Source organism: Acomys russatus, chromosome 31 (assembly GCF_903995435.1).
Source record: "Acomys russatus chromosome 31, mAcoRus1.1, whole genome shotgun sequence".
Classification (NCBI taxonomy): Eukaryota; Metazoa; Chordata; class Mammalia; order Rodentia; family Muridae; genus Acomys; species Acomys russatus.
In genome coordinates, this window is record NC_067167.1 from 25,381,007 (window position 1) to 25,453,095 (window position 72,089).

At 36.9% G+C, this 72,089-nt stretch overlaps 1 protein-coding gene across 1 annotated transcript; it reads left to right on the forward strand.

Annotated features, from left to right (window-relative positions):
* Positions 1-23,953: 23,953 nt before the first annotated feature.
* On the forward strand, positions 23,954-54,497 carry Slc6a15 (solute carrier family 6 member 15). The gene is made up of 11 exons (XM_051139728.1): positions 23,954-24,368; positions 28,346-28,503; positions 28,996-29,122; positions 30,160-30,341; positions 37,819-37,929; positions 41,332-41,573; positions 41,676-41,868; positions 44,325-44,517; positions 45,767-45,926; positions 51,769-51,931; positions 53,047-54,497. Exons 1-11 carry the CDS (start codon positions 24,080-24,082, stop codon positions 53,416-53,418), a joined length of 2,190 nt encoding a protein of 729 aa, XP_050995685.1. The 5' UTR covers positions 23,954-24,079; the 3' UTR covers positions 53,419-54,497.
* Positions 54,498-72,089: the final 17,592 nt, after the last annotated feature.

The following is a 72,089-nucleotide window of genomic DNA, read 5'->3' on the forward strand; positions in this document are numbered from 1 at the left end:
CGCTCCACAGAAGATAGTGCCGCAGTTCAGAGGAAACTGATGCACAACCTGCCATCAATTCTTTATAGTTCAATGGATACTTGTTCTAATAATTTCCTTCCTTCCCTAATGGCTGTCATAAATACTAATGTTCTTTGAAAGAGATCTTCATGCCAAGTGAAACTCCAATGCTTCAGAATGGCCATTTTTACCACATAAACATTTACTGAAATGTATAAAATTTAGGACAGGTCATGCACTTAAATGTCTTTCTTAAACTAGCTGTGTTATGTTTTTATTTGTGAGTTAGAATATATTGCATTTTGCTAAAAATAATTGAAAAAATTGTAAAGACCACGAATACATGGGAAGTTGTCCTTCTTATGAGAGTCACCCAAGTTCCAGTGGCTTCTTCAGTTTCTTTGAGACTCTACCTGCTACACTGCTCAAATCTGAAAATGCCAGTGCATGTCTGATTCTCTCCATGCTGCTCATTGCCAGGGGCTATGATGTAATTTAAGAGAAGAGTTCATTGTTGCTCATAGCTCTAGAGCACATCATAACCCAGAAGTCAATGATACAGACATTTGCAGTATCTGGGTCCACGTCACACCAACAAGCAGGAAGAAGAGAATAAGGAATACCGACTACTGTTCAGGTCCCTTTCTCCACTTACAGAGTCCAGGACTGCAGTCAGAGAATAACGGCAGATTTGTTTAACAAAATGATCTTAAGTAAGACAACCCTCAACTATTATGGCTACATTCCCAAGTAATTTTAGAGTCTGTTGTATTGGCATCATTAACCATCATCATTATGGTTTTAAACCTTTACTGTTTACCATTGTTCCATTCGCATATATAAAGTAATATTTTCTATACTAGGTATCTTTCCTCAAACGTTTACCTAGCTCCATTTTTCTGATCAAATGAAGGATAGCTAAAAACACTCAAGCAAGAATAGTCTTAAGTATACAATTCTTTAGGAAGGATATCGATTCCAGAATCTGTTTGTGATTTGAACATTTGTGTTGTTTGTTTTGAGACAGGGTTTCTGTGTGTAGTCCCTGGAACTCTCTCTGTATACCAGGCTGGCCTTGAACTCAGAGAATCATCAGTCTCTGCCTGCTGAGTGAGTTCTAAGATCAAAGGCATGCACCAAACCACCGGGCTGTGATTTGAACTTTTAATGATTTTCCCTACGGTGATAAATGAGATGATAATCTCCCCATGGTCAGGAAAAACAACAGCAGCAACAACAAAACATTAGGAAAGAGTGGTGAAACTGAGTCTAAAAGCTAAAGAACTATTAGTTGCAAGGAAGGACTCAATCAAATAGGGACTGCAGGTTTGTAACATTACAACCTCAAATAGAAGCACTTTATGAGAAGTTTGGTTGATTTTGTCTCAAACTGTGACGTTCATGAATGTTGCGGTGGCTTTTTCTCTACAAGCCTCTCTTTCTATGTCTTATTGAATTATACTGAGTAGCCTTGCTTTGTGTATATGTGAGACCCTCATGCAACATGGTTTATCATAAGTAGTTTTATTTACAACTTAAAATGCTGTTATTGTGATTTTAAAACAATTCTCTGAGTACAGTTGCTATGAGGCATTTATTGTTCCTGCTACGAAATGGGGAAATATCAAGAGGTTTTTCTAAGGTGTTTAATTTTCTAGATGTCATTCTTTTGTGTGTGCTTTCCAGTGTAATTAAGAAGAGAAGACCCCATGGTGGTACACAGGGGTCTGTACAAATAAGTATTGGTATAATAGTAAGTACCCTGCTTATTTAATATACTTTGAATAGCTCTGTCTCACTATTTGCATCAGTTAAACTTAAAATAACACAAAGAATAAGCATATATTAATTTTCGGTTTGGGAGAATCTTAAGCAAAAGATTCTGTTTTAGCAGATTGGTTAAAAACAAACAAACAAACAAACAAAAACAGGGACTAGAAATAGCTGTAATATGAAAGCACTGTGTATTTTTTTTTCTTTAGATTTTCAAGACATGGTTTCTCTGTATAGCCTTGGCTGTCTTAAACTTACTTGGTAGACCAGGCAGGCTTGGAACTCACAGAGATCTGCCTACCTCTGCCTCTCAGAGTGCTGGGATTACAGGCATTCGTCACCACACCGCGGCCAGGCCAGTGCTGTGAATTTTTACTGATCATTTTGACAGGCTGACACTCAATAATCAGCTGATGCCAGCTCTCATGGCTGAAGTGCCAAAATCTGACGTTTTTTGTTTTCATCAGCTCAGGTACATTGGCTTATCCTAGACTGGAGAAACAGTTGGGGGTGGGGGGAGGGCTATGAGCACTTGCTGCAGGAAGCCTGAGGGCCTGATTGTGGATTCCAGCGCCCTGATTTAAAAAAAAAAAAAAAAAAAAAAAAAAAAAAAGAGCCAGCATTCTTGCAAGCAGAAGAAGCAGAGACAGGAGCATTGGACCCTGACGGCTGTAAGTGTAACTCCAGGCCCAGTGAGAAATCCTGTCTCACGCTGAGAGTGACAGAACCGGGCATCTGATACCTGGCTTCTGTGAGAACAGGCATATAAACTATACAAACACATACAAATACATGTATGCACAGACGCACACACATAAAAATAAGAATATCTTTGCTTTATTTATTCAGTTCAGTTTACCAGTTGTGCACTTAAACCTTTGAATATACAGCCTCCACGTGACTGCGCAGTCCTTCCCCAGTCAGATTTTTTAAGGCAAATGTGAGTTCCCTTTTCACTGGGGATGGTTTGGATTTGACCTCTACACTTTCCAGGTAAAAGACTGACTGTGTTTAACCTTGTGTGTTCTTATACCCAAACTAATATGTTTCTAAAAAGGAAGTTCAGTGCCCCATAACAATCAGAGAACCAAGGCAACTCCTCCAACAACGTCATTATTAAAAGAAAAGATATTAGGAGAAAATAACATTCTAGATAGTGAAAAATATGCAGTAATAGGGCTGATAGAAATGAAGAGAGAGAGAAAGTAAAATTATATATTTGATGCTTGCTTTATTTTATATAGAATGTGGTCAGAGAGACCAATATTCCTTACTTGGGTTGACAGATTTTTGATTCTGTTCTCCTGTGTCAACCTCCTCCTCCACATTAACACCATGTGGTCATTTAATATAGCGTGAGAGAGAATGCACTCAGTAATTTCTAGCATAACCGCTATTAGCAGGTTGAGACTTAAATCTTGCAAGCACTGTTGTTAAAATGAAAACGTGAATACTTTTCATCTGTTGCTGGAGTTCCCTGCAGTAAGGTGGACAATCTTCCCCTTCCCTGTCCACTTCTTGTTTTGTATGTGACTAAGGTTTGCTAATTTCCCCCCTTACCTCTCATAAAAGAAATCTCCATGTTAACTAAAATTTTACAAAATATTTCAGACCATGTACTGAGTACAGACAGGCTTTTCTGATTTAAGAAAACCACTATGCTAACTAAAGAGATTAAGGGAAACATGATAAAGCCCCCAGGTACTTAGCCAGAAGCTTGGTATTTCACTTGCTTTCTCAAGTCTTCTTTATGGACGTCAAGAACCAGTCATCATTAGAGACACCACTATATAGTTGGTGGCATGTGGCTTATCACGTGCAGTTAGAGTAGAGTTTAATTATCAGCTGAATAGAATAAGGGATATGAACTTTAAGCATGCATTGGTTCCAAGGAAAACATTCGTGAGAGCAAACATATCACTTTCCTCCACGGATAAACTTCTGTCTTGTTTTCAGAGGGCAATCCTACTCACTGTCTAAAATTCTTTACCTGGAGTGTTAAGATTTCAGTTTCAACATATAAAGCAATGGATATGTCTACACAAACAGTTGCCTGCCACCAGTCTTTGAAGGAAGCACTCGTCATTACCCAAGATCTTCACTAAAGGCTTCTTGCAGGTGTGTTCATTTTCCCCTGTGGTTTTTCTACGGAAGAGCATCCGCAGCGGCAGAAATGGAGCACCAAGGGGATCAACCTTGACAGTTAGGTTTTTTTTTTAAAGGTGAATTTGAAGAGAGGCTGATGGGAAAAATCTCTTGGTTCCTTTAAAAAAGATTAGGAGCAATCTTCTGACCTCAAGTTTAGGTCTTATGATTTCTCTCCAAGACATTTCTCAGTTTGAGAAAACCTTTCTAGTAGCTGCTGTACTTTGAAGTCAATCTTAATTGCATACAAACCCTGACAACCGAAGGGATTCTTGGAAGGCCTACACACGCTCATTTTTACTGATATAATCATCTAGAAAGGAGATGAAACTCATTCTTCTGAAATAGGTTCTAGGTTCGTTTCCTTCACACATTTAAAGTTTCGACAGCCATAACTTTAATGCTTAAGATCATAGTCCTGCTTAGGGAACAGTTCAACGATTTTACAGAGGCAAAGCTTTGTGTTCATTGGTGTATACGTTAAGAATTCTCCACGTGGCTTAGTTGAATACCTGCTTCGAATATTGGGAGATATTAAGTCAGACTTCAGCTGGTAGACGCTCTTTGTAAAATAATCTTATATATACGTACAGATCTAGAGTGAGCACCAAATCGCTGAAACCACTTTACTCAACCTGGCTAGAATCCCTGAGACTGTAGGGACTCTGCGGAGAAGCAAAGTCCCAAAGGCTTTTCTTTCACAAAATATGTAAATGGATGGTAATGAAGAGAGAACCCAGAATCCCTCTCCTCTACCTAGACTCCTTACTGATTCTAGGGGAGTAGCCTAGCAAGACTTTTGCAATTGTTATCTTTGCCTTTTGCCTTTTAGCTGAGTGGGTTAGAAGACAGATGTTAGAATGGCGGGCGTGGGCGTCGAGGCATCCAATTTGTTTTATTGGCTCTACGTGGGGCTTCCCCGGATCCATCCAACATCCCCCCCCCCACCCCCAACCCCCAAACCCCGCCCCAGGCTGGCCTATCATTCAGTGCTGGGAGGACGCATCCAGCAGCCGCAGTGGCCTCTGCGTCACGGGGTGGTGGGGCGGGGAGGCGGCTCCTAGCCTGCAGACCTGGCTGGTTCCCTGACGCCGGATCCCCGCCTGCAGCCGCCTCCCCCCCCCCCCCCCCCCCGCCCCATCCCCGCAGCCTGTCAAGGGCCGCGACACCAAGGAGCTGGGCACGTGGGAGCCTCCGTCACACTCTCACTCACACACACATATGCACATACACACACTCACATACACGCACGCATGCACACACACACACACACACACACACACACACACACAGGCTCCCCAGTAACCGCGCGCCAGCGCCAGCATCCTGTGCCATATCCCTGGCAGACACAGGCGCTCACGAGTCTCTCGGTGCCAGCCGGCTGGACAGGGACTCCTGAAACCAAGCTTGCCCTTGGCAGGCTGTTTTTGCTTCCCAGACAGTTCCTCTGCGGCCTGTGGCATCACCACCTGGATCCGACCCTTTCGTGACCTAAGAACGTGGAAGCTCTAAGAGGTGCTGGCTCAAGAAACACTAAAGGTAAGGTCACGCTCCGGTACTAGTGCTCGGCCAGAGGGTAGGGTGGGGCACTCTAATAGCCACACAGGAGTCGGAAGGAGGACAGCAGGATGCTTGGTTGCACGGAGCTTAAGACTCAAGCTGGATCCTGGGATGCGTGGAGGAAGGGCGACTGGAAGCGTAGAAGGATGAAGCTGATTTCTGAGGATACCCTCTGGCTCTGCGTCCTGAATCTGTACAAACTGGGGTTCCGGTGGTGGGGGTCCCGAGGTAGCACTTGTAGGGAGAAGCACGTGGGTCGAAACGTGCCGCCATCCTTCCTAATCTAGGTAGAAAGTGCCTAGTGCATCCGCGGCGACCGCCTCCTTTCCCAGTCAAGTTGGGGGTTGAAGGGTGCGGTTCAACAGGGCAAGTCCGAGAAGAAAGTTGGTGTCGGGACAGAGATGCGCTCCCGGGGTAAATTGAAATCCAATCTTCGTACCGATGGGGGTTGACGCTAGAGAGCACCAGCACCGATTCTCCTTTCTGAGGTCTTGTGGAACATTTGCAAAGGCAACACAGACTCTCAAAGCAGTGCTTTCACGTGACCCGGATTTGGTTCTCTCCAGCTTGAGACATCCTGTGATGGGGCTGTTCAAAAACTGGCCTTTAGGCTTACGCTAGGCACGTGGCTGTTGAAGACAACACAGCTTTGGGCTTCTCTGTGCATCCAGGAATCGGAAAGTGTGACAGAAGGGCTGGTGGTATTGGGATCCTGAGGAACGGCTAGAGAGAGACTAAGCATCCTCATACCTTATACATGGTTGATTCACTTGCTTGTTCTGTATGTGATAGCGCAGAAATAGACTTTAGTACACTGGAGCCACAGCCATACATACACTTACAACTTGCGCACCAGTCTTTAGCAGTGGAGGACTTGGGGCGCCAGAGAAACCCGCCCGCTTTCAGGGATTCTATGGGTGGGGGTTTTCTCCCAGTGAGCTGAAAGGTGGCATTGAATGTGTTCGTTAACACAGCTAATCTAAGAAGCATTACCACTCTGGCTTCTTTCTTTCGCTTTTCACCCTCCATCCTAGTAAAGACAGGTTAGAGTAAGACTAGGCGGGGCCTAGAGGCCAGCGTAGTGACGTAGTAAGTATTTGGGTGCTTATGCAAATAAGACTGCAGCCATGGCCTCTAGTCCATCCTCCCCGTCTCTTTAGATCTTAAAGGTATACCCATTCCTAAATCTGAGTTCTTGCAGAGCTGAGAAAGATGGGAGGAATGAAGGCTTTACTTTAGGCGCTCCATTTGGGCTCCTTTTAGTCTTCTCTGTAAAAGGTATTTTATGACTGACAATGCTTGGTCGTTTTCTGGAAAGCCATCAAGCTTCAAAACCTTAGCATCTCATTTCTTAAATGCAGACCTAATTATATATTTCCTAAATAGCATTATCCCGGGGTTTTTAAAAGGCAGTTTATAAGTTATTGATGGAACGAAGTTTCTTGTTCGTTCATTGACAGTATGTGTAATTTCTCTCACATTAACTCAGACGATTTTTGTATTACGCAACCAAATTCAAACTTACATTAGCTAACTACTTTTCTCCAAGTGAAACTCAAAGTGTGTTCTTTTTGTGTTGCTATAAGATTTCTTTGAAAGGAAATTATTAATATGTCTGTGTTTATTACTAAATGATATATATTATTGCACATTACCTTGTTGATTTAAGAATCATCATATATGTTAGCCCAAATTGTGACTTTTGATGGAGTTTACAAGGCATTTCACAAAGACAAATGTTTTGCTATTTAATTAGCAATAGGTAGGGAGTCTTAAAATTAGATGATCTGGTGTTTTGTTTTGTTTTTGTTTTGAGATATCAAAAGGATGTCTTTCTATAAACTTTTGTAGAATCTAAAAAGGAGTCAAAATAGGTACCACAGCTTGAGCTTTATTCATTCACTTACCCATTGTTAGGACATTCATGCTAAAAATGTTTCTCTGTCTTTAAAACTGTATACTTAGGAGATACTTAGATGTTTTTAAACACTGGAATTATTATTTAGCAAGCTTGAAAACATCACTCCCTTACAATGCCAAAACATAAAGAGACCACAGTGGTTAGTAAAGCCTCCAGGTTTTTTCCTTTACTTCATTTATCACTCAACTTTTTGTTGGTGATAATGTTAATTCTTTACAACTACATATGCGGTACCAGATATAATAATATATTAATATGCAGACTCGACTTAGAAGTGATTTCTGAGCAGATGGAACTATTAACAAAAATCCATGCGTATAGTCTGTTTCAAGAAAGATATGGCCATCTTCCATGTCCAGAATATTATGATTTAGTGTGATTTATTAATAACATTACTCTTTTGTAGTACTTAGTAATTTCTGATAAATTTATTTTTAAATGTAAAATGTAAGCTGTGATCAGTAATTATCATTTCCTCTGAGGCTTACCAACATTTATGATAGGAAGGCAGGATAATTTTAAATAAGCAGTATTATTTGATATAGGAAGGAGAGAACTACTTTAGCCTTGATGGCTAGGTTACTCTATTTACTTTTTATTTCAGCGATTACTGGCTAAATATTACTCTGACTAGAATGCTCATTATGGAAGCATTTTCATGCATCAGACTGGAAAAGATCACAAAGATGGCTCAGTGAGTGGAAGAAAGCGCAGTCACTCTCAGTGTGGTCTTGGAAGTTGAGGGAGTTTTATAAAGAACAGCTTAGTAATACTTATTAGAATTATAAAGTTATTTTTGATCAATCAGTTTCACCTCCAGCAATTTATTCTATAGACTCATAAATGCAACATATGCAAAATAACTTATTGGAAACTTCTAACGTAAATCATCAAATGCAACATAGGTCTATAGAATATAAACGTAAGGAACATTATATGGTGACTAAAATAAGCCTAGTGTGTTGAGATCAAAAGTGCTCATTTTTAACATCAAAAACAAAATAAATGCAGATTCAGAATTAAATAGTTATATGAAAAGAAACGGGTTAGAAAAGAAAACCTTGTAAAGTGAAGATCTAATGAGAGCCCTAGGTAGAGTTGTATTCAGACACCAACTCAGGAAATCAAGTTAATGAAGTACACAAGTCAAGGGGTAGTTAGCCTTTATACCGTTGTTTCCAATTTTGTAAGAAATTTACTCTTTCAACATTTTTTATTATTTGTTTTATTATTAGAGATTACAATTATATAATTTGCCCCTTCCCATTTCTTCCTTCAAACTCTCGCACACAGATCTTTTTGTTCTCTTTCAAATTCACGGCTTTATTTTTTTTCCATTGATTTTTGTTATATCCATAGATGCTTAGCAGTCAGTACAGTGTTGCTTGCATGTATGTTTTCATGGTTCTCCATTTGGTATCAGGTAATTAACTGATGATATCTCACTTGAGTAAGGCTCTCCATTCTGCTCTCAGCATTCCTTAGCTGCTTGTAGTTTTTGTTGTTTTGTTGTTTTGTTTTTTGTTATAGGGTTGAGACCTCTTGGGTTTTTTATTTTTCTTATGCAACAGAGACCATTAAGAAAAACACACACACACACACACACACACACACACACACACACACACACACTGAATAAAAATTGCAACCCGTGGAGCCCAGTCCCTGTGCATACATCTGCCAAACATTCCCATAGGTAAGGCTCAAGGAACTTTGAGGAAGAAAGAGTAGAAAAATTGTAGGAGGCAGAGGACCAAGGAGTTTTCTGTGAATCGATAACTCCTAGTGGTGTCAGAAACTACACCCACAGTCTTACTAACATGTCTGCTAAACAAAGACACAACAATAGACAAGTTAAAGTGGTTGGGGGAAGGCCACAAGGCCTAAATATTTTTTATAATAAAACTGTATGAGAAGAAACTTAAGATACAACTTATTAGCCGTCTTCCTCAGTTTCATCTAGAGTGGATTTAGTTAAATCACTGAACTTTTAATTTATCTGGAGCATGTGCTTAAGAATATAATTGCTAAATTATACAGCGATGGCCTGCTCACTATTAAGTTTCCTTAGGAAAAGCTGCCTAGCTGTTTTCTGAAGTTAGGGGCAGAGTTTACATTGCCATAATGGAAAAATGAATGATTCACTTTTGATTTATCCTCAGGAGAATTTAGCCTTTCAGGTAGTATGTAGTGGCATCCCACTGTGACTTTGTTTTCCTAATTGATTTTTAACATTTGCTCTTGCCTCATGTGTTTGTCCTCTGCATAGCACTCAGTGGAATGCTACACTAGGTTCTTCGCCTACGTTGTACTTTGTATTTGTAATGCTTGAGTTGTAGGTCCTTTTATATACCTAAAGTACTAGACTTTTGCTCATAGTGTGGTCTTCAAACATATTCTGTAGGGGGACCAAATTCAGGGTCTGGCTCCTTTTAGGCAACTGCTTTGCCACTTAGTTAAATTGTCAACACCTTTTCTTTTCTTAAATAATTAAAACATAAAATAATATAATTACATCACTCTACCCTTCCCTGTCCTACTCTCAATTGCTCCCACATCTCCTTCTCCAACCTCTACTATGTTCCCTCTTCACCACAAATTGATAGCCTGTTTTATTACTATTATTTTACATGTATATACATAAAATGTATAAATATAAAAATACAGCCTGCTGATTTCATTTACTGTGGCCTGTGTGTATTATCTTAGGACTCACCATTTTGCACAAGATAACCAATGAGGGGCATATCCCTGGGAGAGGCTAATTTCCTCTTTCTTAGGATGACATGCTTGGCCCAAGCCCGGAGTGTAAAATAGATCTGGCTGGGTGGAAGGGTTGAATGTCTCATGGGAAGTGCCCTTGGGATGAGGTGGACAGGTAAGGAGGGTTCTTTTTTTTTTTTTTTTTTTTTTTAATTTATTTATTCTTGTTACATCTCAATGGTTATCCCATCCCTTGTATCCTCCCATTCTTCCCTCCCTCCCATTTTCCAATTATTCCCCTCCCCTATATGACTGTTCCTGAGGGGAATTACCTACCCCTCCCTGTATATGCTCCTAGGGTATCAAGTCTCTTCTTGGTAACCTGCTGTCCTTCCTCTGAGTGCCACCAGGTCTCCCCCTCTAGGGGACATGGTCAAATGTGAGGCACCAGAGTATGTGAGAAACTCATATCCCACTCTCCACTCAACTGTGGAGACTGTTCTGACCATTGGCTAGATCTGGGTAGGGGTTTAAAGTTTACCACCTGTATTGCCCTTGGCTGGTGCCTTAGTTTGAGCGGGACCCCTGGGCCCAAATCTGCCTATCATAATGTTCTACTTGTAGGTTTCTAGGACCCTCTGGATCCTTCTACTTTGCTATTCTCCCATGCTTCTCTCATCTAGAGTCCCAATAGGATGTCCTCCCCTCTTTCCCAAACACTCCTGCATTGCTGGTGGGAATGCAAACTAGTACAGCCACTTTGGAAATCTATCTGGTGCTATCTCAGAAAAATGGGAATAGGGCTTCCTCAAGACCCAGCTATTCCACTCCTTGGAATATACCCAGAAGATGCTCCAGCACACAACAGGAAAATTTGCTCAACCATGTTCATAGCAGCCTTATTCATAATAGCCAGAACATAGAACAGCCTAAGTGTCCCTCAGTAGAAGAATGGATAAAGAAACTGTGGTACATATACACTATGGAATACTACTCAGCTATTAAAAACAAGGAATTCCCGAAATTTGTGGATAAATGGATTGAGCTAGAAATGATCATAATGAGTTACTTAACCCAGAAGCAGAAAGACTCAAAGGGTATATACTCACTTCTATCTGCATACTAGCCCAAGGGGCATGTTCCACGAAAGCCTTCACTTACCTTGTAAGAAGGGTTCTTACAGAAGCCTGGAGAAGGCTGTGGTGGAGGCAGAGGTGGGGCAGGTTGACTAGGGTGGCACACTCTATGTGGGACTTTGACTAGTAGAAAAAGGTAGGAGGTCTGTGTTGTTGGAAAAATTTGATACAGTTCAGAAGGGACTTGCTTTTGGTGCCAGGTGGGTGGTGGTGGTGGCCCTGACAGAATTCTAAGCATTGGTTGCCGTATAGGTTTGGGTGGAGAGATTTGACATGGGCTTTGGATTTGGAACCTCCGCTAATTCTAGAAGGTTGTTGCAAATGCATGTGTTGAGAAAGTCAGGAAGAAATGAGGTGTTCTAGCTCTTTGACTTTCCCCCCAAATCCTTCAGGACGAACTTGTGCTGTCCAAATACCACTGGACCCACTTAGCGGAGGATACACTTTTAGAAAATTCTGTCTGTTCTTCTCCCAGAAGCCAGGAGTGGGGATATGTGCCTAATTCCTCTCTCCCTTCTGCGTTTTGGTTAGGGTTGGCCTCGCTCTGGTTTTGTGGAAGCTGTCCTAATCACTGTGAGTTCTTATGTGCAGCTTCTCAGCTGTTTCCAGCAGACAGTGCTTCCTTGTAGTCAACCACTGCCTCTGGCTCTTCTACTCCTTCTGTGCCCTGATCTATAATGATCCATGAGTCTTGGGAGGCAGAGAACAGTATCTATGGTCTCTTTAGGGCTGAGTGTTCTGCAGTCTCTTATTCTCAGCACCTGGGCTGTTCTCCGTGTGCGTTACTCACCACCTGCTGCAAATAGAAGCTTCTCAGGTGACGGCTGTGAGATAAATTGACCTAAAGGTATAATGGTAAGTCATTAGGAGTCACTTTAATATTATGTCCATTTAGCAGAGTAACATTAGTACATTTCCCTCTGTGGCCAATGTAATGACTATCCATAATTTCTTTTTGGCCTGATAATGGTGTTAGATATGGGTTTCTTCTTCAGAACTGAAACTTAAATTTAATAAAAAAAATAATTCTTTGCTGCCATGATTTTTTTGTGCCACTATTGTAGCCGTGGATAATTCTTGACAGACTTGTCATTATTGTAGCTCACAGGGTTCACAGCTGGCTATGACTGATGATTATGTTCTCCTTTGATAGTGTGAATACTGCTGATAGTACTGTGGAAGCTAACTAGTGGGGGTAAAGCTTAAAAGTGGATACCAGCTTGGTTTCACCCTGTTCTATGATTCTAGTATTTGGTGCCTTCTATAATAGGCTTTAGTTGAGAAGTTCTGAAGGCTATTTAAGAACAACAGTAATAGCTTGTAATTTTTTTTGGGGGGGGGGGTGGAGTAAGGGGGAAGTCTATGGAAACTCACTGGGTAACAATTCCAAAGAAGCATTCCATTACTGGCACTGGATGTTTCATTTGGTAGCTTCCGGTGTCTAGTAGTTCACTGGTGCCCTGTTGGAGGGTGATTCAATTTTAATTATTTTTCTTTATGTGTGTGTGATGCTTTTATGGTAGTCGGATTCCATATGTCTTTTTTGAAGGGTCTTTAATGCGATTTATCTATTTTCAGGCCCCCTCCTATACCATGTTTTCCATTTCCCCTTCAGTTTAACAGGTCCTGTTTCATGATTCTCTCTTAACCTTTTATACAAGTGTGTTCCACCACACTCTATTGTAAGCCCGTCCCAATGGCCTCTAAGTGAAATTGCTGATCACTACTAATTTTTAATATATTTTATTAATTTATTCATATTACATCTCCATTGTTATCCCATCCCTTGTATCCTTCCATTCCTCCCTTTCTCCCATTTTCCCCTTACTCCCCTTCCCTATGACTGTGACTGAGGGGAACTTCCTCCCCCTGTATATGCTCATAGGGTATCAAGTCTCTTCTTGGTAGCCTGCTATCCTTCCTCTGAATGCCACCAGGCCTCCCCCTCCAGGGGACGTGGTCAAATATGGGGCACCAGCGTTCATGTGAAAGTCAGGCTTATTACTCAACATCGTTTCCCTGATGTCCATCCGACTCGTTTCAGGTAGGGATAGCACTTAGCCCTATAATGCTGACTATTGTTTCATATTGTGAACATAGTAGTTTGTTTAGCTATTCCCTCACTTAGGCACGTATGTGTAACTTCTGATTTGAGTTCTACTGTGTGTAAATAATCACTATGACTGTTTTATCTATGTTTTGTAAGTTTTTATTTCTCGGATGTGTGCAACTGAATGCAGTCAGTGATGACTCAAAGAAGTTTATTGTTAGGTTCAGCAATTATTGCATAGTTCTATTCATATCAGATATTTCATTTTATGTTGTTGTCTGTAATATGTTCAAATTGCATCATAATACCACTAGTATTTTGTACTAATACTTTTTAATATTGACTTATTCTGACAGATTGTGGTTTAGCATATGTTTAACAAAGTATAGATTATGATTTTTGGAGTGTCACTGGTAAAATGTATTCTCACATCTTTTAGTGTATCATTTGGTTATCTTTTGGTTTAGTGCAACAGATATAGATATCAAGATTATAGTTTACAAAAGAGACTGTTAGATTGAATGCTATTTAGCTAAAATATTTCATTATTTGCCAACGTCAAATCCAGGATGGATTTCAAATTCAATACTAAGATTAATATTTTTAAAAAATTAGCCGTTAAAATTTTAATTTGTTAAAATTTAAATTTCCCACTTTAGATTTGTGGGTGTTCTAGAGCATTGTGAGAATAAAGCTTTTGGCAAATGCCAAAGCTGAGGCAGTGGAGCTGGCTGTCCGGACCATCCCTGCTGCATTGCAGACGAGTATATCAAATTTTTATTTTAGTTCTGTCTAGTCAGGCCTCTGGAAGCCAACCTTGATAGATCTATACGATGCACATGTCTCTTCATCTGCAATATCTTTGCCTATTTACATGACAAGTGTTAAGTTTTCAGAGATTGTAATAGTTTGGAGTTTGAAATATGGGACAAAAAATCACCGAAGTATTGAGGTAATTCTGCAATGAAAACATTAGTGTGACCTGGGCAGAATATGAAGAAGGAGGAGAAGAAGGAGGAAAAGGGAAGAAAAACATAGAAAAGAGCTAATATCAAAATTATGAAAAAATCAAACAAAAGGACAATTGTTTTTTAAAAATTCTATGGAATATCAGCGGTCACTTTATACCAGTAACATTGGTTTAATGGACAAAATCCTTGCAAAAGATGGCTTCCTATACCATAGGAACAAAGAATCAATTTAAGGAGATGTATATCACTGAGATGAATTAAATTTCTAAATTAAGTGTATATTCTGAAAAGAAACTCACAGTCACAGATGGCTTTATTGGTGGGTGCTGCCAAACACTTAAAAAGAAATTAAACTGATCCTACACATTTTCTTTCAAAAAATAAAAGAAAAACCACAACAAAAACTTCTTTTATAAAAGCATTGTAACTAAAGAGGCAAAATATAAGACAAACATTACAAACTCACACTCTTAAAAATATCTGTTATAAAATATTCAGTGTGTGTGTGTGTGTGTGTGTGTGTGTGTGTGTGTGTGTGTGTGTGACCACAAAAAGCTTCTTTGATGAAGTTTGGTAGCCACATGTAGTAAAGAATTATTCTGTTTTAACAAAGTGGCCATAGTATATTCTTTTCTACAGACCATGAGCTCACTAGCTTAGAAACTTGGCAAGTACTATGCATGATTTCCCTTTTGTTGAGTGATCTTAAGTCTAAGTAGACAGCAGTTGCTTGTCCCAACTTGTGAGTACCACATACAAAACTTTTGGCTGTTGTGGTATTGCGTTCGGGTATGGCCTTTAATCACATGACCTGCAAGGCAGCTCATATAGCATTTTCTGGAACCCTGGAAACAAGATCACAAGTAAAGGTTTCAGGTCAGATACAGCTCAAATCAGCTGAGTCCTGTGTCTTAAGTGTGTGGTATCTTCAGCAATAGGGGGCCCACACTCAACCCTTAAGAGACAATTAATGATAATAGATATCTATAGTGTTTTGAGAGTTACTTCGACTCCTCTGACTAACCATTTGATAGGAGGTTTCTTGTATCTGGATGCAATGTTCTATCAACAGATTCTGGGGGAACAGATCATGGTTCCTGTATCTGTGGCTCAGAGGATATTACAGAAAAGGGAGAAGTATATTAAGAGCCAGAATATTGAGCGTTCTCCCATGAAGCAGTTTTTTTTTCTAGAAATAGCTGCATAAACTTGACTGGTACAAAGGCAATATCCCTGAGCATGTTTAAATAGAAGTGGGGAGAATTTTTTGGGTTTCACCTCTAGGCAGGGAACTCCAGGGAACTAAGGACTGCAAGGAGGAGCATGGGCGCACGTGCGCGCGCGCGCGCACACACACACACACACACACACACACACACACACACACACAGACACACACACACATTATTAATCCAAGAAAAAGAAGCTATCTTTTGAGAGGAGGCAGGCATGGGAGAAGTTGAAAAAAAGAAAGGGAGAGAAAATGTTTGTAATTCTGCTTCAATTAAAAATATATTAAAAAATAAAAAATACTAGAGCCAAGTCTTAAAAGTAATGTTTACAAGCTTTTTCTAGTAATACATTGCACACGAAATGCATACATTATTACCTAAATGAAATCAATTTGAGAAACAGTAAGCTTTTATCATGCTGAGAAGTTATAAAATTATTTTTAATAAATGCAGACATGTATGGGTTTATAATATCCATACAGAGTACATTTTCACAGTTGTAAGGACCTAAATAAGAATGTCTGTTTTTAGCATCTTTGTTCAACATTTTTCTTAGCCAGTAACATCAGTTGCATGAGGGATATTAAAACTAAGTAATTAAGAAAAACAACTTGACCAGCCTATGCCCGCTCCTTGTTGAGACCGTATTGATATATGGTCCATGTTACCACTGAGGGCCATACAGATGTTTGTGGTCCTACTGCAGCCTGGGTTGGTATTGATGTCCTTAGCCTGTGTTACCCCCAAGGCCATACAGATGTCCATATCTGAGCTGCCATCTGAAGTCATGTTGGTGTCCATGGCTGTGTTGCTGCCAGGGGACCATACTGATCTAAGAGGCCTACTCTGCTACCTGACGTCATGTTGATATGTGGAGTCCATGATGCCTCCTTGGGCCTCATCTAGGTCCATGGTCCCATGGCAGCCAGGAGCCATGTTTGCAGTCCGAGCAATAGCCAGAAACCAACTAGAAGCTCTTGATCCCACGCTTCAGAACACTGGGAAGAACAAGAGGCTGCTTTTGCTTTAATGAGTGTGGAGGCACAGTTGAGAGCAAGGGACATGGAAAGTTTCTGTGACAACCCTTATCCCAGCCCCAAATATTCCCCCCCTGCAAGAAGTATAGGGGAGGCTGAAGTGTGGCTCTCCACAATTGATGGCCTCTGGTGGGGAAGGTCACAGCTCTATTTAAGAAGCAGACCACTGAGAGCTTGGCCATCCTCCAGTGAGTACATGGTAACAAAATTGGACATATTTTATTATTGTTGTTGTTCTAGTTACTATTATTATTATTGTTGTTGTTACTATTATTTTACTTTTTTGAGGTGGGAGGTTACCAGAGTGGGGTGGTGGACATGGTAGGACTAGAAAGAGACTATGATTGGGATGCATGACGTGAAATTCACAGAGAATCAGAAAATGTTATGTTAAAAATAAGCACAAGTTGAATTGTGTCTATTCATGGATGTCATGATCATGTAAGCCTATTCCAGGTTATATTATAAAAATGAAAAAAATCTAATTTATCCCTGTTAGAGAAGGCGTTAACAATGAATTTACAATCAGTTTTGTTCTATATATAGTAAAAGCAAAGCCTGAAATTATGGAAGAGTTGTAATAATATAAAAATGTAATGTAACTAGGGGTACATTTAACAAAGTATATTATGAAGCGTTGTTTAGTAAAATTGATGAAGACTCTTGTAAATGTAATGATATGCTAAGTTCACACACTGGGAAACCCAAACTTTCAGACGCCATTGTTACCAAATGCGTTTGCATATTTGATGCAATACTGTTTAAAATACCAGTGAATTTGTATTTAGTTAATTATTTGTTTTCAACTTTTAATTTTTTTCCCTGTTTCTTTTCTTTCTATCTCAGTTTCTGTCTCTCTCTTTCTCTCTGTCTTTGTCTCTCTCTGTGTCTGTCTCCCTGTGTCTCTGTCGCTGTCTCTTTCTCTTCTTTCTTTCTTTGTGTGTCTGCCTGTGTGTCTGTCTGTGTGTGTGTCTGTCTGTCCCTCTCTCTCTCTCTCTCTCTCTCTCTCTCTCTCTCTCTCTGGGTGTATGTGGTGTGGTGTGTGTGTGTGTGTGTGTGTGTGTGTGTGTGTGTGCATGTGCACGTGTGTGTGTGTACTTACCATGGCATGCATGTGGAGGTAAGAGGAAAACTTGCAAGAGTTGCTTTTCTACTTCTCCTACATGAGTCCTTCATAATAATCTCAATTAATCAAGCCTGGTGTTGAGTACATTTACTAGCTAAGTTGACTCAGGGCTTCTTCTTTTTGTTCTTTGGTAGACTTTGCAAACTGATTTCAATTCATATGTGGGAAGACAAAGACCCAAAATAGGTAAAGATGCTTTCTTCAAGGCTACCAAATACAAATAGCCAAAACACTATGAATGTAACATTTATATAATTCCTGATTGTTTCATGGTTCTTCTTGCTATAGGTAGCTTATTGCACATACATTTATATGCATGATAATATAAATGTATATGGAAAATGTAAAATAAATAATGACAAATTAAGGAAAATGAACTGGTATTTATGACACAAACACAGAGAATAAACAAACATAGTCAACTTTTTTTTTAAAAAAAGTGCTGTTTCATTTAGAGTTCTTGTTTGCAAGTTGTGAAAACTGATGCTGGCAAAGAGAAGCAAAAAAAAAAAAAAAAAAAAACCCAGATACTGGCATAGTTTCAGGCGTCATAGACACAACAGGGTGCTTGGCAATGAGATGGAAAGGGGAAAGGAAAAAAAAGTCATTCTAGGAGACAGAATGCAGCATCCATGGCTACAGAAGTTGTGTTCTGCTCATTTTACCTTTCTTGGATCTGAACGACCCACCGATTTTTTGATAATGTTGTGTCTCCTTATGATTCAAATCACAAATGAGAACAGTCTAATAGGAAAAACATGGAACACTGTTTTCAATGATGGTGACCATCATTTTCTCTTCTGCTGTCACATATTTTTTGTTGTATAACTTTTTTTTTGCCCCTTCCTGCAAAAACAATGGGATTTATATCTTCTTTACTTCTCTTTAACGATTAGCTTGCACAGGAGTACAGCCCTAGGCCTTTAATCCTGGCACTTGGCTGACAGCTGCAGGTGGATCTGGGTGAGTGCAAGGACAGACTGATCTACATAGTGAGTTCCAGAACAGCTAGAATTATGTAGTGAGACTCTCTCAATTACCTTCAAAACAAGTAGATAGGCAAATAGAACTCTTTTTTTTTCTGTTGTCATGTGATTTAATATCATCCAATTATCATTTACTTAACTACAAAACTAGTGACTGATAACGGAATGACTAAACAGTTCAATCAAAGATCCTGTCAACATTTTCTTTATACAAAGAGATGAAACAAGTTAGAAACTACTAATGTTATCACAAAAGGACAGAGTTTCTATAAATGAAACAAGTGAAGCTAACAGCCAACCTTGACAGCAGACCAAGACAGCATTTGATTCCAAGGTGGTTTAAACTTCTGGATCCGACCATGCCTGGAATTAAAGATTGTGTGTGGTATTTCTAGACTCTTTATTATTATTATTATTATTATTATTATTATTATTATTAATTATTATTCACATTAGATCCCAACTGTAATCCCCTCATTCTTTTTTTTTCTTTTGAATTGTTACTTTATTTACATTATCTGCAAGATTTGGAATTGACATTCATAAAATTGGTGGTAAATTGTCATTTGTACACTTTTTTTACATTACATATACATTTATATTATTACACAGCTGGCAATAAACTACCTACAGCAAGAAGAACCTGTTCCCACCCTTCCTCCCTCTTCTGCCCTATTTCCCTCCTTAGACCTCTGACAAATGGAGTACTTCTCCCCCACTGTCTGACTATAGCCTATCTGGTCTCATCTGGATAGCCTGCATACCTTTCCTCTGTGTTCCCACAGGGCCTCTCTGACAAGGGGCAGTGATTCAATTGTGGGCACCAGAGTGCCTGTCAGAGGCAGTCCCACCCCTCTCCACCCCCATTGTCCATGTGGAGAATGAGCTGTCCCTCAGGTATATCTGAACAGGGGGTCCAGGCTCTCTGCTTGCAGTGTCCTTGGTTGGTTCATCAGACTTGATAGTCTCCTTGTGGAGCTCCTGACCTCCCTCCGCCCTCGTTCCATTCTCATCTCTTCCATACAAGAAGACCTCCTTAAGAAATTATATAGCAAAATAAATTGCTTAATTATGATGTTTCATACATTCTTTGTATTAGTTGGTTATTCTTGCCTGCTCCTGTCTTCCACCTCCCTCTGGGAGTTTTGCTCTCTTCTATTCTCAATACGCCCCATTCCACTTTAAACTAGCATTGTTCTAGCATCCTCCCTTACTCCCTTCCTTAAAACCTCTTGTCTCATATGGCCCCTTTCATGATTTGAAGTATACCCATTCTCATATAAATATACATATGTAATATTAGAAGATAAGATCTGCATGACACAGAATGTGTGGCGTTTGTCCTAGCATAGTATGGTTCATTTAATAAAATTTTCTTTCCAGATATGTCCATTTTTTCTGTAAATTGTATAATTCACTATCAATTCATCAGTTGATAGGCATCTCAGCTGATTCCACCTCATGGTTATTTTGAGTAGAGCATGGATAAACATGGACATACAAGTATCTCTGCGGCTGGATAGAAACACTTTGGTGTGTACCAGGACTTGAATATCTGGGTCCTATAACTTCTACTTTTAATATTATTGTGAAACCTTTACACTGATTTCCACAGTGACTACATCAACTTATACCATGAATAAATAGTATTCTTTCCTGTTGATATACTTACCACATTTTAAATATTCATTGACCACATATGTTTCTTCTTTTGGCAACTTTCTGATTAGTTCATTAGCTTGTTTATTTCAGCAGAAGTTTGTTTGTTTTGTTTTTTAGTAATTTTTTTGCAGTTTTCTACATATTCTAGATATTAGAGTCTTACCTTCAGTTTAACTGGCAAAGATTTCTCTCCTATTCTTTGTAGACTGTTCACTATGCTAACGCTTTTCTTTCGTGTGCATACTTTTAGTTTTTGCAACTATTAATTAAATGTTCTTTCCCATGCTGTTAGGGTTCCATTATGGAAGCTTTTGCTGTAGCTTCAAGTGCTCCCTCTGTTTTCTTCTAGAAGTTTCAGTGTTTCAAATTTTAAATCAATGTCTTTTATCATTAAGATTGATTTTATGCAATGTGAGAGATATATACCTAAATTTATTCTTCTGAAGATAAGACATTCAACTTTGCCAGTTTTATGTATTGAAAAAAGCTGTGATTTGGGCCCAGGGGTCCCGCTCAAACTAAGGCACCAGCCAAGGACAATACAGGAGGTAAACTTTAAACCCCTTCCCAGATCTAGCCAATGGTCAGAATATTCTCCACAGTTGAGTGGAGAGTGTGATATGACTTTCTCATGTACTCTGGTGCCTCACATTTGACCATGTCCCCTGGAGGAGGAGACCTGGTGGCACTCAGAGGAAGGACAGCAGGTAGCCAAGAAGAGACTTGATACCCTATGAGAATATACAGGGGGAGGTAACCCCCCCAGGAACAGTCATAGGGGAGGGGAATAATAGGAAAATGGGGGGGGAGGAATGGGAGGATACAAGGGATGGGATAAACATTAAGATGTAACAAGAATAAATTAATAAAAAAAAAATCACAAAAAAAAAAAAAAAAGAAAGAAAGAAAAAAAAACTGTCTTTTTTCCACCTTTATCAAAAGTAATGTGGCCATGACTGTGTAGATTCATTTTTGGGTCCTCTATTCTCTTCCATAGGTATAGGCATCTGTTTTATTTAAGTCAGGGTAGGTTTTGCTGTGAACCTGTCTCTGACCAGTGAGTCCTTTTAAAATATGGCTCAGTGGTTTGCTGATACACTTGCTTGGGCTTACCTTCTGAAGGCTACAGTTGGTAGTCTGTGTTTGTAATACAGACAGTGGGAGCCAGCATTTTGGAATGGCTGTGTCTAGGAGAAATACAGTGCCCCAAGTTTGTCTCCTACCTGGTTAAGGCAGAGACTTTCGGGCCACTGTATTGAAGCTGAAAGAGGTCATTGGTGCACGAATACAGCATGTCTTAACTGGTGCAACAACTGTCCATGAAAATTTAGCTCATGTCGCCAACCAATGAGTCATACACAGGTAAAGCTTTTGAAGTCCGTAAGTTTGGAAGTGATCTGGTATTGTGGAAAGACAACTTAGTATTAAGGAGGAAACCTGCTGAAACATGGAGAACTTATTCTGAACATGCAACAAATTAACTATAGACTAATCTATCCGAAGAATGAGCATGGTCACACTAGTAAAAGTGGACATTTATAACACCTTCTCACTGTGGTGGTATTTCCGCAAGAACCTTTGTTGGGCAAGATTACTATCATTATCAATTTATAAATGAGTTAAATAACTTGGCCATGATCATAAAACCATTAAGATTTAGAGAGGAGATTGAACTTCAGAGAGTCTGTCTTTACAAGCTAGATTTAAATGTTTGGCACTGATATGTCTCTTCATATGGACAGACCAGTTATTACAAGATTTAACTATCATAAAAGATGAAAGCTTATGTGAGACCATGAAGAGATGAGGAAGTAGAGACGACATCTTCTTTCAGATTATGAGTGCCTCTCTAAAGAGTCCTCCATTTGTATGAAATAGCAGCAACATTTTCATGATTGTATTTCCATTTAATTCTCTCATTTTACTTTCCAATTTTTAACCTGTACCTTTCCCTTCACATAAGTCATAAAAATTAAAAATTGTATTTCCTATTTATTAAAGTTGAAATTTCTCCCTGACTTTTGTTATGGGGGGATCTTTGCTCTCTCCTCTGTATGGCTAATTCTTATTTTCCCATAGCCCAGCTCCCCAGTATACTGTCTATAAGGGCTCCTCGCTTTTCTAACAGAAAGAATGCTTTCCAATGATATAACATTTATAACAAAGTAATTAGGGTTTGTTCAAGTGGGATCTTTTTGTTACTTACCTTTGGGTAACATTGTTACCCATTTCTCTCCCTTTGTCCTTAAAATCTGCATTTGTCTTTGTGCTTTTGCATCTTCTTCCAGTTCTACCCCATTCCCTCTTGTGTCTATAAAATACTAGTTCATCATAATGACTCATCTCTGAGGGGAGAAACTCTACATTGGTGTACACTTTTAATGAAGTAAAATGAAAAGTAAATGAAGATGACTGTGGAAACTTACGTCTTAGGTGAAGGCTTATGTTTTAGAAGAGAAATTGGAAAACGTTTTTGGGAAAAAGGGTTTGTGCATAATTTAGGTTTTGTAATCCATAACAGCAAGTCTTCTGCTGTACCACAAAGTTAAGTGTTATATAATACGTACAATTGGAAAGATTAAGAACCTTGGGTGGAAGGGATATGACAGTTGGGCTGAAACGGAGGAAAGGCATAGCAAACCATAAAAACCCTGTAAATAGAGGTGGGAAGTTGTGACAATCATGATAGATCCGGTAAACATCACCACTTCATACACCAATCAGTTGAAAACATTACCGTTTTGTATTTATATGCTACATTTCCTATCCCCTGCATATGAAAATGCAGATGAAACAGGTGCACCAAGCATATCTGCATATAAAAAGTGCTGACCTCTTTCAAAGGTTACTGAATATATGAGTGGTTTTCATCAAAGACAGACAGGCAAGATTTATAACTTTGTCCTTCATTGCTGGAAGGAAATGTGGATTTTGTGGCAAAATAGCTTTCAACAGATTAGAAAGAGTGTACAATATTAGGGTACAAGAAACATAATTGGTTTATTTAGTCATGGCCTTCATTTAGTAGGCAAAATCATATTGAAATACTCTGTTGTCATTCAGTTATTTAAGAAACAGTTTTCTCTTTATTAGATATACAATTGATAAAAGTGGGCACTGCATGTTTCATTATTGTAATCTATAGAATGGCCTCTCAGTTAATTTCAAGTTCATGAATAGACAATGAATATATAATAAATGAATGATAGAGATGATTTGAGACAGACCTACATAGTGGGCTTGAATATATATATATAGAATTTGTAATTAGAAAAAAATCATAGATGTGTAAGAAAAATCTACTTGAGTTAGAGAGGAAAAATATTAAGAATGCTAAGGAAAGGAAACTAACAATGAAAAGCATAAATACTGTACATTAAAGTGGAGATTAAAGTGTATTTTAAAGGAAGAATTTAGCCAAAAGAAAAAATATGTGAACCTCATACATGTTCTAATTCATATGCCTTTGAAATTACTGAACTCTGAATAACCAAGATCAATTATGTTTTATGGTCTTAGAGAGAGAGACTTTGCCAAATAAATGAGCAATAAAGGGTGTTGAAGTATTGTTGATCTTCTTCATTACTAAATATCACATTTCAACTTTTCCTTTCACAGGTATATATACAGAGCATTGGGATTAGATCCAGGCTCCATTAGAATTTCTCACCTTGAATCAAGGATTTATATGATCTCCTTCTCATGTTTACTTCATTTTAAGTAACATTTAAAAACATATATTTGCCTCAAGGGTGTCTTTAAGAAGAATCCTTTCCAATGCCTAAGAATAGCAAAGTGGTAAAGAGAGGTTTAGATGATGAGGTCATTGAGTCTGTCAAAGACCTTCTGTCTAATGAAGACTCAGCTGAAGATGCTTTCAAGAAAAGTGAACTAATCGTTGATGTTCAAGAAGAGAAAGATGCAGATGCTGAAGATGGATCCGAAGTGGATGATGAAAGGCCGGCTTGGAGCAGTAAGCTGCAATACATTCTGGCACAGGTTGGCTTTTCCGTAGGTCTGGGCAATGTGTGGCGATTCCCATACCTCTGTCAGAAGAATGGCGGTGGTAAGTTGCATGTGTTTGCTTTAGTGATGAATTGCCTCACTAGTAAATTGCAGTTCCTTATTTCAGGTGGCACCTACTCCCACTGCAGTCTCATTATTTCTGATATAGTGAATTCCATTACAAAGCTATGGAGACTCATTTGTGGGAAGAGAGCCCAGCCCTGTGTTCAGATTAAGTTTCCATAGGAACAGATTGGTGCCCCTACAAATACTCCAGGGATTGCTTAAAGTAACACATTCTCAAACTTCTTCCATGGTTACTGTAAACATTGCTGAAGTACTGACGGGAACTCTTCTAACACATGTTATGTTCTTTATGCATGACAGAATTTTGCTGTCAATGAGACTGTAAAGCCAACAACACTGAGGGAACATGGATGTTTTCTCTATGACTGATTACCTCTGAATTTTAAATTGTTTCGTTCTTTAACAAAAGCAGAGCTAACATGTAATTTAAAATGATTATGATCTCCAAATGTTGGCTAGCCCTTTTAGAACTCATAAGACGCAGCTGAACCAGGTAATTACCAGAATGCCAGTCATTCTTCAGCCTTACAGATTTTACACCATTGATTCCAGTTCCATAACACTGTGTCTAACTTCAAAAGAATACTTGGGAAAAAAAAGGAAATATTCTTAATTTTAAACAAAAATGGTTTCGACATTATCAACACTTTTAGTATGTAAATATGAGCACATAATTATCAGCATTTTAAAAAGAAAAAGAGCTACTAAGAAGTCCACTAAAAAAAAAAAGTCAATATGAAGGAGGATATTCTAATAGTTCTGTAATACACCACCCCAAAACTGAGGGAATTGTAATTGGGGCTCAAGAGTGAAATGCTTTTCTGCCACACACAGGATCAGAGATCCAACCTGAGCTCAAAGGAAAAAAAAATAAAGGCAAATTTTGTTGAAATTTTATAATATATGCATATGGATTCTGCTAAAGTAAACATGGATAAAAATACATATTCTGGACTGGGAAGATGGCTCAGTAGGAAAAGTACATGGTGTGCAAGCTTGAGTGCCTGAGTTTGGGTTTCCATTACCTACGGGAAGGCCACGCAGGGTGGCTGCATCTGAAACTTTAACACTCCTAGCAGGGAGTCAGGTTAATCCCTGCAGCTGGCCAGTCAGCCAGTCAAACCAAACTAGCAAGTGTCAGTATCAGAGAGAGACCCTGTCTCTCAAAATAAGGTGTATATTGATAGACGAAGATGCTTGAAGTTGACCTCTGGCCTCTACATGTTCACGTCTATGTGAGTGGCCTTCCTTCTCACACATGCACAAACCCAAACATATATATTCCATAAGGTACACATTTTTATCATCAGATATTGGAAGGATTATTTTGATACTTTGCTCTGGTCTGTGATATTTGGTTGCATGAAAACAATTGTGGCTCTATTTGACACAGCATGTCAAATGAATATAAGTTTTCACATGCAATCTTTTGTTAGTTTCTAAGGATGTTTGAGATGGTTAGATAATTCCAGCTGGAACACAGTAGGACATTAGGGAAAGCAACCTATTTAACATATCTATCTGTTTGAGAGCTAGGAATTTAATTAGACATGAAGTGAAACTTACAGTACTCATTGCTCAGAAAACACTAATTCCCTCACAAATTGATAGTATCTCATGGGAATTATTTATGGTGTCAAAGATTAGCACCTGTGTGTGACTGCATTTTTAAATTTTTGTTTGTTTGCTTGCTTGCTTGTTTGTTTTATTGTTAGTTACTCACTACTCATTTCCTTTGCTAAGACTATCAGAAAGTGAGTTCTAATTTTGAGATGTTTCACTTTCTGCATGTTACTGGGTGTTCTGCAAATGATGAAGGTAGCCTCAATTTAAAATCAGGTTTGCCAGGCGGTGGTAGCGCATGCTTTTAATCCCAGCACTTGGGAGGCAGAGGCAGGAGGATCTCTGTGAGTTTGACGCCAGCCTGGTCTACAGAGAGAGTTCTAGGATAGCCGGAGTTGTTACACAGAGAAACCCTGTCTCGAAAAAAACCAAAATAAGTAAATAAATACAATCAGGTTTCATTCCTTTTAGTATGACGCCCGCTTCATTGGAGAGCAGTTAAAGATTTGCCATTTGGTTATTAGCAAGAAGAATCCCTCTATTATATTGATAAAAGTAAAAGTCAGAATACTTACACTTTTGTTTTCTTGCCTACGAATGAAATTAGAGAGCAATATTGCATTTCCCATGAGACACAGACTGGATCGGAGAGGGACAAAGACTGTACAGCATATGTTTCAAGAAAGCTGAGGATTATCTTAATCAAACACAAAACAACTCTAAATCATTCTTCATGAATCATTTGAAGCATTTTTTTTTTTTAGTAACAAAACAAAACATAACAAAACAAAACACAGGTCCAATACATACGTTGACTTGTGTAGACGTTACATTTAATGCCCAGCAACTAAGATTAAAATGTATTAGGATGTGGAGTGTGTCTCATACTTTGGAGTCACTTGACAGTTGGAAGCTTAGCTGTTTCCCATGTTTCAAGCCATGTGACCTTTCTCTAGCTGCCCAATTTCTTCAAACTCAGTTCCGACACACGTAAAATTGATCTCGTAATTGTAACACATTATGTGTGTGCGCGAGTATTTGTACATGAGTATTTGTGTGTGAGTGTGTATGTCTGAGTGTGAGTATGTGTGAGTGTTGTGTGTATGTGAGTGTATGTGTGTGTAGGCCTGCACATTGTTTGTGCCAGCTACGTGTTCCTGGGCACCCATGGAAGACAGAGGACCATTCAGTGTCCTGTGTTAACTCTCTGCACCTCACTCCTTTGTGACCAGGTGTATTTACCAATGACCCAGAGCTCGGCTGGCAGCCGAGAAATTTGGATGCATGAAGCCCAGTGTGTAGGTCATTTCACACTTATTTACAATGATCTCATGTAAAAACGTATGTGCATAACTTTATCTCATCAATCAAATATGTGAATGACCTTGTCAAGCTATCCAGTCGATTTGTAAATCATTAGTAATAATTTACATGTGATTTTAATAAAAATGGCTATTCCCTTAACTAAGGGTGTTACACTGCCAACACAGCAGCACATTCAGTTTAAAGACAGATATAACAATGTGTTAGTTTCGCTGTCTCAAACACTTTATGCATCCTTTCTCATAATTTTGGAAACAAAAAGCATATAGTTCCTGAAATGAACTTTTTATGTGTAGTATATATGGAAAAAAATCATATTGTCTTTGTTAGGATTTTTTCTTTTCTTTTTCTGTCTTCCGCACTAGGTGTTTGCTCTTCTATGGTATTACTTTATTTAGAATACAAAAAGTTTTTAGTTCTGTCAAATGCCACTGAGCTCAATTCGTGCTTTTGGGATGCAGGCCTTGACTGGGTTTAGCTTAGTAGTCAGCAAACAACCTTGTAAACGCTGTGTGAAGATGGATCTGAGTTTGTGAAGCCTATTGACAAAAAGAGTTATTTCAAAGGACTGATCCTTTATTGTCAAATGAAGCCAATTAAGTTTTCAATAAAATAAAAGTGGGGTAATTTATATGACTTCTAATGAGAATTAATTTTTTTTTACCATGAACTACTTTTTAAAATATATAAACTTTGCTATTATCTTGTATGTGTGTGTTTGCATGTGGTGCATATGTGTATTGGGGAAACATGCACGCAGAAGTCAGAGGAGGTCTTAGGAGTCAGTTTTCTACTTCCGCTGTGGGTTCAGGCAATAAAACTCAGCTCATCAGATGTGCACAATGCACATTGCACTCACAGAACTGGCCTGAGGGGCTTCCTAGAGCATCGAAACTCAGGATTCAAACTTTTGAAAGCTTACAGAAAATCAATTATGTTTTCTTCAAGGGCCTCTATGTGTATCATAGAAAAACCTCAAATGCTGTCTTTCATGAAATGATTATAGTCAGTATATACTGTGACTGTTGAAAATATGACATTCTCTGTTTCTTCTTTTTTCTCTAGGTGCATATCTTTTACCATATTTAATACTACTTCTGGTAATAGGAATTCCCCTCTTTTTCCTGGAACTTTCTGTGGGTCAAAGAATTCGGAGAGGTAGCATCGGGGTTTGGAATTACATAAGCCCTAAACTGGGCGGAATTGGATTTGCAAGCTGTGTAGTAAGTTTCCTCTGGGAAAATTTGGCTTTTACCTGGCCTGGCTTGGGCTGATGTAATCTTCGTCTCTGTTAACTCAATGTCTTCATCTCTGCATAGCTCTTTCATCATATTTTAGAAGCTGCTGGGACATAGAGCATTCACTGTACAAAACTATCTATGACTACCGATAATACCTCAATCTTATAATGTATTTTAAAAGTTCAATTAAGAGATTATCTTAAAGAAAATATAATGTCTTTCAGATACAAAGAAATAAGATCAAGAATTAAAAATCATTAGGTGATGTGAATTCCACGTCACAGTTTTTTATTTTAAATTTATTTATTTATCAATTTATTTACCTTACATCCTGGTCCCAGCCCCATTCCTCCTCACCCCTTTCTCCTCCATGCCCCTCCCCAATACCTCAGAAAAGTGGAGCCCCACTTCACTGTTTTAAAGGGAGGGAGGGGCAGAAGGTACATTAGGTAACTACACTCCTTTCTTTTGCAGGTGTGCTATTTTGTGGCTCTGTACTACAATGTCATCATTGGCTGGACATTGTTTTACTTTTCTCAGTCTTTTCAACAACCTCTTCCTTGGGATCAGTGCCCCTTGGTGAAGAATGCATCTCATACTTGTAAGACATATGCTATATTGTCTTCTTATATTTATTTTTTTAAATTAGTAAAGGTACAAACTTTCTTTCCTGCTTCTTAAATACTATGGTGAGTGTGGGGAAAAAAAACCCTCTGAAATGAGCATCTTAACAGACTTTCTTTTGTTTTTAGAATAGCCCCTTGCTTCAATTTTTGGAGCCGCCCAACCAGAGAGATAAAGTAGACATTATGTAATTTTGCTGAATGTTTTCAGATGGATTTAATGTACTTAAGGTTTTGGTTTAAAAGATTGTAAGCTTGCACATTTTCTGTTGTAAACCTTGTATACCCTGGGTTAGCCTCATTTTCATTAAAATCAACAAAAGGGAGACAAAATACTGATTGAACTAAACTTACTATTTCTACGCTGTTGGCTATACTGTTTTGCAGCCTGTATTTTTAAAATCTCAAAAAAATAACCATTTTCTATAGAATACAATCACTTATGAGGCTAAATTTTTTATTAGCCAGATTTAAGAAAGTAACCATATATAAAAAGTGAAACATTGTATTTAATTCAGTATATATGAAACATTACTATTTGAAGTTGTAGTATACATAAGCATTTTTGTTAGCATAACAATTTACATTAGTTTTCATGTGGCAATCCTGAAAACATTGTTCTAATTTTGCATTTGCAGCACATGTCACTTCATTCTAGCCCCTCACCAAAGTCCCTCTGGCCAGCAGCTATCACATTTTACTGTACTATGTTAATGTGTTGTATAATTATGGGTCTGGAAGGCAAATGGTTTGGTTTAATTAAGTCTGTAAGAAGGTCACATATACTTTAGGATTTTTTAATAACTATAAAAGGGGATACATATTTTGTGGCTTTACAAAGCTTTCAAATCTTTGCTGCTCATTGCTAGGGTGATTGCTGTTGGCAGGCTAATGATTTCTTAGGAAATTGTAAGAACTGGCTTATGGGCTTGCTAGAAAAAAAAACTCAGTAATACTCACTACTATTCATATCATCTGATGAGTGCCTTTTATCTCCCCTTCACTCCCCGTGCAGACATCGAGCCAGAATGTGAAAAAAGCTCTGCCACCACCTATTACTGGTACCGGGAAGCACTGGATATCGCCAGTTCCATCTCTGAAAGTGGAGGCTTAAACTGGAAGATGACTGTCTGCCTGCTGGCTGCCTGGGTCATGGTTTGTCTGGCCATGATCAAAGGCATTCAGTCATCTGGAAAAGTTAGTATGTTAGAATCTCTCCTAATTCTGTTAAGCACCAGTGTGGGTACTGTCAATCCTTTGCAGCTATACCCTACAACTCAACTGACAAATTTCTTGAATACTTCATCTAGGTATTTACAGATCAGCCAAAAGTGATGTTTTAAAAAAATGTGCCTAAGAAAACGACATAAAAACTAAGTGTTTTATACTGACATTTAATATCATTTGTAATATTTCCTTATTCCAGCAAAATCTTTTTAAAAGCTTTCAATATTTAAGAGTTTGTTTAATTTGCTATTTATTCATCATCTGACGCTTTTGTTCTCTGAGTACAAGTCATGTAAAGTGATGGAAGGAAGAATTTACTTTTTTGTTTGTTTGTTTGTTTAACCATGTCCTCCTTTCAGGAATTGTTTTAAGAACTAATGCATAAAGAGCCTTCAGTTTATGTACTGTTGAACGTTTCTTAAGGCTCTTGTTGTCCTCAAGTAGTTAGAATAATTCAAGCTACCAACGCAGGAAAAATAAAAGGGGACAAGAACATGCCTCCCTGCTCCAAAAAATACATAAATAAATAAATAAATAAAAAAATACATAAATAAATAAATAAAAATAAAAGATTTTAAAATACTGTGGCCAAAAAACATATTATGTAAAATGTAACAAGTATATAGTTTGCTGTTTTCTCTTTTAAATCATGCAATGGGGATGTAATTCCTATGCATTCTTTTGCTCTCAAAAGAATTAAATCGTATTCTTATGACCGCCATTGTTTTAAATCTCTTTCCATCTCTTGGTTGATTCATAGCTCTTTTCTCTGGCACCTAATAGTATATTATAATAATTTTTCTTCTCAATGTGTGGCTGTAATAATCTATCTGTTTAGTCTAACTGGGCATTCTAGGTTAGTAGCACTGGAAAGAGTCACAATTGGAATACTCTACTATTGACAATGATAAGAATAACTAATAACAATAAAGCATGTTGATAATAGTAATAATAATTATAATGGTTATAATAATTATAATTGTAATAATAATAATAATAACAATAATAATAATAATGTGACATTGGCACTGGTGATTTGAGTTAAGCCAGTATTAGGCACTGATGTGTAGTACATTTTTGTTGTTGTTGTTCTGGGATCTGTAATAGTTTGTGTCTTACTTACTCCTAAAAGCTCTAAACTGTAGTTATTACTTTCAGACCCACTTTGCAACTTTTTTTAGAAAGAGGCTTGAGAAACTAGGTGACTTGCTTAAGTTCATGAGTAGCCAGTCTTAAGACTCAAATAGGCACGTACATATGGAGAGAGGAGAGAGAGAAAGGGTCAGAGGTTGTTTCTTTCTTACTATTCCCTTTCTTTTCTTTCTAAGACAGGCTTTTCTATATAGCCCAGCTTTTCTTGGACCGGGGTCCTCCTGCCTCCTATGTGGTAGGAATACAGCCATGTTTCTCCTTGTCCTGCTGTCTCCTGTCTGTAACCCAGGAGGCCTTGGAATGCAGCACTCTCTGCTGCTTCTTAGTGTGATATTTATGCTCAGCAAACAATGACAAGGAGATGGGGGCAAGGGAGAACAAAAGATGGTCTAATTCACTTTTGCTTCTTGTTGACTTAATTTCAGTAAAAAAAAAATATTGATACCATTTTAACCTGAAGAATCACAGTTGGCCTGGCAGTTTTCCCCCTGTTGTGGCTGCTAAATTACTTTGCATATAAATGAGGGAACATAATAGCTAACACAAAGCTAATGTCTTTCAATCTTTTGTGTTATTGTCTTCAACAACAACTTAGTAATTTTAGACACTGCTTCGATTGAGTGCACCTTGACTATTTAGGAGTAATTGAAGTTCTATTATGCATAAGTAAGTTCTTAAGCCATGTCTAATCACATGCACATGAATGCTAAGATAATGTTATGTAGAAGAGCCACCTCTGGTGGGCCATAAGCATTTAAAATCTGTCATGATCATGTTTTCTAAGTTTGTGTCTTATTGTCACTTAAAGAGTAATTTATTCTTTAAAAAAGATATTCTAGTTTCTATTATGCTATATTCATAAGTTATGATTGTACACATGTATGAAATGCAACATGCTACAGTTTTTGAGGAAAACATATGATAATCAGTTCAAGTTAATTGATATATCTGTCACATCAAATATTTAGCAATTTTTATGATGAGGTTTGACATTTACTCCCAGTGATATTGGTGGTACTTTCCTGCTTTGTCTTTAGTATCATGCAATAAAATTGAGTCAGTAGAATGGAATATAACTTATGAAGTTCACGTGATTTACACATCCAAGGAGAGGACGCTAGGGAGAGAGTGACACTGAGCCAGAATTTGAAACAAGACTTGCATTGTACTGGATGCTGTAATAAAACCCAGGGTCTCTTCCACTGAGTCATTTATCCTTATCTAAAAAATATGTAACAGTCCAGATGGGGCAAAAGCTAATTGTAGTGAATGCTTAAATTGACACAGTTCTTTAGTGTGGAATGGTGAGAGAACTGTAAAGGATGAATGTACAGCTCTGTGTCTGTATTAAACAACCAACAAAAGCCTCCAAAAATAATTATGCAAGCATTCGGTAGAGAAGAGTGCTGGGGGCTAGCACGGTGTGCTAAGTGTCATAGAGAAGTCCCCGCTAAAAGAGGAGAGTTTGCTAAACAGTTTCTTAAACATGCAAATACATGCAGGGTGGGGAGGAGGAAATGCCAACTGAAGCCACACGAGTGACAAGAGGAGGATGCTGGTACTCTCCCAGGCCCCAGAATGCACCTGCAGCACTGAATTGTCATAGCTTTTATTTTTCTACCTTTATTATAGTCTGTGGTCATAGCCCATATCCAGCTGAATAAAAAGGAGTCAGCAAAGCCACAAACAACAGGACTATGACCCAATAGCAGACTAGAGACAGAATAAGAGTGATAATAAGTCATTAAATAAAGAAAATCTTTTACAAAGGATGCTTGGTGATAGTGAAATTAGTGGCCTTCATAGTAGACAGCTCAAAATTATTTTGGTTATCAACTCTAAGGAGTCTTAACATTAAAACTAAGAGACGTATCTCATTTATCTGTTCTAAGATTACGTACTTCTTAGACTATACAAGGGTCATAGACACTTCCATTTACCTATTTATTTTACAAAAGTATTGTAGCACTGGCTACATTCAGAGGTTGTATGTGCCTTCATCACATTTCCAGCATCTTATTGAATTCCTGCCCCCAGAATAGAATATTGAAATGAAGTGCTATCAATTTTCTCTCAGCCCCTGGATGATGTTTCTTGTTAGTATTTCTTCACTATTAATGTATTACTCTGTTAAATATATTGCATATATTGGTCTCTTCATTCTGTCAGCCAAATGGTTCATAAGTTTTATCTCTAATTTACAACAAAGTTGACAAGTTAAAAAGGAGTAAGCTAGCTGTCCAGAATTAAGTAACTAATAAACGAAAGAACTAAACCCAGGCAACTAAGTCCTCAAAAATAAGTTTTTTTTTCTGAATGTGTGTTTGTATTAAACAATTTAAAATAAAGAGAAGAGCAATTGAAATTTTTATATATATTCTAATTTCAGTAGTGTAACAAAATGAAAATATCCTATATAATATTTTGGTTGACAAACTAATCTTTTACTTCATGTAATTGCTGTGAAAAGTATCTTGGTTGACAACTCTAAGAAGTCTTAATATTAAACAAAGAAGCATGTCATTTCTCTAATCTAAGACTATGTACTTCTTAGACTATTCAAGGCTCATGGACACTTTTATTTTATCTCTTATCTATCTATCTATTTATCTATCTATCTAATCTATCTATCTAACAAAAGTACTGAATACATGCTGTTTACAGGAAACTGATTTAGTTTTAGAAATACAGCAAGGAACAAAATCTAAACTTAGGAAGTTTCTATTCTAGTGACAGAGGCAAACCACAAATTTGTAAAATAATTCCAGGTAACAAGCCTACAACACCAATGGATACAATGATGTATAATACTTAGGTATGTATTTACAATAAAGCAATTTCATATAACAATGTACCTGTGCTTGTGCTATATATAAGCAAATTAAATGTTTATTAGCACTCTTATAAAAGATTTCGCTATGGAAATACAGACATTTGCTTAAATGTAAATTTGTGTTTAAGAAAAAGGTGGGTGCTTTGGATAGTGCTTACTGAAGATACATTATTTTAACTCTTAGAATTTTAGAATGGAATATATGAATATTTATCTGCTTATAGGAGGGAATACAATCAAGGATTTCTCATACTCATTAGTATTCATCTGTTTGAAATCTTGACAGTTTTTACATTGTAAGCATGAATTATTTCTGTTTTCCCTTAAAAACACACTAAAATTTTATCACTACATTCAAATTAGTGTATTGAAGAATACAAACGTAGGTTGCACTAATAAAAGAAAATGAAAATAATAGGGCCACAATATTAGGATACAATTTTAAAATAGCATGGAGTAAAGATAATGTTTTTTTAGAGAATTGTACACAAAAGAAACCTTACCTTTCTATAAGTTCTCCTTTAATGTGCAGTATTTTTGATGATATCTACTGTGAGCTGTACCCTAGTGAAAGTAGATATTAACTGAGAAGTCTCTGTCTTCAAAGACCATAGTGCGAGGAGCCAGGCAGATGGCTGCTGTATTAAACACGGCAACAGACACAATCAGAACATGCATTAGGCAGCCTCAGAAATGGTCCTGGAGTTTGAGAGATTTCACGAGGTGGATACTTTTGGGCCTCACTAAGATTCTTGGAGGAAAGCTTACCAGAAGGTTCACAGACAGGTCGTTGTAGGCACAGAATCCAGCAGGATGCTAAGTGCTCCCCTGTGACTTGAATATACAGTTTTTGCAGCCAGAGGGAGATAAAGCAAGAACTGTGACCTGTTTGCTGATGGACATTGAAGTGTCTGCAGAAACTGCTAAAGCGACGGGCGCTTATATAATAAACACTGTAAAGATTGGAAGGTTTTAACAGTTCAGCAAACAATAACATCAAATGTCTAGAAAACTCCTCCCTAAGAGGCATGCATGGTGGGATCTCTGGGATGCAGAGGAGAGCTGACAGGGAGACTCTGGAGGAAAGATGAACAGGAAGTAAAGTGAGGATGATGAGAATCTTCCAAGTCACTTATGAAGCAGCAAGTTGAATTGATTTTAAAAAATGTGCAAAAAGACTTTGTGCTTTTGGTAGCCACAAGATTGTGGAAAGACACAATCATATGAGACCTAGGGGATTGGCAGCGGGACAGAAAGCTGACGTCATCAGAGAGAAGCAAGAAAGTAACTCCTATTTCTTAAAGCACCCTAATAAGGAGAAACTACCAAATGTAAATGAAAGTGTATTGTCAAAGCAGAGGCGAATCTAAGATTATTGAACAGATGTTTGTCTCTATTAATGAACATAGAATTATTTTATTAAAATATTGATTTTAATATACTGACATTCTACACACCAAACTAATTTGTACTTGATATCTTCAGCATGCTTAAATATGACTTCCGGGGGATAAAGGGCAGAGGAAGTACACACAGGCAGCTTGCTTTATATTATAAGTTCTTCATAATTACTCCATTCCCCCACTCCCTACTGCAAGGCCTCCTCTGCTTTCACAGCCCCCCCCCCTTACCCTCCCAGCGTCCCCTCATTTTCTGTTTATACACATACATTTGGTACAGCCATGTTGCGTCTGCGAACGTTTTAGAAGTGCAAGAAATTTGAGTGAGCAGGAAAGATGTGGCCTCCATCCTCACAGAGCTCATATAACAACTCACTGCACGGACCACGAGAGAAAGCTCAAGTAAGGTAACATCAGCAGTGCGACAGGCTGTCAGAAGCATCGCCAAACCCAAGGATGACATCTCCTAGGTGATATCCTCACCTCTGCTGTGGCAGAAGTAACAGCAGATGGCAGATTTCACTTTGAAGGAAAAAAAAAAAAAAAAAGACAGTCTTGCTTGGGGTACCCAGGAAGATTTCTGGGGAAAGAGGGATCTGTGAGCAGTGAAGAGGAGAAGGAGAAGTGTGCTTACAGGGAGTAGCTGACCATGCTGCACCTACCATGTGGTAAGGATGTGAGGGCCAGAGCTCTGCAGGAAGAAAACATAGCAGTATAAAAGCTTTGCCGGGCCCAGGGAGCAATTAACAATTCATTCAGTGCTATTAGAAACTCTCAGGATGCATTCAGGGGAAAATAACGCAGCTGGGAAATAACGCTGACTTGGAAGCAAGGAGCAGATTGCAGACTGTCTTGGAAATCTCCACATGGTTGACTCCAGCAACTGGCTGGCTACGGCCATTTCTTGAAATAAAGGGGGCATAGCTTGGAGGGAAATTTAGAACTTTCCTTTCCCTGTGGGAAAGTTTTAGAGGTATTAGACCTCCACGTGGAGATTTCAAGGAGATAGCTAATGCCTGGGTAAAATGATTCCTTTGGGTGATAGCAATTTGTTGAGTTTCTCAGAGGGAAACATTGCAGAAAACACGGTTAAAAGTTTTATACTGAACACGATGCATAAAAATGACTCAGCACGTTGGGAGATTAACAGATTGCTTCATCATGAAACACTGCTCAAAATATATGTGAAACATGGGCCAGGACTTATTAGGGCGTTCATGCCATTTCTTTCCTAAATATTGCTTTTTAAATGTGCGTTATAAACAATCGACAGCATTTATCCTACGCCGTATTTATGCACCAACTCAAGGGAAGTTAAGTCAGTATTTTTCAGTGCAGACCCACAGTGATATACTGTTCAGCCAATGAGCAGGATTAAGTCCTGTTATAAATGATAAACTGTGTCTTGTGACACACACACACACACACACGCACACAAACACACTATGCGGATGATGCCCTGTCATTTACAGAAACACAGATGGAGCATAACTTAATCGAAGTAAATCGGGAAGTGAAGGACAAGTTCTATGTGCTCTATTGTCTGGATGCTAGCGAAGTCTATGACGTAAGAGTAGAGGGCAAAATAGTGGTCATTCTAGAGACTGGAGAGGGAAGAGAATGATAAAGAATTGTTGGGCAATGGCAAAAAAAAAAAAAAAAGGAAGAACACAATCTAGCATTCTGTGTCATGCTGCAGTGAATAGAGTTTACAACAATTTTAGGTGCATCTTAAAATAATAACAAGAGAAGAGTTTAACGATTCACAACAAAAGATGTTAGTGTTCTTAAAATTGTTATTAAACATTATATATATATATAGTATTGAATTGTGCTGTGCCCTACAAATATATACAACAGTATGAATCTGTCTAAATAAAGTTTTATTTTGTCTCAAATGAGATTTTTTTAAAAGGCTGAATCTAGAGCAATCTCCAGAGCAAAAAAGTGACTTTAGTAGTTATTAATATTGTTACACAAACAGTGGCTATCTAGAGTGTTGTTTTAAGTAAAGATTAGTCACTAGTCTGTCTCACCTATTGCTGTTTTTCTTTGTTTGCAGATCATGTATTTTAGCTCTCTGTTTCCTTATGTGGTACTCATATGCTTCCTAATCAGATCTCTCCTTTTAAATGGTTCAATTGATGGCATCCGACACATGTTCACCCCTAAGGTAGGTATCTTATTTTCCATGACATTTATTGTAAGACTGTCCCCATAGCTATGTCTAAGGGCTGATTGTTCTAACATTAATATAGTAGATTTCAAAATTACAGTATGTTAACACCTCCCACGAAAAAAGTACTTCTTCTGTATCTCTAACTAGATCCAGCCCCAATTTGCAAGCCTATCATTCTGGCTCTTCAGTAAGATTGTTGTTATTTATGTGAGAAAATTCTCTCTTTATGAAACAGCCTGTGGTTTTTACACTGATGAATTTGAGAAATTCTGATCTGCATTTAACATTCACCCTCTGCTTGAGTAGTGTATAACCAACTTGTGTCACTGATTATTTGAAACATCAACAACAGTACCTTTCTGCTAGAAGAACTCATGAAAATATTAGTCTCCCAAGTGTCTGCAGGTTACAGATAATCTAAAATCCACAAATTTGGGGGAATAAACCTAACTATTTCCTAGAAAATATCACCTCGAGCAGAACTAGTGTTTTCTTGGAAATGTTTTGTCCCCTCTGGAGTCATAGTTATAGTGGTAAGCTTGGGAATTTTTATAAACACATACACAGTTCAGGAAAATTTCTGTTGGCTTCATGGGGAGTTTGAAGTTAATACTGCTGATCTATTAAGTTGATCTAAATTTACTGCTATGCACCTTGATCCTTATTACCCATAAAGACCTTGTAGACTTAATCATGCCTTGTTATTTTTAAAAACAACAGAAAACAGAAATAGGTTTGGATGTGCATGCGTTTTTTGTGATTCACCAAATTAAAGGATCAGGGAGCTCACCATTAGCCTGTGAAAACTCGGCGAAGGAGGGCTTGGGCTGCAGTCAGACAGTGGAGGTTATGTGAAGGACAAATGTGGAGCTAGGGTGGTCCTGTAAGCCGGGGCGGAAGGGATTAGCTCTGTGGAATTCTTTGTCAGCTGCCTTGTTCAGAGGCAAAAGGAGCTGTGTTCTTTGCATGTCTGGTTCTAAGTTTGTATTCATTTTGTAGGAGCAAAAATGCTGATGTGGGCGTCTGGTTTCCTTCTGTAGCTCAAAAGTGCTCATTAATATTTGGTACCTTTGAGAACATTCAATGAAACACTGCTTTAGACTCATAAATTTCAGCCACATTAGAATTAAAACCTGTTTCAAGCCTCACATACTTAATAACCAAAACTATTTCTATTCAGAGCGTTGAAGAAAATGTTTCCCAAGTTCAATGCAACTAATTCTTCTGGGTAAACTTCTGAAAACTCCTAAGTTCAAAGCTGGTTGTTCTACAGTTCTGGAGTTGTATTTTAGTACATAGTTTAGAACGGATACACACTTTTAAATGGAGCTAGCATTTAAAATTCCAGCCAGCATAAATCAACATTTTAAATGTGAGTTAGGGATCCACATTAACATGATAGTTTCTCTTTCTTTCTTTCTTTCTTTCTTTTTTTCTTTCTTTCTTTCTTTCGTCTTTCCTTTTCTTTCTGCAGCTCACTTTCTAGTTGCAGTTGATAAAATGGTGTTAGTATACTCTAGGGCAGTGTTTCTCAACATATGGGTCATGATCCCTTTGAAAAACCTCTATCTTCAAAAACATTTACATTACGATTTATAACAGTGGCACACAAAAGTACAGTTACCAAGTAGCAAAGAAAATTATTTTATGGTTGGAGGTTAGCACATGAGGAACTGTATTAAGAGTCACAGAACCAGGAAGGTTAAAGGACAAATGTCTAAGGTGTTGATATAAAAAAAAATATAGTAATTATAGCATACTTTTTTGTTTACTTGCTTTCAGACAGGGTGTCTCGAACTGAGTTCAGCCTGGCCTCACACCTGTGACAATCCTCCTGTTTCAGGCTCCCAGGTTTTGGCAAAGCAGTCATGAGATACCGCACTTGGCTTTTCCTTACTTTTAATTTACATTGTTTATGTAGGGAAGAAAGTGCCTAAGCTCACAATATACACTGAAACAGCAAGTGGAAGTTCAGTTCTGAATTTGGAAGCAGGAGAAATGAAGTCTTTAGAAATGGCTCTTTCCTGCCACCTAGTGGTAATGCCATGATAGACAGTTGGTTGTATTCAGAGCTAAGCATCACAATGTAGTATGTGCGTATTACTTAACTGCTAAAAGTAAGAATATAATCATTATGTTTGATAACAATTTATAAAGTATTAAAATAATTGAAAATTAATGCTAATTAAAACGAACTTAAGCACTATATCCCAATATCTAAGGAAAAGTGGGAGTTTTAGAGGCCACATAGGTTATTATTTATTTCTGCCTCTGACCTTTTGTGTAATGTTGGGCTTTTTTCCCCCCATCTTTTTAAAGGCTCAAATAATAGTTTCAACAACGACATGGGCTCCTGTGACTATTGAGTGAGAAAACACATGCAAAGCATTTCTGTTTGCCATTTGGTGTCTGTATACAGTATCGATATTGGACACTTAGAATGTGGTTGAGACTGTGGAAAAAAAATTTGTTGTTACTCTTTCTATTGAAAAGGCTGCATCAAGAGGATCACTATTTGCCATGTTTTCTCTTTTGTTAAATTACTTGGTGGCAACATCGTGATCTGAAACTGGGTAGAATTCATATTCTCAGCACTCCCCTGTCTTGCATTAGGCTCAATAAAGACAATTTGACCTTAATGCTGGGAAGATAAAAAAATATCAATTAAGCATGTTTTCTGACTGGAAATGAATATAAACGCTTACTGAGGTCCATACAGCTGTAGATAATATTATTTAATTTAACTACTTTATTACATTCTTTAAGGATTTGAAGGTTTTTTTTTTTTTTAAAGAAGTAAGGCCAACTTTATGAAACTTGCTTACACATTCAGAGCATTAATGAGTCAATATTCTATTTTCGAAGAAACCATTCCCATGAAATTTGAAAGTCAGTAAATAATACCAATGGAAAGGCACAATGGCAGCCCAATCCTGCCTGTTACATACTGGTTGCTTCATCGTCATATTTTCACAGAAAACACAAAGCCCAAGAGGATTGTGATGTGAAGTAATTATTTCACTTGTGTTGGTAGTTGACTTATTATGCTTTGGAAAAGACAAAGATTATATACAATGGGGAATTTTCAAAGAGTAGTAATTTCCCTGTCATACTCTCCTGTGATGATTTATCTGAAAGCACTGAAAAGTTATTTTGTAAGCAGAAAATCTCCATGTAAGGGCTTGATAGTATCTCCTATTACATTCTTAGCTGCTTTCTTAGAAAAATAGTTATTTCTGTTTATTTATTCATGGGGCATAATTTATTCTATCATTTTAAATAATGTTAGGGTTCATATATATAATTTATCCATATTAAAATGATCTAATTCCATAAAAGTGAATGCTCTGAGCTAGGAATTTGTTACTGATCTCCGTTCTCTTCAATTTCGCACAGCTGGAAATGATGCTGGAGCCCAAGGTTTGGAGAGAGGCAGCGACTCAGGTCTTCTTTGCCTTGGGTCTGGGCTTTGGTGGAGTCATTGCCTTTTCAAGTTACAACAAGAGAGACAACAACTGCCACTTCGATGCTGTGCTCGTGTCCTTCATCAATTTTTTCACTTCGGTCCTGGCAACATTGGTGGTGTTTGCAGTTCTGGGCTTCAAAGCCAATATCATAAATGAGAAATGCATTTCACAGTATGGACAATTATTTTCCATTAGCCTTTAATGACACAATTCTCTATAAAACATGGATCGACGAGCCTAAGTGCTCACTCTCAATCTGTTCTATTTTTCCAGAAATTCCGAGATGATCTTGCAGTTTTTGAAAATGGGAAACATTAGCAGGGATGTCATTCCCCATCACATCAATCTTTCAGCCATCACTGCAGAAGACTATCACTTAGTGTATGACATCATTCAAAAAGTGAAGGAGGAGGAGTTCGCTCTTCTTCATATCAACTCCTGCCAAATCGAGGATGAGCTAAACAAAGTTAGTAGGACACGCCTGAGCACCCAAACGATTATCCGCCAGTTAACTTATGCATCAACCAAAATACTTCTTCAGGGAAGTGGGCTGCAAAATGCCCGTGGATGCAGTCTTAAAATTCTCAGATAATTCTGCATCGAATAGAATATGTTTGCTTACAGAGGTCGTCTTTATTTTACAAAGCAGTCTCATTGACTGAGTCACGCGACTATACAATCTCACTGTAAAATAATTAATGTTGATTCTGAAATGAAGACTAATTCAATACACGTTTTGATAGAAAATTTGGTGCAGAATTTGATTTTAATTTCTGAGTTTCTGATGAATAATTAAGTAAATAATAGTTTTGGGCATTTGGCAGTTTAGTTAAAAATATTTTGCTTACAATATAATTTATTTTAATCAATGAGGAATTGGGTATGAATTTTCTCTATTGAGTGCTACCATCTACTTCCATTGCCATATAGGAAGATAGAATTTTCCCATAAATAATTTTCAGTAGGATAGTTAGCTATACCTAGATCTCGACATAAGGACCCCATGCTGGCAACTGAGGCTGAATCCATAAATAGTTATAATAATCTTGAATTCTAAAAGAAAACATAATTTCTAGTTTTCATAATTGAAAAAATCTGATTCTGCTAGCTAAGGAGATAGCACAGTTACCTTGCGGGTAGGTTAGAATTTCACCTTTTAAATAATACAATGTGTCACTGTGTGTTTGTAGGATAGGACATCATGTGTGGGCACTCTCCCGTGGGGACGTGTCGAGAGGCTTCAGGTGGTCAGATATCATCATTAATTACCTTTCTACCTGTGACTTGAGACTGGGTCTCTAAATGAACCTGGAACTTGTCACCGCGATCTACAAGGATATGTTTGCTATGTTGCTATTTGCCGCTGAAACCTTATCCCTGTGCTGCAGTTATAGACACACGGCAACAGGTGTGACTTTTACATGGCGACACATAGCAACAGGTGTGACTTTTACATGGGGATCTGTAATAAGATCCTCACATTGCATAGCAAACACTTCACCCACTGATAAATGGCCTCATTTTTTATTTAAAAAATTTAAGTTAAAAATATTACTATGCAATGTTCTGCCTGCATGTGTGCCTGTCCACGAGAAGAGGGCACCAGATCTCATAATAGATGGTTGTGGGCCACCATGAGGTCATGGGGAATTGAACTCAGGACCTCTGGAAGGCAGCCAGTGCTCTTAACCTCTGAGCCATCTCTTTTGTTTTGTCACATGGATTGACATTGATCTTACATAGTACTAAGTTAGATCAGAAAAATTTTGTTTTGGAGTTTTATTTCTCCCATACACCTATACATTTCATATTACGCTTTATTCCTCTAGGCAATGTCGCTTATACATTCATCCACAAGAACCTTTGTCATTTTATTTCAAGGAAGAGAACAAAACCACAAACAAACAAAAGTCAGGCAAACAAATAGACAAAAAAAGTTTCATGCTGTTTTTTTCCTTTGATAAGTCTTTGAAATTAATTTTCTTATGATTGAAAATTGATTTTATGTAATTCCGTAATTTCTTTTTTTGCATTCTTTTATGCGAGAAAGCTTATTATTTACATTATCTGTTTTCTTTATTCTAGTTAACTAAGTTACTTCATAGGCCAGAAATATTTGCACACATATATATTGTGTTTTTTATTACAGTAAGTCAGTGTTTATATTCACAAGCCTTAACAAATTTTAAAAATGCCATATATTTATTAATATGCTATATCATTTCACAGCATTTGAAATAATAAGCAATACGTTATAGTTGTACATTATGTTTAGCAACTCTGAACGATATTTTAGTTTTTGGCTACTCAATACCATCCATCTTGATTCTCAGAATGAGAACATGATTTAAGAACAGTTGGGATGTAAAGTGAATAAATAAATAAACTTATATACGTATATATTTTAAAAAAGAAAGAAAATACAATAAAGTATATGACTGTTTTACAAAGTAAAAAATAAGAAAAAGAAATAAGAGCACGAGCCACACGCCGAGGGGAGGCCTGGTGGCACTCAGAGGAAGGATAGCAGGCTACCAAGAAGAGACTTGATACCCTATGAGCATATACAGGGGGAGGAGGTCCCCCTCAGTCAGAGTCATAGGGGAGGGGAGTAAGGGAAAAATGGGAGGGAGGAGGAATGGAAGGATACAAGGGATGGGATAACAATTGAGATGTAATATGAATAAATTAATAAAATGTATTAAAAAATAAAGCATATATACAGTATTATTTAATTTCAATAAACCACCAAGCTATGCTAAAGCAATTTTTAAAAAAGAGAAAGAGAGAGAGAAGAGCATATGTTAGCATATCTCTTTGCAGTAGCTGGCCAGTACTTAGTGATTTCCCCACCTTCCTTGATGGGAGAAGCATCTCAATCTCTCGCCCTTGGGTGGTGTTCCTATTTTCTGTGTTCTGCAGGCGGTGCAGGGCACTGGCTTGGCCTTCATCGCCTTCACAGAAGCCATGACACATTTCCCTGCGTCTCCCTTCTGGTCAGTGATGTTTTTCCTCATGCTGATAAACCTCGGGCTTGGCAGCATGTTCGGAACCATTGAAGGGATCATCACTCCCATTGTGGACACGTTCAAAGTGAGGAAGGAAATACTGACTGGTGAGACCTTACTCTTGACTTTCAGCATGAACTGTAATTGTATGCTGGTGAGAGGTGAAAGAGGATACTTGTGTTATCTCTTGGATTTTATTAATATCTAGCATACCTATATTAGTATATTAAGTATTTTTTAGGACAAAGAATATACTTAACAAAAGTTACATTTATATATTTATCTTCTCCAAAAAGTAGTTTTCATTTTTGCCCTATATCGGTTATTCATCAATTGCTGTGATAAAACAGCATGACAAGGCAACTTATAGAAGAAAATTTTACTTGGGGTTAACATTTTTGGAGGGCTAGAGACTCTGAGGTAGCAGGTACTTTGAGCAGCAACTGAGAACTCTCAAGGATTCACAAGGAGGAAGTAGAGAAAGCTATATCTACCTTGGTTTTTTTTTTTTTTTAATTTTACTTATCTGTGTTAAAATGGAATTGGGACAGATAATATAGTCATTATTTATTTAACTGCCAAGAAGCCTATGACAATAGCTCTACAATATGTGGAAAATCACATGGATTACAAATGTATCTGTAAATTGTTATACTAACAGCAAAGTGCCCCTACATTTATAAATCCATTTCTTAGATGTTAAGCAGAAAAGAAGTTTAAAATAGATTTTTCTATCTGTTTCCTGGATAATCAGAATGCTCAGTTTTATAATCATCACTTTTCTTTGCATGCTTAAGCTGTTCAGGAAAGATAAATATGTAAATATGGGTTGATGATGAAGCTTTTTTTGATTAATTTTTTTCTTTTATGCTGTAATGATGACCATATTTCAATCAAACATGAAGGTATATAAGTTTGTTAATCTCATTAGAAACCATACTAGACTCATGATTAATTCAAAATTACATAGGGATTTCAAACTACACAAGCTTATTAAATGTAGTAATCGCCTATGACTATGTGCTGCCTAGAAAGTCACTTTCTATTAATAATAGAAGTAGGGTATGAATACTTATTTTCAATTTTTAATACAATTTCTCCCTCAGTTATTATTTGTACTTGGTAGGTATCAGTACACAGAATTAAGGATATGAGCTATGTATTATTAAATTTAGTAAAAGTTAACCCTGTATAAGCTAACTTCCAACATGTAATTTTGTATAGAATCAGAGAAGCTATTGCCTACAACAGATTATAAAAGTTGAAAAATGTTGTCTGAATGTAGTAACTTACAATGAAGGAAAGACTAGGCTTTGACTAAAGGCTAATTTTTATATATTTATTTATTTTCTTTAGTTATCTGTTGCCTCCTAGCATTTTGTATTGGCCTGATATTTGTGCAGCGCTCTGGAAATTACTTTGTTACAATGTTTGATGATTACTCTGCTACTTTGCCTCTGCTAATTGTGGTCATCTTGGAGAATATTGCTGTAAGCTTTGTTTACGGCATAGATAAGTAAGTATACTTGATTGCATGCAGTTATTTTTCAGCTCTGTTTTGAAAAGTTCAGTCAATATTTCATTTCAAAGGAAAGAGAAATGAAAAGGGACTAATCTTAGTCAAATATTTCACAGCTTTGGCTGATTTGACAGTTTACTGAGGTGTACTACCCAGGTGCATGAGGGCTAAAAGTTGCATACAATGTAAAGTTGTCTAGAATTACAAACATTTGGCTAATTCTTATTATCAAAGAATAATACCAAACGTGGTAGATTTTTATGAGTTGGTGAGAAAGAGAGAGAGAGAGAGAGAGACAGAGACAGAGACAGACACAGAGACACAGAGACAGAGACAGAAACAGAGTGACAGAGGGGAGGGGATAGAAAGAGACACAGTGAGGTAATGGTTTATAATATCAGAAAGATTTGGGAAAATTGTCTGTTCTATTTTGGGATACATATATAATTTGATTGATTCACAAAAATTCATATGTAATTAAGTGAATTCTCTATATGTTTAAATCTCAGTTGCATATTTTTATGTGTAAGGAATGTGAACTTGATATGAATTGAAATATGACATTCATCTCAGTGAATAAGAGATATTTGAAGTATTATTCAATATAAATCATTGTAAATTTTACATTCATTTTCTCCACCTTATATACAGATTGAATGATGAAAGTCTTATGTAAAATGCATGTTAGATAAAGACTTGAGTACTGTTTTGTGATATGAATAATATTATTGATATTGAGTGGGTGTTTTGACAAAATTGAGAATGTCTTACTATTGTTGTCCAAAACTAAAAGTGAAGAATAATAGGGAATTGTATTTAATAAGCATGTTTCATGTAGCAAAAGTGCCAGTAGGCATATTAGAAGTAAATAAAGTCCTATGCTTTAAATTGGGTGAAAAATTCTGTATTATGGAAATTTATGGAGACTAAAGGGACCGGAGAGATGGTTTAAGAAAGAACTCAGAGGAAGGATAGCAAGTTACCAAGAAGAGACTTGATATTCTAAGAGCATATATAGGGGGAGGAGGTCTCCCTCAGTCACAGACATAGGGGAGGGGAGAAGGGGGGAAGTGGAGAGAGGGAAGAATGGGAGGAAACAGGGGAAGAGGTAACAATCGAGATGTAATATGAATAAAATAATAAAATGGAAAAAAATAGCAAAAAAAAAAAAAAAGAAGAAGAAGAAGTAAAGAACTTACAACTAGCATGAATCCTGGAGTTCAGATACCTATAACCCATGTAAAAAGTGCTAGTAGGGCATGTTGGCCTACCCTTAAATCTCCCCATAAAGAAAACACATGGAAATCTCTAGTAAGTTGACTAGCCAAAAGGTAGCATTCAGTAAAACACACTGCCTAATTATATCATGATTGAGAAAGTCATGGAGTGTCAACCTCAGTGCTACACACACACACACACACACACACACACACACACACACACACACACACCACACATGCATAAACATTCATGCATACCTGCATGCATGTCTACATATATAACACCAAAAAGGAAATGAAAATTAAAGTAGTAATGAGATATCTTTATACACTTAACAAGAATGGACAATGTTCAGACAAAAAACACAAAACACGGCTAATATAGATGAAAAGGAACCCTCTTTTGTTGCTGATGGAGATATGAAATAGTTCAACCACTTCAGAATACAGTTTAACAACTTATGATAAAAATGAAGATACTTTTATCATATGACATATCCGGTGCACAGTTAGGTATTTACTAAAAGGACTTGACGGTATATTCCAGACAAAAACATGTACATGAATGTTTATAACATCTTTACTCACAAAAGTAAAGAGATGGAAACAGTCAAGATGCTATTCAACAGATGAATGAATAAATTCATCCAGAGAATCAAATAATGTTCAATCCTAGGCAAAGCCTACCAAGCCTTGAAAATAATATTGGAGATATAAATGTGGAAGCCATATTTGATAATGCTGTATTCTCTTGAATACCCCCTTACTACAGTCTGTTTTATGGTATCCAGATCAGTGTTTGACAGCAGTTGAGGATAGGCGCAGATGTATATATTGAGCCCAAAGGATGTTTAGGACAGATACTATAATAATAGATATATAATGTTATGAGTTTGTCCAAAGTTATTGAAAACACAACACTGATGAATCTTTATCATGAGCTATGGGGAGCAGATGATGGTGATATGTCAATAAAGTTTCATCATTTTTAATATGTGCAACTCAAGTGTAGGATGTCAATAATGAGGGCCATGATTTATGAGGTGGGGGTCAGGGATATATTGGATTCAGCATCTTTAGGCCAAGTTTGTATGAACCTAAAATTGTTCTAAAATTAAATATATATGAAGAGATATTCCCTAGCTACTTTTCAGATGGTAAGTGGTTCCTGCCTGTAGAGGAAGGCAGCATTCTAACTGTGCAGCTAGAATATTGATTTAGATCTTGACTCCAAGGCCATATTTTTCAATGTGTTAACAAATAGTCACTGACTCCTAACCTTCCTTGTAATATTATTTGATATTCTTATCAGACTTCTTTCTCAATGAATAAGTTACCCATTTAGATTTCCATTTAAATAGTTCATTGTTTGCAGAAGGCTTGCTAGGGAATATCAGGTTTATAGTCGTGTTCTTTCACATCATGGAGCAGCTCTGAATGTTTTGTGTTTGGCTCAATAATTTTATGATTTTATGAGCTCAGTAACCTCATGCACTTTTACTGAAATCCCTACTAATCCTTGCTAATACAGTTAGAAGATCCTAGACCATTAATAGTCGATAATCTAAATCTTAGCTTTTGAGATAGAAAATAGTTTAGCACAGAAAAAGAATATATTGAAGCATAGCGGCATGGTGAATATTAGTAAATATGAATACAAATGTAAAAGGGGTATTCTAAAATGACGAGAATGATGACAGCATTGGTCTTTGCTGTTTTGAGTTTTTAGTTTGGTTGTTTTCATTTCTTTATTCATTGGCTGTAATAGTGAAATCGAATACTGCCTTTGGCAAGAGGATACCTCCACAAAAGATACCTTCAGGAAAGGATAAGTCTCTGTGAACCTCAAGACCTTTGTGGGAGAGTGCAGCGAGGACAAGCAGCCATGTATCTAGCACCTTCTTTAATGTCTTCAGTTCATTGTATCAAAGGCTGCCATGCCATTCTGACGACATGGCCCAATTTCAAATGAGTTTCCTGGATTATTTCACTCACTGTAAAGACTGCAAAGAGCTCAAGCCACAGTTAAGATCATTAGTGAAAGAATGAACCGGTTTCTGAAAACAGAAACAAACCAGTGTTCCCTTCTAAAATTAAACTCTATTCTGAACACAAAATAATGAGGAGATACTAGCACGACAGAGATAGTCAGGGCCAGCACAAAAGAAAAGCCCAGGTAAAGGAGAGGAGGAAAGCAGAGACCATAGGTCTGACCCACAACAAGCCAATCTGTGGTCATTTTTCAAATATGGAGGTGTCCTAATTCCTTCCTCCTGTAAATTCAGGAAAGTGAATTTTATTTAAGTAAAGTCAAGTCTCAAAGGAAAATAAGTCATTTCAAAAGAAAGAAAACGAGGGAACGAGACACACAACAAAGAATGAAAAAGTAAAAATATTTCACAAGGTATTCAAGTAAAGTTTTAGAATTGATGGATATTTCAAAAGGGTGGACTTGTAGAATTATTTAAAAGAAGAAGTACACTTAAAAACCTAAGTGTGGCAACTCAGAAAATAATTGTGAGTTAAATGTAAATATGTCATATATGAGGCTCAAAATAAAAGGAACATAAAGGAAAACATAGTAATTAACTATATGAGAAGAGAAAATAGTTTTATTTTAACAAAATCAAGTAAAAATAATGAATGATTTAGAAAAAGGAATAGGACAGATGTGAAGGAAGGATGAAAAAAATATAATATATTGTTTCAGAGAAAGTTTAGAGGCCTGGTGGCACTCAAAGGAAGGATAGCAGGCTACCAAGGAAAGACTTGATACCCTATGAGCATATCTAGGGGGAGGAGGTCCCCCTCAGTCAGAATCATAGGGGAGGGGAGTAAGGGGGAAATGGGAGGGAGGGAGGAATGGGAGGATACAAGGGATGAGATAATAATTGAGATGTAATGTGAATAAATTAATAAAATATATTAAAAAAACAAAAAAATTTTATTGAAGAAAGTGATCTGAAATAAGTGGTAATGTGATTGCTGAAAGGGCACACAGAGTTCTTCAAAACCAGATGTAATAGTCAATATCAGATACTAAGTTATTAGGACAAGAAAAAAATACTGATCACCAAACCAAATCAAAATTTTATTTAGATAAAGCAAAATGATTTCTAATAGAAAAATTTGCTTCTCAACAATTTTTTTATTGTTAATGTTAGTTTTATATGCTCATATCAAGAAAAGAAAAACTATTTTTGAACATAGCTAAACTGATATGCAAGCGGAGTGCTTGTTGACAGTAACAGTTGTGAAAAACCGTCGGTAAAATTTTTATGATCCCACTAAAGAATCCACCAGAAATCTGGACTTAGATTCCTAGAAAGTCTGTGAAACGCATCAGTACAAGCACTTGTGGGTGGCAGCAAGAGTCATTTTTTATTTACATTTATGTAGTTATCATTTCATTACATTTTGACTTATGTGTTTGCGGAACGTATACTATAGAGCACATGTGAGGATGTGAGGACCACTTTTATGTGTTGTTTCTCTCCCCATTATGTGATTTCTGAGACTCTAATTCAGGTCACCGGGTTTGATGACCTTTACAACTTAGTCATCTTGGTGGCCCCAAGACTCACTTTTACCTAAAGACAAAGCGTGACTTTGCAGTGGCTGTGTGCTGGTTCAGAGTTGGTGCTGGATACCTAAAAGGCTGGATCACTTTCCCTATAAATGATGCTACAATAATATCCAAAATTTCCAAAATCCAGTATAAGTCTAATCACAACTCTGCTTCTCCTGTTAATGTGTGAGTAGTAAAGGAATCAGATGCCTTTGTGAGTAAGAAAATGATGATGGCCTCAGGTAATTACCACTGAGAAACTACAGGACAAAGTAGAGTGATAGTCCTTGGAAAACACAAACTGTGAGGGAGGAACTTGAAGAATAAGATTGGACTTGAGAAAAATGTGAATGAGTTACAAAGTGGGAACATTCAGTTATGACACTACTGAACAAACCAGTGAAACTTCTCAAAACTATGAACACCCATTGCAGGTATTTGGTGATAGCGTAGGATCATGATTGTGTTTTATAAAATGGTAATGAGGTAATGTTTAAAATAACAGCAAATTTAGCATTCATAAAATAGGGTAATCATCCACAGTAGACTTCAACAATTAGCCAAAGGTTTACACTAAGAAAAATTATAATAGCTTTATTTATTTTGTACAATTGATCTTCCATTATGAATTTGTGTGTGTTTGTATTGTGAAGGGAAGTGTGTCTGTTTATGTGTTTGTGGAAGCTATAGGTTAACACTGAGTTGCCCTTTTTTGATGCTATCCATCTTATTATTGTTTTGAGTGGGTCTCTCGTGGAGCCAGAGGCTTGCTCTGTCAGCTAGACTGGCCAGCAAGTAAGCCCCCGGAATTTGCTAGTCTATATTTCCCTAGCCCTGAGGTTGAGAGGCGTATTCATGTGGCTTGGCTTTTTATGTCGGTGCCAGAATCTAAACTTGGATGGTAGGCATTTAGTCCACGGAGATATCCTTCTATTCCTCCTTACGTGATCAGTCCAAAACATACTAATGTGTTTAAATCTAGTTGTCTGTCAAGTTATTAAGGTGATGTTATAAAGATGGAAGAATAATTAAATGTTTTCTTTCTACCCAGGTTTATGGAAGACCTAACAGATATGTTAGGTTTTGCTCCAAGCAAATATTACTATTATATGTGGAAATACATTTCCCCTCTAATGCTACTAACTTTGCTAGTAGCTAGCATTGTGAATATGGGATTAAGTCCTCCTGGCTATAACGCATGGATTGAGGAGAAGGTAAAGCACGAAACGCAGGGGCTTATTTTGAAGTGAAAATATTCCATCTTATAAAGCTTTTATTCGTTTCATTGCATTTTTCTCCACTTCTGAATGATGTTGGTTTGGTTCGGGGATATTAAGATGTATAGTATGTATTTCCCACAGCTTTGCTGTTTATTCGCTGTGAAGTTCTTTAGCAAATGGTAGTCATTAGTCTTCCACTTATTAAACCAAATCTCCTCATCTTATCCTTGAAGAACAGTGGCTGCATGGCTTTTGACTCTTGAAAACATAGAAAACCTCCAGAAACATTTTTCTATAGAAACTTATCACAACTTAGCTACTTACAATACTTAAAATACATATTAGTGATATGGACACACTTTAAAGATATGTTGAAAAGAGGTTCTATTACAATTATTTCCTATGAGAAGTAACTATGAAAGGTATTTTCTTCAGTAGCACTAGCCACACTGGCTCAAGCATAACATCTGTGTTAACTGTTACAAACCAACGCACTTGCTTTAACTACTCTATGGTCAATAATTCTACATAAAAATAGCAAGTTAACAATGGAAACACAGACCAGCCCATCTTCCTTTTCAAAACCCTTGGGACCAGATATGCTTTGTACTCTAGGTTTTTCAGATTTTTGAAAGATAATATGGTACACCACATAACTGAGAGTGACAGAATACCCCAAAACATAGTGACTGAGAGTTTTGCTGAGTTATTGTCAATTCTCTTGGGTTTTCCTAGGTTAACAGTTAATAGTCAACAGTTGCATTCAGGTTAGGGAGTTTCCCTCTCTCTCTCTCTCTCTCTCTCTCTCTCTCTCTCTCTCTCTCTCTCTGTATGTCTGTCTGTCTGTCTCCTTCTCCCACTCTCTCTTTATCTCATTCTTGGGTTCTCTTAAGTTTTATGGGGCCAGGGAAGAATTATAACCAAAATAAAAATGATTGGACTTCATAGTCATTAAATTTGCTGAATGTCACTTTCATTATTTGCTGTCAGTCAGAGCAAGTGACATAATTATCCCAGCATTCGACATATAAAACCAATAACAATGTAACTTGTTCATATGAGCACACAGAAAGACGACTGACACTTATTTTTTTCCCTGGCTTTACCAGGCATCGGAAGAATTTCTGAGCTACCCTATGTGGGGGATGGTTGTCTGCTTCTCTCTGATGGCTCTTGCGATACTTCCTGTCCCAGTTGTATTCGTCATTCGTCGCTGCAACCTCATAGACGATAGTTCTGGTAACTTGGCCTCTGTGACCTATAAGAGAGGAAGAGTCCTGAAGGAGCCTGTAAACTTAGAAGGAGACGACGCAAGCCTCATTCACGGAAAGATACCAAGCGAAATGTCATCTCCAAGTTTTGGTAAAAATATCTATCGAAAACAAAGTGGTTCTCCGACACTGGACACCGCTCCCAATGGACGCTATGGGATTGGGTACTTGATGGCAGATATGCCGGATATGCCAGAGTCTGATTTGTAGCCGGGGTGAAAGCAAGGGTTGAGCTTGATTCATTTTTATTAATGAATATCGGTTCTACTATGAGAAGCATTGCTTCGCTTATCACAAGGTGATCTCAGGTGTCCATGGCTGTGATCTTTAATCCCAACAGTTTAAGGCAGTTCAAGAACAGCAATCCTCAGTTTACATTTGCACAGAAATGGTTACAGACAAAGCTTACAGCGACTGAGGTCCTATTTTGCCAGGATTTTTAAAAAAGCACTTTTGGCATATTTTCAAGTATTTCTATCTCTTAAAAAAACAAACAGGTATTACCTCAGTTTCTAATAATTTCTGAATTTAATGTTATTGGCAATTTTAAAACTCCCTGGCCTATCTTACATTTTATAATTTTGCCTTCAGAGTAAGTCCCAGTATTACCATGAATAGTTGTGTGGGCCGGTGTCTCTCAGCACATATCTATGAATAAGCTCTGTAGATAATCTTTACTTATTTTGGTAGCATTGAAACCTTCTTAGGCACTTAGTTGAAGGAACCTGCAAAGTATTTTCTTATATGATAGCTGTATAGAGCAATAGTATCGGAGTAAGAAGGCACTAATGCTGGACAACAGGTTGAGTTCAGATGTGACTGAGGATTAATGTGATGGCTGAATATTTTGTGTAAAATAGGTGTGTGAAAATGACCTAAGTGAGTTGCTCCGCACTCTAAAGAGTTATGCAGACTGCATTTTTCTTATGCCGTGTGCCTAAAAACCTACTTAATATTTATTGTGGTTTCGAGATCACTTATAGTATATTTATATAATATACTTGCAATGTATAGAGATGTCTATCAGGACTCTAAGTGCTGATTTGAAAACTTGAAGCAAGATAGCATTTGATTTCATATATTTCTGTTTTGCTTCATTTTATGCAAATATAAATCCTTTTTTTAAGTGATTGTTAAAACTGTATGGCATTACATTTTAACCTACAAATAAACAAAGTTTAAACGATTGTGTTTGCTTCCCTCGTTGATTTGCCTTGACTCACCTGAACTGGATTATATCTCTGGGGTGTAACCTAGGTTGTCTTGTATTTCAGCCAGCACCTGAGCATTTCATGGTAATCATCACATTCCAAGTGGGATTAACAAAGTCACAGGGCTGAGTCCACTTCACAGACAAATCAACAGTAGATCTGACTGACTGAATGGTGTTCTAATGTAGTCTCAAAATACGAAAAAATTGTATATAGATTCTAGAAAACTGTGAATGCAGTTCAGAGCTTCAACTATTTCATGTATGACATCAGCTAAAGAACAGGAAATGTGCGTAAAACAGCTTTAGATACACATTACAATGTTATTAATTTTTTAAAAAAAGATTTATTTATTATTTACACAGTATTCTGCCCACACGTGTGCTTGCCCACCACAAGAAGGCACCAGATCTCATTACAAGTGGTTGTAAGCCACCATGTGGTTGCTGGGAATTGAACTCGGGACCTTCATATGGTGGGGGAGGAGGTCCCCTTATGTCACAGGTCTAGGCTAGGGGAACAGGGTGAAAGAGGTAAATGGGGGAGGGAAGATACAAGTGAGGGGATAGCAATCAGCATGTAAGCTGAATATTATTTTTAAAATATGCTAGACTCTAAAATGGTATAGATATCTTAGTTTTAAAATTTACAATATGATGCTAACTTAAAGAGTATCTACATTTGTCATGCTCAAAAACAGACATAAAATAATAAAATGGCTGTATCCTAGAACGTTGTTACATTTCCCTGTTTGAATCTCTGGAGATGAGATATAAATATCAGAATGTTGTTCTCCATGAGATGAATTCAGAAAATATGAACAGGCACGTTGTGATTTCTTCTCGCACTGACCACTATGCCAGTATTCTTAATGTTATATTAATATACTAGATACTCAGAGTATCTTACCTAACAAATGTGATTATTTTGAGTTTATAAATTCATTGACATTTGGGAGAAAAAAACCCAAACAAACTCACTTCTTTCTCTCTGTGTTGCTCTTTAGTAGCATTTCTCTCCTGTCCCATGAGAGTTGGCTCTGTCCTATCTCTGACTCACTATGTTAAATCTTTTTCTGATTTGTCATTTATCTGCCCCTCAATCAAATACCACTTTCAAACATGGCTGATTCGTTCTATAAATTAAATTTACTTTAATTGTTTGGGGTTAAAAGTGTACACTAAAGGCGTTATCCAGATCACATTGTAATCCAGGGCATTTCTGCATTTCAGCTGCATAGCGTAGGCCTAGAAGGTCTTTAGATGCTATCCCTTGCTAGAGTAACCATGTTGCTGGATTAAAATTCTTCTATAAGCATGAAAGAGTGAAGCATTGTGTAAAGGAAGAACAGAAAAGAAGGAAGTGAGGAAAATAAAGAATAAAAGTGATGTCAGAAGAGAACAAACAGCTTTACATCTGTTTGCTGTGGACCAGGTGTGGTTGGTCAGTCCTAAATTCTGTCTTTCCCCACTGTCATGAAGTGAAACATGGTGAAGGCTTTAAGTGGAAGTCACTGAAAGCACCATCCTCAGAGGGGTCAGCATAGTCTTTGTAGGGGCACAGTTAATTCTTTAATTCAGATTACTTCCCGATTGTTATCCCCTCACTTGCATCCTCTTGCTCCCACCCTCACTTCCTCTCTTGCCCCCTCCACTCCCTTAGATCATCCCCCACACACAGAAGGAGACCTCCTCCCCTACCATATGTACATAGCCCATAAAAACATTGTTATAAAAGAGCAGAGTCAACTCTTTACTTTGTCTGAATTCCTGACTTGTCACACAAACTCTTCCCAGCCTGCATCTCCCACCAGGTTGCAGTCAGCCAGGAGCCTATACAGATACAGTTGTTCTTAATGGGAGGTGATTTAATGGGGAAACTAGATCTTGACCGTTCAGACTAAAATATGAGCTGATTTAAACTCCTCTTTTTTAAAGCAAACGAATAAACTTGAGTGTTTTGTCAAAACAAAGAAAAAAAGAAGCATTTATAGAATAAAGTTGCTCTAGTTCACACACACACACACACACACACACACATACACACACACACAGAAATACAAACCTATATATTTAAACACATACTCATATATGTGTGTGTTTATGTATATTGAAAGCTAAAATTGTCTAATCAGAAATGGATTAACAAATTCTATTTTTTCTTAAAAATCAAAAATAAACATATAAAGTTTTCATATAAGTTTTACTCACAAAGAGATAAGTTAGAAGTTATAACTAGGTTCCTTATTCTCACAAAATGTTAGATTTGTTACTTAATACCCACGTAACTCATTCATGTAATTTCTGCATGCTTCCATTTCAATATCTGAAATTACGTTTAAGTCTCAAAGTTTATATGAAAACATAACAGGCTGAAGACCTAGCATCATTAGCTCTGAACCTAGAATAATAATGACGTGCAATACATGGTTTAACTCTGACCTAAACATAGTGTGTGTGTGTGTGTGTGTGTGTGTATGCATGCATTTGGAGATTATCAGTTGAAGGTCAACATTTTCTTCTCTCTCTTTCCATCTTACATTTTAAGACAGGATCTCTTGTTGACCTGAGCCCATTTATTTAAATATGCTGGCTGGTCAACAAACTGTCAGGATACTCCTCCTTTCTGCTTCCCCAGAGCTGGGCTTACATTTTTAGGACGCCGTATTTGGCTTTTAGTGTGGATGCTGTGGATTCTAACTCATGTTCTAATAGTTGCGTTGGAAGTGCTTTATCAATTGACCCACCTCTTCTAGCCATTGACATTGTCTTTATATGTATGTATGTATGTATAGACAGGATCTCACTGTGTAGCGCTGGGCAGTCTGGAAGTAACATTGCAGACTAAATTTCCTTAAAATCATAAAGTTCAGTCTAACTCTACCTGAGTGCCGAGTTAAAGGTGTGTATCACAATGCCAAGATTTGTCATCAAAATTAAATGCTTCATCATTATGTCTCATTTTTTTCATAAATTATACTATCATTTTTCAATACAAGTTTGAAGTACACATTGTGATAAAGAATTTTCTTGAAATGAAATACTGATTACATGATGAGATAAAATTTAGCAATTGTTTAAAATATATTTTAAAGTCATTAACTAATAAAAAGTAAAGAGCAAAACAATAAAGAAACATAATAGAACTAAAGAAAGAATCATAGTGTCTAGAAGTTATTTATCTGTCTCCATTTTGAACCTGATATTTAAAGTTCCTGTCATTCAAGTGTCTTCCAGAAGAGGGCAATAGCACATTTCCTTATCGCTAGACCTTAGTATTTAGGCTATATTTATGCTATGTCTAAGCCGTTGACACTAATAATTTAGCACTGGAGGTGATTTTTTTTTAAATAAAAATTTGTCTTGACTTAACAGTTTATAAGTCTTCGTCACCACATAATTGAAAATGCCGTGATTTTAGTTCTAAATAGAAAAGACACAGAAAAGTAGAAAATGATTAATATTTATTCTTTTTCCTTTTCTGAAAATTGAGTTTTTTTTTTTCCCAACATAGTACATCCTAATTATGGTTTCCCCTCTCTACTTCTCTAGTTTTTCCCCACCTCCCCTCTTATCCAGATATACCCCTGTCTATCATCAGAAAGCAAACAAGCTTCTAAGGGGTTGTAATATGATTGAAATGATACAATGTGATGTGATGACATGATATGAGAAAACAAAATCCAAGGCAGCAGCAAAAGGGACAAGATAAACAAAAAGAAGGAAGAAAGTCAAAGAAAAGGTACAAGAATCAGATATAGACACAGACATCGCCTCATTCACACACTCAGGAATTCCATAAAAACACTAAACTTACACAACGTTATGAAACTAGGAAATTTCAACGTTGTGGTTCCGTACATCTTCTGTTGGCCATCTACTGCTGGGAAGGCCGCCTTCCCTTTAGACTAGCTTGTTTCACAAGTGAGACTCCCTTGAAGAAAACTGAATTTTCATTTGCAAATGGTCATCAATTGGAGATTGCTTCTGGGTTAGTGATGGGGGCATGTGTCCACTTTTCCTTTCAGTTCTAGAAAACAACTGGTGTAGACCTGTGCAGGCCCCAAATGCACATGCTATCTCCATCTCTATGAGTTTATATGTGCATCAATCTCACTGAACTAGAGGGCTATGTCACCTTGTTGTCCCCAATGCCTTCTTGCTCCTATAATCTTTCTGCCTCCTCTTCTGCAGGTTTCTTAGAGCCCCGGTGTATGGAGGGGTGTCTTTCATACTACCTACATTGTTGGCTCTGAGTCTCTTTCTTTGCTTCCATCTGCTTCAGGAGGAAGCTTCTGTGATGAAGGCTAATCAAGACACTGATCTATGAGCACCGTAGATTGTTATTAGTAGTCTTTATTTTTGCTATGTACTTCTAGAAAAGTAGTAGCATTTGATTTTGTTGTAGGTCACTGGACTATCTAATCGCAGATTCTTGGTTACCCAAGCAGTGACAGGTATGGGTTTCATCCCAAGGAATGGGCCTTAAGTCAAATTACATATTGCTTGGCTACTTCTACTAGATTTGTACCACCATTGCACTAGCATGTATTGTAGGCAGGATACCATTTTAGATCAAAGTATTTGTGGCTGGGTTGGTGTTTCCTTTTCTCGTTTGATAGCATGTAGAATACCTTCCTGAGCCAAAGACTTTAGCAAGTAGGGGGGGAAGGCTCTATGTAGGCACCAGCTTGACTTCTCTATGTTCAATGACTTGTATAAGAGTTGTCTTCAGCAATAACGCCTTGCTGTCAGTTTATGGAGAGCAACCTACAATCTTGGCCACAGCTTGAGTTGCTTGGCACTTGCTATGGAAGCCATTTGGACAACTCAATTACATATACCCCATTTCTGGTACTGGTGACAAAAGATGTCCAGTTGGGGTTCTGTCTACCTCATTATTTTGAGATTTCTGTTAGATCACCTTTATGTATGTATATATTTTAGGAAGATTCATCTGTATTAGGTTTCCATATGATCCCTCAAGTGGCTTCCTGTCCCTACATCCCCTTCCTTGTCTCCTTCTTCCTTCCTGCTCCCCACTTAATGCTACTATTCCAGGCCCACCCCAATATATCTATAACTGTCTATATTATTTTCTTTTCTAAAATAACTATCTGTTTCTTCCAGTATCTACCATATACTTAACTTCTGTGTTTCTTGGATTATAGCATTGATATCATTAACTTAACAACTAATATACGCTTAACAACATATAAGCGAATACATACCATATTTGTCTTTATGGCTCTGAGTTACCTAACTCAGAATGACTTTTCTATTTCTATCCACTTACCTGAAAATTTCATGATTTCATTCATTTTAATGCCTGAGTAATATTCCACTGTTAAATGTACCAAACTCTCTTTATCCAGCCTTCTGTTATGGGACACATAAGTTGTTTCCAATTTCCAGCAGAAATGAACATGGTTGAGCAAGTGACTCTGTGGTAGTACAAAGCATCCTTTCATAATATGCCCAAGAGTGGTATAGCCAGTTCTTGAGGGAGATCAATTCCTATCTTCTTGAGGAACCACAAAACCTATTTCCATAGCGCGTGTACATGTTTGCACTCACATGAGCAATTGATGAGTGTTCATCTTACTCTACATCCTTGTCAGCATGAATTGTTACTTTTTCTGTTAACCTAACATATATGAGATGAAATCTCAATGTAGTTTTGGTTTTTATTTCTCTGATGGCTAAGGATATTGAACATTTCTTTAAGTGTTTCCTAGCCATTTGAGTTTTTTGGCTTGATAATTCTCTCTTTAGAAATGTATCCCATCTTTTAATTAGGCTATTTTTTTTTTAAAATATCTAGTTTCTAGAGTTATTTAATTGGTAAAAATATTTTTCCCTTCTTTTGCCTGATGCTCTGTCTGAATGATGGTATCATTTGCCTTACAGAAGCTTTTCAGTTTCATGATGTTCCATATATTAATTTTTGATCTTATTACTGATGCCAATAGTGTTCTGTTAAGAATGTCTTTTCCTGTGCCAATGAGTTAAAGACTATCTCCAACATTCTCTTTTATTGATCTGGTGTATCTCGCTTTATGTTGAAGTATTTGATTCATTTGGAGTTGAGTTTTATGAATAGTGATAAATTTGGGTCTATTTAGATTCTTCTGTATGCAGACATACAGTGTGACCAGCACCATGTGGTGAAGATGGTGTCCTTTTTCTTTTCATCGTGTATCTTTGGCTTCTTTACCAAAAATCAGGTGTTCATAGGTATGTGGATTTATGTCGGAATCTTCTATTTCATCCCGTTGATCAATGTGTTTTGTACTGATATTATGCTGTTTGTATTACTAAAGCTTGGAAGTAAAATTTGAGGCTAAACCTCCAGAACTTCTTTTATTATTAGGACTTTTTACCTATGCTTGTTTACCCTGATACCACAAAAACCACAAAAAGACTCAACAGACCAATTGAAAGAGAATTGCAGACCAATTTCTCTTATGAACATAGATACAAAAATTCTCAATAAAATACTTGCAAGCCAAACCCAAGAATATATAAAAAATATCATCCACTATGATCAAGTAAGCTTGATCCCATTGATGAAGGGTTGGGTCAACATATGTAAATTCGTAAACACAATCCATGAAATAAACTGAAAAAATGCATTTTAATTTCATTATATGCAGAAAAGGCCTCTGAGAAAATATAACACCAATGCATGAAAAAGTTCTGAAGAGATATGGATACAAGGAACATATCTTCTACCTAATAAAAGCAATTTACAACAAATTCAAAGCCAACAACAACTTAAATGGAGAGAAACTCAATGCCCCAAATCCAGAAACAAGACACTGTTGTTCAGTCTCTCCATACCTATTCAATACAATACTTGGAGTTCTAGCTAGAGCAATAAAACATCATATGGAGATCAAGGGGATATGCAAAAGGAAAAGTCAAAGTATCGCTATTAGCAGATGATATGATACTATACATAAGTGACCCTAAAAATTCTACTAGGAAATTCCTAAACCCGATAAACACATTCAGCAAAGTACCTAAATAGAAAAGTGATCCTTAAAAGTCAGTAGATCTCCTATATATAAATGACAAGCAAACTGAGAAAGAAGTTAGGGAAACAATACCTTTCACAATAGTCTCAAATAGTACAAACTATCAAGTTAAGTCTAACCCATTAAGAGAAATACTTGTATAATCTATCTTTAAGTCACTGAAGAAAGAATCTGAAGAAGATGTCAGAAGATGGAAAGATCTCTCATGCACAAAGATGAGTAGAATTAACATAATAAAAATGGCCATCATACCAAAAGCAAATAACTAATTCAGTACAATCATCATAAAAATTCCAACACAATTTTTAGCAGATATTGAAAATATTAGCTTTAGTTTTATATGGAAACACAATATCATCCATCCTTAAAAGAAAAATACAGATACTGAACAAAAATGTTGCCTTCCCAAATGTAAGCAAATTAAAAGATAATAATGGTTGCTTTTTGTAGGTAATGATTGTGGATATTTAACAAAATAATATTTTTATAGAAGATAGTAAACATTTGCATTGTTAGGCAATTTATTATGTGAGCCTGTCTCTGTGAGAATGTGGATTAGCATGAACGAATTATCATAATTCACACTTAAAATAATAGAAACTTTTTATCACAGTATAACAGAATTAACTTATTCACATCACTCTCTAGAACACACTCAGGAGCAAACAATAGTATTATTGTCAAAATTTGTTTTAGGAAAGAAAAAACCCTTCAGCTTATTTATTTTTTTAATTGTAATTGGGCAATTTACAATTTTGGGAAAACTAATGACCTAGGTTCTATGATGTCCTCATTTTTAAAGGAAACCTGTTTCGAATGTTTGGGGGTTTGTGTAAGAATGTTGGTTAACCCTCAGACTCCCTGAGATGTGACTCTGCTACTTGCTAATCATCCTGAAATGGGGAAACAGGTTTTCATCTTAGAGTCTAAAATGATGCTTATTGTGTTTTCCCACATCTACACATAGGACTTGTGAATGTCTGTGTATAAAGTAGTCATTATAATGTTGCTTGTACTTAAACTAAATCTTTAAGAAGGAAAATGGCTTTACTAAAAATGTGATGTCCCTGTCTCAAAAAAAAAAAAAAAAAAAATGTCAACACCAGATATCAGAATGGCAAAGCTTGCTTGTGTTTTGCTTCCATTCAAAAGCCACTAAGCAAGAATAAGAACACTTGCGATTTTTTTTATCAGGATAGTGGTTTTGATATGCTTATACTATGGGGTTCTATTTGTACTATACATTTATAGAGAATGAAGTGAGTATTTCTAACTCCATATCATCACAGTGTTTGCTGATTGTGCTCGGAAAACATGTCTTGCTATCATGATACTCGTTATAATTGTCCTGGTCGACAAATCTTCCTCAGTTGCTCAATGTTTATTGAAAATGTAAATGTGTTAGAAACACTATCAAGATTCAGGAACACAAATTCGCTAGTTAACTGGTTAGCATTGCACATTGGACATTCTGCATGTCATTCGTTTTCTGTCAATCTCAGATGGTTGAGCTTTGTCATTTCCCTTCACTGATCTCAGCCTCCATTTGGGAACGATCTGAGTCATCACATCTGTCCCTTTGCTTGTTCATTCCTTTGTTCTGGCATCTCATTAGTTTTTCCAGTTGCTGTAGAGGCAAGGAGAGGTACCAGTAGGGAATCCTTAGGTCACAGGCAGGCTCTTCTATAAAAGCAACTCCTATTTATTCCTGTTAATTAGCACTTATCACTCTAGCTAGTTGCTGTCCCCTATGTTTCTCGCTTCAGTGGCACGAGGAGTATGAAACAAGCAGGTACAGTTTCAACTCCCAGTGCTCTGAAAACAATGCCATGCTGCTACAAGCACACACACACCACAGAACCTCTGTTGCACTTAGCACTCAGTGATATCACTTACCAGCTGAACACTACTCTGTGTATGAGTGCTGGCCACCAGCGAACACAGCACACACTGTAAGCATGGACCTGGCATTTACATGGCTTCACAATTGATTATAGAATTACATACTGAAGTAGGCAAGCATGTCTTCTTCATCAGATTGTATGTATGAGTTGCCTTGTCCACTAATCTTTTTCTAAACATTTTATTAGGCATTATCATGGGAGAATATCTCTACACTCCTCACCTTATATTAAAGAATATTTAAATGTATTTCTTATTAAACAGGGAATAATCTTCATTTTGAGAGAATTGCCTCACTGGGATCTTGATTGACTTTCTCAGAGGCAAAGTATGAATAATAATCAAAGGCAAAGGATAAAAGTGTGATTGTTTTACATGATTGTATTTCCAGATTTTGTTGTCATTTCAAGCCCTCACTCATTCTGTATTAGTATCCTTGCTGATATCACTGTCTCCAGCAGTAGCAACTCTTCTGTATGCAGTAATCAGTTTCCAGTTTCCTCCTGTCCTACGACTCCTCAAACAGCCTGATAATGTCACCTTATAGAGTCCAGGTCCACCTATGTGGACACCCCTCTTTAGAGATCTGGTCTCTAACCTCTACAAAGCAGTGTGCTTGAACTCCGGCAGCACTTCCCACCGGGCAACATATTTTGTTGGGAGGCATAGGTTCCACGTAGCTGAGCTGCTGCTTTCTCTCTGAAATGTGACATCAGTTGATCTGCACCTTTCCTGAAACTAGAGCTCAGCTATGCTACCCTTCCTTGCAGAGTTTCAACTATAAATGCTCCATAAGTTTTCTTTCAACCTTAAAAACCATGGTGGTGTATACTCTGTATTCTCTCTGTGACATATTTCTAACATGGTAAATCAACAATCCTATTTACATGAATTTTCTACACTGGATTACTATATTAAAGTAATGTGTATGATTTTTATTCATTCATTCATTTATTTATTTATTCATTTATTTTTTTTTACTGAACTTTGTATTTCTCAATGCACTGTGTCATCATCAAATTCGGAGCAATATAATGAATTTCATCAAGAATGACCAATGCAATGAGATTCCATTTTCCACAACAAATTGGCATCAGAATTAAAAGCAATATTTCCCAAGAAGAGACACTTGGAAACTTATTAAATGCAGAATTATTCAGATACCCTACAGACATTTGTCAAAGAGTCTCCTTTAGTGTACTTAGGAAAGAAAGTAGTGACATGCTCAGCAAATGGCTGGATCAATTGAAAGCATAATTTACCTTCTTTTTATTGCCTCTTTTTTGGCTCATTTGTCTTTCAACTCTAAAGTGTGCTACAACGCACTGCATAGTTGTTGATGACGCTCTAAATTTCAGAGTCTAAAGCCTCATTAATATTGCCTTTCTTGGTGTATTACAGTTTTTGAATAGCGATACTCACATGCAAAGCCACATATAATAGTAATGAAAAATTAGAGGCGTTTGCTTTAGAGGTGGCTAAAGTCAAAGCTTTATGTTTTGTCATGCTCTAGGAACTTTTAATGATACAACTTTCAATCATATACAAAGATGAAAGAATAAACAGCTAAGTCTCATTTGTCCCACTTTCATAATTATAAAGGACTTACCAATACCTTAATGCATTTAATAAATCATTCAGTTATATTTTTAAGTTATAGTAAGAGATATTAGAATTTTAATTTGGTTGTCCTAAAAGAAACAAAACTTACAAAGAACCATGGTTTAATCTACTCTGACTTTTTGTCACTGATTCTTAGCATGTATTCAACACATTCACTTTTTATGTACCAAGTCAGAAAAACTTAGTCCTGATTTAAATGGATTTTACCTTCTTCCTTTGATAAAACTCTGATGGTTGTTTAGGATAAGTGAGTTATACAAGTTAATTGACAGTTGATCAAATCATGGTCATATCAATTACTAGTCTATTTTTATCACAAGAATATACATCCTAGGTGTAACAGATAGATATGATTCTGTAGAAAGATAAGGTAAAATAGTTTGATAAAGTCTTCAAAACCTCAGAGACATACAGAATATGGCATTTAAAAATGTTTTTTATTATTTTAAAAATTCATTGACAATGAGACAGGTTAACTCCTGTCAACACCCAGCTTACATTAAAGAAGATGATGAGCATCAAAGAACCTCCTTATGGAGATGGCTTAAAATGCTGCAAACCAGTCATTGGGGAAAATGTCCTTGTTTCAGCTACAGACATAATCCTGTTTAAAAACGGGCAAAAATGAGATGTAGGCAAAGTCCATGCCAAACTCTTCCAAGTTAGATTAGCAATATTTCCCGCCTCACAAATATATCTGTCAAATATAGTGGGCCAGAAGGCTGAAGATGATGCTCCAACATTATAGAGAATTTTGGGTGACTGCTCAGGCAGCAAACTATCTCTGTTATTTTTTGCTTTGGAAGCTGCTAACTCGGGTAATTAATTTTATTCCTTATCAAGTCTGTGATGGGGTTGAAGACCAGATAGTTTAGTTTTACAAATAAGATTACTTGTTTATGGGTTAAGATGTTTTTAGGTTTAGATACATGTTTTAAGTTGGTAATGAGGAGATATGATAAATATTGATTTGCATTCAGAATTTTAGACTCACCAAGATAAGAAAGATATTTTCTTTAAGGCTGCCAAATACAAATAGGCAAAACACTATGAATGGAATGTTTATATAATTCCTGATTGTTTTGTGGTTCTTCTTCTGTATTATATAGGTGAGTAATAATATAAATGCATATGTAATAAAAAAAAGAAAAGAAAAAAAGAAAATTCTGATGAAATCTGGGAAGCCCATAGAAGAAAGCCTGACTTTGGTTACAAGCAAATGACTACTGGAACGTTGAGAAATATTGGTTATTTTTATTATTTACTCTTTAACTGGAACAATGAGCCCACTACCAAGCAGTCCTTATTCTATCATCTTATGTAAGATTAGTTCAGGGGGTAGGTGGCCTCCCTTTAATTCCTAAAATAACATTATAGTAGTAAAAAAAAAACATTGCACATTGCTTACGTTTGGGTTCATTTTATTTTGTGATGCAAGTGTCAACTCCCACTTCTGTCCTGTGAGAAAGGGGGAAAATGCTTTCTTTTACAGTGTTTGGGAATGGTCTATCTTTCCTTCAGTCATGGAAGTTTTCAAGAGATTCCATGACCTATGGTTATGCTGCATGATTCAAGTCCTGACCACCACATCAAGGCCTCTCTATCCTCAATCTTATGAAAGACACTCCTCTTTAGCACTCATGCCATTTGAGAACTTCACTCACAATTGAAAAGCAAGGGCCCCACTGGAAGACAGCTTTCCAATCATAATGTACCTTGCAGATTTAAAAATGTAACTGAGTTTAAGACAGGCTGGTTTAAATTACCAGTCATTCTGTTTAAAATAAATAATGAAGCAATGTGAAGAAAATTGAAACAGACTGTTTAGGTGTAGCTCATGAATCCAAGTCCTATTCTGGTACTTCACATTTCAGCCCTATTTGAGGTTTCTTTTTTTGGATTTACTGATACTGGCATGGTGTACTGAGATGTGCAGTTCTTAGTGCATAATTGGTTTGAAATGCATGCACATTTCAATTTACACAATTTACACAACCATATTTAAAAAATAGTGTCAGTATGGTCCTATTAAGTTCACTCTTCTTTCTTTCTTTATTGTACGTTGCCTACCATGCAGACATCAATGCTTTTAATTCTCCAAGGGATCATCTTAATTATAAAGCCATACACAATGGGCTGAAGGACAATGAGAAATAGTGTGAATTGTGTATTTTCCACACATCTGATCACGTGGGTAATTTCTTGCATAAAAATGTTTTCATGAATAAAGATAGACACCACATTGACTTAGATTAGCTATAAGCCAACAGATATACATGGATGGTGCCAGACGATAGTTCATTATTTTCTCGTACATAGCAATGCATTATAAATTGTGCCACAAGTTAAGACACAGTTGGAGAGAAGAAGTTCCCAGTTACTAGCTTATCACATTACCACAGATTTTCCATCTTTTTAAAATTAATTAAAATTTTTTGTATATACATTAATATTATTACACATATACAAAGTAAACTACATATAGCAAAGAAGAACCACAAAGCAATCAGAAATTATATAAATGTTGCATTCATGGTGTTTAGGCTATTTGTATTTGCCAGCCTTAAATAAACATCTTTCCTATTATGGTGTCTAAAATTCTGCATGTAAATCAATATCTATCATATCTCATCTCTATCAACTTAAAACATCTATCTAAACTTAAAAACATCTTAACCCCTAAACAACTAAGCTTAAAATTCCTGTTTACTCACTTATTTAATTTTATTCCATCTCAAGTTTCTGATAGAGTTGAAGACCAGATAGTTTAGTTTTACAGATTTTCCATCTTAGTGTAGAAAAATGAAGGCTTTTATTTCAGAATGACTGAAGGCTGGAAGGTGTGCTCCCAGAATAAAGTTACATGTATGGTGATCTGATATTAATTTCTTAAGACAAATCTTTCACAAATAATATTTATTCGTGCCTTTGTAACAATAGTTTTAAGACTTTATAGTAATTAGAATGTTCTTGGAAACACCTTGGAAATTAGCTTTGTAGTTTTCAGAAATGATTTTCCATCGGTCTGAAAGGGGCTCAGTGATCAAACACTGCTTTTTGTTTGTTTGTTTTCTAGGTATCTTTTGGAAGATTTCATGCGACAGGTCTATAACAATTATGTGAAAATATTCTTCCTCACAATATAAATGTAAAAGTAACTTTTATTCTACTCACTCAATTGTTGTCTGGGAGGCTTACTACCTCCTTCTCTTGGCTGAGGCCTAGTCCTGGAAGCATCTAGCTTCTGTATAATCTAGCCTAGGCCTAGAATGTTTTCAGCCTCTGAGACTTACTGCTTAATGAGCTCACCTTCCCTTGTTCTTTCTGAGCTCTGGGCAGGCTGGTTCAACTCAGCTGTTCTGGATCAAACTCCTCTCCCAGCTGACTTATTTAACCTGGCTTCTCATGGCCCAGAATTGCTCTTCTGGGCCTCAAACTAACTCAGCAATCTGCTCTAATCTTCTGTCTTCTTCTCATTTTTGGCTCACTCCATCTTCACCTGAGTTCTCTCTCTGCAACCCATCCATCTATTACTGTCCTTGTAACACTGCCTCTTCTCTCTGAAAAGCTACCTCTTAAGTAGCTTCCCTTTCTGTTCTCATGAGAGTTGTGTATATCCTATTTTGTCAAATCTTCTCTGATTCACCCCTACTCTGTCACTCAATTAGACATCACTTTCAAACACGGGTGCTTCCTTCTACAGACTAACTTTACCTTCATTTGGGATTAAAACATGTACCACCACACCTGGACCTAAGCTTTTCCTTACCTGATATTTGGTCTATACCGGGCTGGCCTTGAACTCAGATCTGTTTGCCTCTGTCTCCTGGATTAAAGGAATGTTTGTATTCCAGCTGGATCCCACAGACCTAGTCGATCTTTGGATGTGATCTCTTGCCAGACGGATCACATAAACAGAGGTCTTGGGATGTGATTTCCTGCCAGATCAGCCACGTTCTGAATTAACATTCATCTACATTTAAACATCAAATTGGTCTTTTAGTTCTTAGGGAAATAACTTGAATTGGGTATATGTTAGACTCATTTTTAAAATTCAAATAGGTTATTTTTATATAAATATTATGAATACAATAACATCTATGTTAGATAAGCACAGTTGCCAGAAAACAAATTCAGCTTCCTTTTTGTATATTAAAACAAAAAAAGGTTTATGATCTTCAAGTCACTTCTAGATAATGAATGTTCTTCCTGTCAGTTTTGTCATAAAACGAAGACTCAAAGTCCAATATTCAGTGTAGAGAACAGCAGTCAATAAACACTAGCTCTTATTTTTAGTACCAGTTATATATGCATTAGATTAAAACTTTGCTTTAGTAATAATAATACTTATACATATAATTATTGAATAGTATAAAATGTCAAAATATCAACTAAAAATATAATTCCTACAAAATCTGCATTATAGAAAACCATTTGATACCTTAGTTGATTCATTCTTCATACATTTGTATTTACTGCCCTCTGGTGGCCATGCCTGACTGCAGAACTCCTTAAACTCAGATGGATATATTATTTAATTTTGCCAGGTACTCTCGGCTTCAACCAATCAACTGGGGCTATTGGTCCTGATTTCTTCATCTCCAACACTCATCCTCCTGCACGAATTCTTTCATTATGAAGTGATCTTGTTTTGCTTCATTCTCTCCTAAAGTCTCCACGTGTGAGAAATAAAGAATAACCTTAATATAAATGTTTTCTTAGTGCTTTTGAGCTAAAGCACCCAGAAGCAGGACGAAAAAAAAAATTAACAAGTCTGAACACAAAATCATTATTATTTCAGCATACGGTCTTGTCAGCCGAGTATATCAGTGCCTTTAGATGTCCTCAAACATGATAATGTCCATGCCATATTTTTTCTTTTTTAATTATTATTTTTCTTTTTTACATATACGTGTATCTTATTACACATAAATACAATAAATGGCATAGAGCAAGAAGAACCATGAAACAATCAGGAGTTATACAAATATTACATTCATAATGTTTTGGCTACTTGTGTTTGGCAACTTTGAAGAAAACATCTTTCTTATCTTGGTTAGTCTAAAATTCTGAATGTAACTCAATCTCTGTCATATCTCATCTCTATCAACTTAACACATCTGTCTAGACCTAAAAACATCTTAACCTCTAAACAACTAGGCATAATTTTGAAACTAAACTATTTTGTCTTCAACCCCATCAGAGACTTGAGAAAGAATAAAATTAATTACCTGAGTATACTGGGACTGCAGGTTAGCAGCTTCCAAAATGAAAAGATGACAGAGACAGTTTGCTTCCTGAACAGTCACCCAAAACTATGTTGGAGCATTGTCTTCAACTTCTGGCCCAATATATCTGACAGATATATTTGTGAGGCAGGAACTATTGAGTACCTGGTTACCTTCTTGGCAGAGTTTAGCCGTGGACTCTGCCTGCATCCAAGCTTACCCATTTTTAGGCAGCATTCTAGTCCATGCCATATTCTTTACATTCCTATTTGGTATACTTTCCAATTTTCTTCTAAGGAAAGCAATTCATAAATATTATAGAGATTCAGAAGATATAAAATATCATGGTAGTAAGTGAAGTCACAAGATGTACTGTCATTGGACATGTAATATATAAAAAAAGAACACTTAAGTTTTCTCTAACTATCCCAAAGTTTTTTGCAGCAGTTTTTTTTTCATTTATTTCAAAAGCAAAATTATGAAATAATCACAGATGGAGCAATATTCTAGGAAACACTGGTAAGAATAAACATGACTTAATGGAGTATGGGAAATAATAATGGCAGAGATATTTTTCTTGTGTTTTTTTTTTCTCTTTCCCGAAATTATTCTGTTTACCACAGAACATTGGTTTGACAGCCTAGTTGTATTCTGTGGTCAATATAGCTGATCTTAGAGAAATTATAGGATCTAAAATAAGTTTGGTTTTATGCTTTATTTAAAACGGTTTATCTAAATCTTCGACAAGTCCCACCCCAGATACTGTGCACCATTCATAAGCTTTTATGCAGGCAGTATATATGTCCAATTATTTTGTTTAGTTTTTATCTTTAACATGATAATATACATTTGTAGTTTTAAGTAGACTGCAAATCCACACATCTAGACTATTAGAACTATAAATACAAAACTTCCACGTCAAGAGCTACAGTGGAAAAGACCCATGAGGAATGAAAGCTTGTGCATTAATTTCAATTAAATACCATGAGTGAATCCAGTACGGATATAAGAATAAAAGCATTAAAACCTATCTGAAGACCCCACTCAGTATTGGTCACCACTTTTCTTAGTATTCTACCTTTCCACACTGCCTATGGAAGCAGACACAGCTCGTACAGCCATTCAGAATATAGTATGTGTGTTGGAACACAAGCTACATTTCATCCTGAAATACTCGTTCTAACTTAACTTTCCTTTAGAACATTTCCATTTTTCAATTCCATCATAATAGATGGTTATTAGTGTATGACAACGTTAGTTAAAGTCAAGACAGTTTTAACTATATAATATTTTCTTTATTCTAAAATGGAAGCTCAGTTTGCATTTATTTCTGAATCTAAATTTACTAATAAGTCAGATAATAAATGTACATTTTCTTCATTCTTCTGTTCTCACTTGGACTAGACAAAAGAGTCATGCCAGGAAAGCATGTGACCAAGTAAAAGGCAGAAAAATAATGAGCAATGAGTGTGTAAATACTTGGGAGCAACCGTAAAGACTTTGTTCTTCTAAATTCAGAATCATAGTGAGGCAGAAATGCAATGTTGAATACAACAGTTCTTTGTGCACTTCTCACTATTACTGATCAATACCTTCAAATTGGAAGGCGTGTAAACTGACAGTCCTTTTCAAGTTTGAATGTAGCAGATGCTGATTTAGTGATGTTTTGTCTCCTTAATTTGTTATGGAATTTTGATGTTTTTCTTCAAAGTTTTCTACTTACTTTTGGTCTCCTGAAATAACGACTTAGGTTGCTGAATTTTGATTATTTTTGTTATGATTTTTATTTTATGTGTATGAATGTTTTCTGCATGTATTGTTCTTTATATTTTTTATTTTTGGTTTATATTGAGTGTAAATTTTTAGACAATATATTCT

Coding starts and splice junctions, on each gene's coding strand:
- Slc6a15 (XM_051139728.1), top strand. CDS start 24,080: ATGCCTAAGAATAGCAAAGTGGTAAAGAGAGGTTTAGATGATGAGGTC. Junction 29,123..30,159: donor GAAGAATGCATCTCATACTT/GTAAGACATATG, acceptor CTCCCCGTGCAG/ACATCGAGCCAGAATGTGAA. Junction 41,869..44,324: donor TCGAGGATGAGCTAAACAAA/GTTAGTAGGACA, acceptor TGTGTTCTGCAG/GCGGTGCAGGGCACTGGCTT.